The 72,089-nt window shown below is 42.0% G+C and overlaps 1 protein-coding gene and 4 pseudogenes across 1 annotated transcript; 2 read left to right on the forward strand and 3 right to left on the reverse strand.

Moving 5' to 3' along the window:
• Positions 1-8,339: 8,339 nt before the first annotated feature.
• Positions 8,340-9,272, reverse strand: LOC115641164 (annotated as a pseudogene).
• A 23,619-nt stretch (positions 9,273-32,891) lies between these two features.
• LOC115641165 (olfactory receptor 6F1-like) lies at positions 32,892-33,848 on the reverse strand. The gene has a single exon (XM_030544248.1). The coding sequence runs from the start codon at positions 33,846-33,848 to the stop codon at positions 32,892-32,894; it is 957 nt and encodes a 318-aa protein (XP_030400108.1).
• Positions 33,849-46,702: 12,854 nt separating this feature from the next.
• LOC115641167 lies at positions 46,703-47,632 on the reverse strand (annotated as a pseudogene).
• A 619-nt stretch (positions 47,633-48,251) lies between these two features.
• LOC115641168 lies at positions 48,252-57,497 on the forward strand (annotated as a pseudogene).
• Positions 57,498-65,016: 7,519 nt separating this feature from the next.
• On the forward strand, positions 65,017-65,937 carry LOC115641169 (annotated as a pseudogene).
• Positions 65,938-72,089: the final 6,152 nt, after the last annotated feature.

Below are 72,089 nucleotides of genomic sequence, written 5' to 3' on the forward strand. Positions count from 1 at the left end.
AATAGCATAGTTATTAGCCATTGTTCACACCAAGGCAAATTAAACAGCAGCAGGTGGCTTTTGGAGGTGACAAGCTGTTACCTTCTCAGTATTGACAATGTCCTGGAGAGAAGTTACATAGAAAATGTGACTCAATTGGCCCAAAATCTTTCACTAACATTTGGGGCTTTGCCAGATGCTTTGTGTAAGAAGAAGAGGTTGATGCTGTAAGCTGTAATTTATTACTATTACATAGCTAATGTCGGGAAACAGAAAAGGCATTGTCATTTCCTCACCACATCACCATCACAGGAACTAAGGGAGAATTTACACTACTTCATAATTTATGGCACAAACTGATGTCTTGTGAGGGGGTGAAAATTGTTTTTTTCCTACAGGGCATTGAAATGTTGCATATACCAGGATATATTGTTAGATTTAATGGAAATAAATCTAACAGAAGGTCGGTGCCTAAGAACTCTAGACCGCATTGAAAAATCTCTGTCCAAGATTTTACTTGTTTGATTTTGATTCCTAAGACATAGAATGATTCTGGTCATTGCCAGAAATGAAATACAGCATTTAAGCATCATTGTTAAGCTCTGTGATGTCACTAAAGGGATATAATGGTGGATAAAAGAAATAGTCTGATCCGTTATATCAGTACTCGGCTACCAGAGATATGGGCTGTTCCAGTAGTGGTTGCTCTGATCATGGCAGAGGCTGGTCGACATGGAAACAAATGTTCTGTTCTCAAACTGAGACTTCTGGCACTTTGCTCTGAACTCTACATTTAGGTTTAAAATTTCAGCGTGTAATCTGGACAGGAAGGGGAGTCTCCGAATAGTTATGGATGTTGTCAGATGCTACCGGTGTGGTGCTCTGCTCTCTTCAATGTTGGTATCACTCAGCTGTGTGCGTATGTTCCCTCTGTGTGCTCTCCCAGCTCTGCGCAGATAGCCGACACAGCAGACCCGAAGAGAAGACCACAGAGTCTAGTAAGGTACGAAGGCACGTCGGCCAGGTTTATTGCCCTATTGTGCACAATGGTAGTTCCCTGTAGATTTCTTAGTCTATTTCAGGGCATACTACGAAAAAGTGTCTCCTGGCAATGGACTCAGCTCAGTCAGCGGCAGGACATTCCACTGTCCCCTCGGATGCACAAAGACACCACCCCAGGGATACATTCTTATACACAGGTACAAACAAGTTACACATCACTTCAGACGTATTGAGGTGTAACCCCTCTACGTAGCAAGGTACAACCCCTCTACGTAGTCAGGTGCTGCCTCTCACCTTGTACGTGTTTGTTGGAAGAAAACAACTCTATCCATCATATTACCCTTTTGGCTCTGTTATTGGGATAGGTCAACCTGTTCCTTGTTATCTGTGTGAAATGTGCAAGTATGTGGATGTTCTGATATTTAGTGTTTGGTACATTTTAGGTTACGTATCTTCTTGCAGCAACAGCCCTTTCCTTGCCAGCTTCTGTGAGCAGGGCCTGCCTCTGGCTCACAGCTTAACTTTGCTTTATGTTAGCAAAGTCTTGACCAATACCTTAGTTCAAGCCTTAGGCCTCAAACCAGGCCTCTGATACCAAGGTTTATATCTCAGGGCCTCCTCTTACTACAATGGAAGTAACTGAAGCTTTACTAAAATGAAACTTGACTAACTTTTACGTCTATGTACTTCCAATTCAATTGTGCAGGGTGTTTTATTCTTCCTGGACTCAAACCATGGCAGACAGAGACTGGGGAAACCAAACGGCCATCACAGAATTCATCATTCTGGGATTCGGGGATCTCCCTGACCTGCAAATTCTTCTCTTCCTGATGTTCCAAGTGATCTACATGGCAACCGTGGCTGGGAACACCCTCATTGTGGTGCTCATTGTGACTGGCCAGCACCTTCACACCCCCATGAACTTCTTCCTGGGCAACTTGTCCTGCTTAGAGACCTGCTACACCTCAACCATCCTGCCCTAGTTTGCTGGCAAGTCTCCTGACTGGGGACAAAACCATCTCAGTCAGTGACTGCATCACACAACTGCATTTCTTTGATTCTCTGGCATGTACAGAATGCTATCTCCTAGCAGCGATGTCTTATGATCGGTATTTAGCAATATTGCCCCTCCACTTGCTCCGGCCCAGGGCCCCAGGTGACCCTAAGTCATCTCTGAAAGCAATGATTCAGCGTTTACAGCTTCATAGAGTTTAAGTCCAGAATGGACCATTAGATAATCCACTTTGACCTCCTGTATATTGTAGCCCACTAATCTTCACCCACATACCCCTGCATTGAGTCAAATGACTTAGTTAAACTCAGTATTTCAGTCTTTGGGAGACTAAACCATTGTGTGCCACAGGCAGAGAAAAGGAGTGACCAAGGTGCCACCAATACCCCAGGTCTCTGCAATAGTAGAGAATTGCCACGCTGCAGAGGAAGGTGAAAAAGACCCAACATCCCTGCCAGTCCTACCTGGGAGAAAATTCCTTCCCAATCCCAAATCCAGCGAACAGTTAGACCCTGAGCATATGAGCAAACACACATGAGAACATAAGAACGGCTATACTGGGGCAGACCAATAGTCCATCTAGCGCAGTGTTCTGTCTTACAGCAGTGGCCAATGCTAGATGCATCAGAGGGAATTAACACAACAGGGCATTTTCAAGTGATCTACCCCCTGTCATCCGATCCCAGCTACTGACAGTTGGAGGTTTATGGAGACCCAGAGCATGGGGTCACTTCCCTGACCATCATGGCTATACCCATTGATGGACTTATCCTCCAAGAACTTATCTAGTTCTTTTTTTTAATTCATTTGTATTTTTGGCCTTCACAACATCCCCTGGCAATGAGTTCCACATGTTGACTGTGTGTTGTGTGAAGAAGTACTTCGTTTTGCTTGTTTTAAATCTGCAGTATATTAATTAATTGGGTGACCCCTGGTTTTTGTGTTATGTGCAGGGGTAAATAATACTTCCCTATTCAGTTTCTCCATACCAGCAATAATTTTATAGACATCTCTTACATCATATTCCCCTTTAATCGCCTCTTTTCTAAGCTGAACAGTCCCAGTCTTTTTAATTCCTCCTCGTATGGAAGCTGTTCCATACCCCTAATCATTTCTGTTGCTCTTCTTTGTACCTTTTCCAATTCTAATATATCTTTTTTGAGGGGGGTGAACAGAATTGCACACAGCATTGGAGGTGTGGGCATACCATGGATTCATACAGTGACATTCTGGAATTTGCTGTTTTTTTATCTCTCTCTTTCAAAACAGTTCCTAAAATTCAGCTAGCTGTTTTGACTGCCGCTGCACATTGACCCAGTAGACTGAAAGCCCTGGGAGCCCTGTCTCTAACCAGGGCTCAGCTCCTGGCTCTGCAGCAGGGAGCCTGGGAGCCCTGAGAGCCCTGGCTCGAGGCAGGGGTGTCAGGGCTTCCAAGCTCCCTACCTTGAAGCTGGGAGCCTGGGATTCCTGGGATGAGCTCCCAGAGCCCGTGGCTCTAGGGCAATTTCAGCTTGTGGTCTGCAGCTGGGATTCTGGGACCTGGTGTGTCAGATACTTCAGACCTCACCACTGATGAATGGGGCAGAGGGAAGGATCAGCATTGACAACATTGACTGAGAAAGGATGTAGTGCAGCATCCATGTCATCAGGCAGCTCAGCACCTAAGTCCAGGCTGCAGGGACGCCCCTATCTCTGTTGGAGATCCACAGCTGCGAGCCCCTCTCCTGGAGTTAGCTGGCTTGGGCACCTTAAGCCATTTCCTGCCAGAAAGAATCAGGCCAGGGGAAGCTTCCCTTTTTGCCTACAGTCAGTGGTTAGGGAACTCCCTGGGATGTGGGAAACCCTTAGCTGGGGAGATTAACCATGGGACAAGGGACTACTCTGACTAGGGTGACCAGATGTCCCAATTTGATAGGGACAGTCCCAATTTGGGGTCTTTTTCTTATATAGGTTCCTATTACCCACACCCTTGGTCCCGATTTTTCACACTTGCTGACTGGCCATCCTAACTCTGACACACTGGTCTCTGAAGCTGGGCTGTGTGCAGCAGACTTTGCATTTCACTTCCAGGAAGAAGAAGATGTGACCACGTCCATTTTCTGGGGGCTTCCAGGACTCACCCCCTGGATCCCTGCCCAACTCAGACCCAGGCTTCCCTACCTGTGTCTTTCTGCAGTGTTGGCAAACTAAAGGAAGAGAAAAGACGAAGAAGCAGCAAGGCCGAGTCAGCTGATTTCAGTGGTTGGAGGCAGGATCCCTAGGTGCTAACCCCAGGCATGCGGAGAAGACACACATTTTCCCTACATACTGAGCGAGGGCACCCTTCGTTTTCTGTAGATCTCCCCTGTGCATGTGGCCTGTACTCCACATTCACGATCTCTGGTGTATCTACCATACAGCAAGCATCAGTCCCACAGCTGCTTCACTCATACGTGTGCAACATAACAAAGGGCGAAAGGCAGGGAACGGACGTGTCTGAGGAGACAGGGGCTTAAACCTGATCCTGGCTTGGACCATGCTCTGGAGACTCTTAGTTCTTCTATCTCACTCGTGCTCTGTCCAGGAGTAGCTATGGGGCTGAAGCCTCCTGTTACTATAGGATCAGGGCTCCTCGCTTTCCCTATGCTGCACATCTCCTCTTGCCTAGTGCTGATCCACGTGACTGCTCACACCCACCCACCACAGGGACTGGAACATCTGCGGCAGATCTGTTGCATCTACTGCACTGTAGCCTGTTCCCTGTGTGGCTCCACTGGCTCTCCTCACTCCCACACAAACAGCCACGCGGCCATTCAGTGGCACAAACATACACTGCCCAGCTGCCTGGCTGGGCAGAGGCAGAGAACCAGGGAGCTCAGCCTCCAGCAGCCCCCCTGGAAGGTTCTTGCTAATTTCACTTTCTGGCTACAGGGTAAACATGAACATCGGCAAGCAACTCCTAGGCAGGCAGGCAGGGAGCTGTCATTGCAGTTTTCCTGATGGAAAATCAATTGTATTTTCCAATTTTGAAATTTTTTGAGGGTATCGGGGACTGGGCCTATAAGGGCTGAGCTTCCAACATGGAGAATTTGGGAAGAAGGGTCACATTGAGAAGCTCTTGTTGTTATGCTCAGACAGCTGGAACTGGACACAGAATGAAGCAGAGCTCTTGCAGGCTCCTTCAGCACAGAGGAACACTTCAATATTCTCATGGAAAATTTTGATTGTGTGAAGGGAATTTTACATTAGAAAATCGTTCCAGTGGAGAATTCCCAACTAGCTGTACCCAGAACTCATGGAGAGCCAGTGGACTCCATTGGGAAGAAGATTGAGGTATAGCTGGGGTATAGCATCTGGGCATACTTGGGCTGAGAGATGAAACATTCCCCTTAGCAGGAATTATCCACATGACAGAAAAGCAGAGATGGGCCCAAACCAAGACTCTAATCCACGCCAGGATCCCAAATTCCTCAACGTTCAAGAAAGGAGCTTTTGGTTCTGTGGTCCGAGCTCTGTGACTGGTCCTTCAGAAGACTTCTCAGTTGAAGATAATTAGTGACAGCTCAGATGAGTGGAAATCATGAAATCAATGGGAGTTAGGCACATCTGAGGACCCCAGTGGGAGCCTAGCTGAATATTTAGGTGTCTAAATACTAAAACTTTAAAAAGTTTTCCACATTTAGCTCCTCATCTCCTCCATTACCCAGTGGAGGTTTATATAGAACATGTCATTGTTCCTCAGGACACTTTTTCAGGCACAATCTCTCCCATTCATGTCCCCGTGTTTAAATTCTGCAGAGTGTGCAAAGGCTGTACCGTCAGCCCATGGATTCAGGTGTCTATAGGAAGTAGAGCATGCAGGCCAAGTGGAGAATTCCCCGGGCACAGCTCCCATTGGGAGCACAGAGCTGTGATTATCCTCAGTGGGCATTGCAGAAAAACACAGAGATTTGGCCAAATTCATCTGGTGAGAGTCCACTGGATTCCAGGGAGTTACACCAGGAATGGATTTGGCTCTGTGGGTAAAATGAGGAAATTGTATGCAGCATATCGTACACTCAGGGCTGGAACAAGACATTTTATAGGCTGCAGACTATACACTGATAACACCGAATGACCTGCTTTTTAGGGCAAAGGGCTTTTTTCCATGCCTCTTCCCCTGCCTGTTCTGTTTTCCTTCTTTGTCATAAAGCCAGATCAGCAGCCCAAGAAGCAGAAAGCTGTAATTGTCAAAGGTTCCTAAAGGAGTCAGGAGTGCACAACTCCCACTGAAACACTGTGGGAAGTGGGTGCCTAAATCCCTTAGGAACCTTTGAAAACCTCAGCCTGAAGTCTATTTTTCAAAAGAACATGTAGAAGCAGAGATTGTGGCTAGATACACTTCTTCCACATCCTGCTCCTTGCCAATGTGCGCCACTTCTGGTCTGCAGGAAACAATTTTGTGAGTAACAGGAGAATCCATTCTCCAGCATGCATGGCTCCTGTCTGATCATCAGCAAGAGAAGAACCCAGTGAGTTTTGTTTTCATAATCTCCAATCTCCTCTGGCTGCATGAATGAGGGAGAAGACTAATGCCTTCCCATGGTTATTCTGACTGAGGGCAGAAAACAGAGCACCAAATCTTCTGGTCAATGTCTCTCTGTGCTGCTGTCACAAGTAAAACTGGTTTAATTTTTTTTTGTCAAATCTGCTTTTCGATGGAAAATTCAGTTTTCAACGACATGGATCTTTTTGCAAAAAAATGTGTATCTCTGGAAAAACAACACCCCAAAGCCCAATATTGTTTGTCTGAAGACTTCCAGGTGAAAAGTGAATCTCTCTACTTGAAAATGCCACTTCAGTGTCCCTTTGGAGCTGTAGTTTGGTTGCCTCGTGGTCACATTCTCCCTTATGGACTGGACTCTCTAGCCAGACTACATCCCCCCATGATGCATTGCAACTGTGAGACTCCCATGATGCACCACAGTGTCTTAGGAAGAAGGAATGCCATGGTGCAGATATTATCCAGTCATGGAACCTGTCCCATAGAGAATGGGAGTTTGAGGCACATGAACTGCAACTCCCATGAGACATGGCAGTGGTATTTCCGAATAGAAATTTACAGTTTCAGATGAAAGTTTGGAGAAAGAGCGTTGTTTGTCATAAAGTAAAAATTTTCTGTGGAAAACAAACACATTTTCTGTGCAGCTCTAGTCAAAAGAGACACATTGCTCAATGGATAGACTGAGGAGATTGGTAGACAAGCACCTACCTCCCCTGTGGGAGGTGAGGAGGAGCTGGAGCTGGAGCTGGAGCTGGGGTGTAAATAAGGTGAGCTGCAGACCTAAGCCAGGTTGTCCTCACTGGCCCCTTTTCCCTCCTCAGACCTTTCTCCTGAGGTGTGGAGAGGTCAGCAGCCCACTCCTTGTAATGTCATAGTGAAAATGTTGTTCGTGTAAAAGCCTGGGGTTTACAGCTCATTGTAAAATGGAACTTCTGTGAGAAATTCTGGTATTTTGAGTTTGTTTTCAACTTAGATGGAGTGAAAATAGACACATTTAAAATTTTGGGAAAATTACTGATTTTTCCTCTCTCTCTCTTTTTTTTTAACCAAAATGAAATGCGTTGATGTTCCAATGAAAATTCTTTCATTTAGAAATGTCAACTGAAAATGAAAAATGTCATTATGAATTAGACCAACTTGTGTTGGTGAAAGAGACAAGCTTTCAAGTGACACAGTTATTCAGATAACTTGGAAACTTGCCTCTTCCACCAGTAGACGTTGATCCAATGAAAGGTATTACCTCACCCACCTTGTCTCTTTCATATCCTGGGACCAAAATGGCTACAAAACAACAATGAAAATAATCATTATGAATTGTCAATTTGACTTAAAATAACATTAAAATGGCATTTTAAGACAAAATGACCATTCAACATTTTTCAATTTTTTAACATTTGGAAATGACATTTTGAAATAAAAAAGTTCATTTTAAGGGGATATTTCAAACTCGAAAATGGAAAAATTGCATTTAGCTCTTCCTGAGATTTTCAAAGGGGCAAAAACATAATAAGAGTCCCACATTTTATTAAAAATTCTTTGTGATTTGAGCACCTAAGAGTAAAATTTTCAGAAGTGCCTGAATCTTGCTTGAAAATGGGACTTTGGCTCCTGAGGAACTTAGATGCTTTAATTTTTTTACCATATTTCTTTCAGATTTTTAAAAATCTCAGTCAAAATCAGAAAATGCAAAATCTCAGGCTCTGATCCTAACATGAACATAGGTGGGTCCTCATACAAAGTCAGTCTGACCCATTACATAAGGTGGAGGATGGGAATGCTTTTATTCCAGGTGGACACTAAGACTTCAGTGTGAGGAGTATATATCTATTGAGAAAAAAATATCCTGCCTATCATATTCCATAGAGATCTTTTTATTTCTCTGTTTCTTAGACTGTAAATGATTGGATTCATTAGTGGTGGCACCACACAATACAACACAGCAGCCATCAGGTCTAGAGATGTTGAAGACATCGACCTGAGCCTAATGTATGTAAATGATACTGTACTGATAAATTAACAAAAAACAACCAAGTGAGGGATGCAGGTGGAGAAGGCTTTGTACCTGCCCTGCTCAGAGGGTATTCTCATCACCGTGGAGAAGATGTGAATGTAGGACACAATTATCAATACAAAGCAGACCACATCTACAAGGGACACAAGGGCAGTCATGACTATTACATTAGCATGTGTATCAGAGCAAGAGATCTTTAGCAACTGTGGGATATCACAGAAAAACTGAGCGATAACATTGGACCTGCAGAAATGTAACCTAAAGGTATTAGTTGTGTGTAATACAGAGCTCATCATGCTGCTGATCCATGAACCAACTGCCAGCTGGGCACATGCGCCTCTGTTCATAGTCACCTTGTAATGTAGAGGGTGGCAGATTGCAATGTAGCGATCATACGCCATCATTGTGAGAAAGGCCAGTTCTGCTGCTGTAAAAGTTGCAACCAGAAAGACTTGGGTGACACATCCAGAGAAAGAAATGAGTCTGTTGTTGGTTAGGGAGTCAGTCATGGACTTGAGGACCATGACTGAGATGTAGCAGAGGTCTAGGAAGGATAAGTTGACCAGGAAAAAGTACATTGGGGTGTGAAGGTGCTGATTGAGAGCTATGACGATGATGATGAGAAGATTCCTCACCAGGGCTGCCAGGTAAATCACTAGAAACACCTAGAAGTGTAAAATCTGCTCTTCTCGCATGTCAGAGAATCCCAGGAGAAGGAACTCAGTCACGATGGTTTGGTCGGACATTTCTTCTGTAGACGTACACTGCAGAAGGAAGGCCAATGGGCAATGGTTATAGAAGGAGAAACAGAAGATAGATGGAGACTGGTTTTATTTATTCCTCTGCAGGACACATGTGGCAGCTCAGGAAATTAACAAGATCCTTCCCTTTCTTCACCATCACCATGTAATTACAATGTTTACAATGCGGGTTCATGGGGCTCTACTTTTTTGACAGCTTATTCAACAGATCTATTGCTTTTGTTTGTTTTAAGCCCCTTCTGGTTATTTTACTGACTAAGAAGCTGGGAGTGGATAACAGGGGATGGATCATCTGATGATGCCTGTTCTGTTCATTCCCTTTGAAGCACCTGGCATGGGCCACAGTCGGAAGACAGGAGACTGAGCTAGATGGACCATTGGTCTGACCTAGTGTGGCCAGTCTTATGTTCTTAAGGCCTTGACTCATAAAGGGTGTTAGACCCCTAAATGCCATTTTAGTCAGTTCAGTCCAGTATTTGTGCCCTACTGGAAATCAAAAAAACCCCCACTCAGCTTCTCCCTTACCCCGTAGATGGCTACAATCCTTCGGGGTCAGGGGCCAGATTGTTAAATATATTTTGGCACTGAGTGGGATTTTCAAAAGTCTCTAGGTGTGTAAAATTCATTAGTTTCAGTGGGTGTTAGGCTACCAGGTGCATTTTAAAATCCCATTGGTCACCTAAATACTTTTAAACAGCTGGGCCTAGGTGCCTAACTTTCCACTGGTAAAGTCCTCTGAGCATCTAAATACCTGCTGGTGAGCAGGCTGAGGAGTTGCCTCAGTCTTGGCATTCAGACTTGGCATTCAGACTTGGCATTCAGACTTGGCATTTACATCTCAGACCCAGTAGGACCTCAAACTAGGTGTTTCTCTGCCTATCTCACCTGCAGGGCCCAATCCAGCAGGTGCTGTCAGGGCATGCCTGTACCCACCCAGCACAAAGGTAGACAGGGTTCCCTGCATGGTGTTTAGCCCAGTGGTTAAAGCTCTCACTCAGGATGTAGGAAACCTGCATTCGATACTTCCTTCTCCACACTATAGAAAAGGAAGTTGAGTCTCTGATTGATGGGAGAGGGCCCTTGCCACTAGGCTATGGGGTATTCCAGGAGGGGTGTTCTGCTGAATCTGATCCATGATGTATTAAAAGTGAATTGGGCCAGATACTCAGAGAGCAAGAATAATGCTATAGGCTGGTGGTTATGGCTCTCACCATTTCCAAGCTGGGCTAGCTCTGGTGAATTTAAACAAATGTGAGATATGATAAGATCTGGATCACTTGGTAAAGTGGGTGCAAGCAATCAATATGTGCTTTAATATGGTTAAATGTAAACAAACACATCTAGGAATAAAGAGCATAGGCCACGCTTATAGGATGGGAAAATTTGTTCTAGGAAGCAGGGACTAAAAAAATTTCAGAGTTGTGATGAATAAATCAGTTGAACATGAGCTCCCAGTGTGATGCTCTTGCCAAGAGAGCTAATGTGATCCTGGGATAAATAAATAGGGGAAACTTGAGTAAGAGCAGAGAGGTTATTTTATCTGTGTATTTGAACATAAGAACATAAGAATGGCCGTACTGTTTCAGAGCAATGGTCCATCTAGCTCAGTATCCTGTCATCCGACAGTGGCCAGTGCCAGATGCTTCAGAGGGAATGAACAGAACAGGGCAGAGTCAGAGGCTTAGGGACACCCAGAGTATAGGGTTGAATCATGACCATGTTCACTAATAGCCATTGGTGAATCTATCCTCCCTGAATGTATAGTTAGTTTTTTTTTTAATTTAATTATACTTCTGGCCTTCACAACATCCCCAGCAACAAGTTCCATAAGGTGTGTTTTGTGTGAAAAAGTAGTACTTTTTATTTTAAACCAGCTGCAGGTTAATTTCATTGGGTGATCCCTGGTTCTTGTGTTCTCTGAAGGGGCACATAATATTTCCCTATTCACTTCTCCACACCATTCATGATCTTATAGACCTCTATCAAACCCCTCCCCTATTCATCTCTTTTCAAAGCTCAACAGGTCTAGTCTTTTGAATCTCTCCTCATATGGAAACTGTTCCACAAGCCTAATAATTTTTGTTGCCCTTCTCCGTAGTTTTACTCATTATATATATCTTTTCTGAGATAGAGTGAGCAGAACTGTACACTGTACTCAAGGTGTGGGTGGATCATGGATTTATATAATGGCATTAAGATATTTTCTATTTTATTATCTATCCCTTTCCTAATGGTTCCTAACATTCTGTTAGTGTTTGTGTCTGCTGCTGCACATTGAGCAGATGTTTTCAGAGAACTATCCACAATGACTTTAAGATTATTATTTTTTAATGGTAACAGCTTATTTAGACCCCATCATTTTTCATGAATAGCTGGAATTATGTTTTCCAGTGTGCATTACTTTGCATTTCTTAACATTGAATTTAATCTGCCATTTTCTTGCCAAAGTCATAGAATCATAGGTTTGGAGGGGACCTTGAGAGGTCATCCAGTCCCATCCCCTGAACTCATGTATTATCTAGACTATCCTTGACAGGTGTTTGTCTAACCTGCTCTTTAAAAATCTCCAGTGATGGAGATTTCACAACCTTCCTACACAATTTATTCCAGTGCTTAACTACTCTGACAATTAGGAAATTTTTCCTAATGTCTAACCTATCTAACCTAAACCACTTTTACTGCAATTTAAGCCCATTGCTTCTTGTCCTATCCTGAGAGGTTAAGAACAACAATTTTAATCAGCACAGCATAGCTTGTGATCCACTATGACCTGCAGATCTCTTTCTGCAGTACTCCTTCCTAGGCAGTCTTTTCCCATTTTATATGTGTGTAACTGATTGTTCCTTCCCTAGAGGAATACTTTGCATTTGTCCTTATTGAATTTCATCCTATTTACTTCAGACCATTTTTCCAGTTTGTCCAGATCATTTTAAATTATAATCCTATCCTCCAAAGCACTTGCAACCCCTCCCAGCATGGTATCTTCTGCAAACTTTATGTGTCCTCTCTATGCCATTATCTAAATCATTGATAAAGATATTGAACAGATCCAGACCCAGAACTGATTCCTGTGGGACCCTACCTAATATCCCCTTCCAGCATGACTGTGAACCACTGATAATTACTTTCTGGGAATTCTTTTCCAACAGGTTTTGCACCTATCTATGTTGAATTTCCATAGTTTATTCATAAGACGATCATGTGAGACAGTATCAAAAGCCTTATTAAAGTCAAGATATACCACATCTACCTCTTCCGTCCTATCCACAAAGCTTGTTACCCTGTCCAAGAAAGTTACCAGGTTGGTTCAACACTATTTTTTTCTTGACAAATTCATGCTGACTGATACTTATTACTTTATTATCTTCCAGATGTTTACAAATTGATTGCTTAATTATTTGCTTCATTATCTTTCTAGATACTGAAGTTGAGCTGACTGGTCACCAAATTTTGTGAGTTCCCTTTGTAACTCTTCACAATCTGCTTTGGATTTAACAATCTTGAGTAATTTTGTATCATCTGCAAACTTTGCCACATAACTGCTTATCCCTTTTTCTGGATCATTTATGAATAAGTTGAACAGCACTGGTCCCAGTACAAATTGTTGGGGGACCCCTCTATCGACCTCACTCTACTGTGAAAAGTGATCTTTTATTCCTACCTTTTATTTCCTATATTTTAACCAGTTACTGCTCCATGAGAGGACCCTCTTTCTTATACCATCTCTGCCTACGTTGCTCAATTGCCTTTGGTGAGGGATCTTGTCAAAGGCTTTCTGAAAGTCCAAGTACGCTATATTGAGTGGATCACCTTGTCCACATATTTGCTGATACACTCAAAGAATTATAATAGATTGATCAGACATGATTGCCCTTTACAAAAGCTACGTTGACTCTTCCCCAGTGCAACGTGTTCATCGATGTGTCTGAAAATTCTGTACTTTACTACAATTTCAACCAAATTGTCTGGTACTGAAGTAAGGCTCACTGGTCTTTAATTGCCAGGATCACCTCTGGAGCCTTTTTTTTTTTAAATGGCATTACATTAACCATTCTCCGGTTATCTGGTACAGAGGCTGATTTATGCAATAGGATATATACCAAAGTTAGTAGTTCTGCAGTTTCATATTTGTGTTCCTTTAGAACTCTTGAGTGAATCTTGGCACTGGTGTGACTAGTGCTAGAATATTGTGTCAGGTTTTGGTGCCACAATTGAAGAAGGATGTTGATAAATTGAAGAAGTTTCAGGGAAGATCCACAAGAATGATTAGAGGATTAGAAAATATGCCTTACAGAGATAGATTCAAAGAGCTCAATCTATTTATCTTAACAAAGAGAAGCTTAAGGGTTGACTTGATTACAGTCTCCAAGTATCTACATGGGGAAAAATATTTAATAATGGGCTCTGCAATCTAGCAGAGAAAGGTATAATACAATTCAATGGCTGGAAGCAGAAGACAGAAAAATTCAGTCTGGAAATAAGCTGTAAATTTTTAAGAGTGAAAGTAATTAACTATTGGAACAATTTACCAAGGATCGTGGTGGATTCTTCATCACTGACAATTTTTAAATCAAGATAGGATGTTTTTAAAAGATCTGCTCTAGGAATTATTTTAGGGAAGTTCTATGGCCTGTGTTATACAAGTGGTCACACTAGATAATCACAATGTTCTCTTTTGGCCTTGGAATCTATGACACTGTGAATATTTTTCAGAGTTGTAGCCGTGTTAGTCTGCATCAGCAAAAAAAACCAAAAAACCAAAAACCGAGCAGTACTTGCGGCACCTTAGAGAGTAGGGGCATTGGGGACAAGAGCTGAGGACACATTGTTTTAAGTCAGCCATAAAAATGTTGGCATACTGTGGTGCCATGCGGGTACATTTTTATGGCTGATTTAGAACAACGCTTCCTCAGCTCTTGTCCCCTAAAGCCCCTACTCTACTTGCAATACATTGATGACATCTTCATCAGCTGGACCCATGGAAAAGAAGCCCTTGAGACTGATTTAATTCACAGTAAAATCTGACATTTCCATTAACATTTAAATGGTTAAATTCAACTCCTTAAAAAGCTCAAGGATTTAATGACAGCAGTCAACTTACTGTGCTGAGAAGTGTGGCTGTCACCCAGTTGATGTTGTGTTTGCTTTCCAACTTCAGAATACTGCTGGTCACAAAAGGAATTATCACTGAAGCTTCTGTCTAATCTATCTGTCACCAGCTAATGCCTCAGTCACTGTAGTTTCTGGATGTCAAATGCTCAGCTACTGAAGAGCCCTTTCATTGTTCTCACTGAGACTGAGTATCAATAAATGCAGACCTCTTGCTCGCTGCCTATGAGCTGCGTGGCTGACTCTGGGTGTCTCTGGCAGCAAAGGGTTGGTGCTGTGGGCAGAAGATTTATCCATGTCTGATCTCTATGGACAGTTGGCGAGTCACTCCCTGGAGCTCTGTTCAGGCTCAGAAGTGGAGGCTCAAAGGCAAAAGTTAACCTCTCTGGGAGATTCTGCTGTTTCATGAAACTCAAGCGAGACAAAGACTGAGAGGCAGGGGATCTTCATGGGCTGAGCTAATGGCTGGAAGCCAGGATCACCATATGCAGAGGATCTGTGTGTTTCCTAGACACTGAAAGGGTCTCTATATCGATTACATTGTGCTATGTCTGTGTGTTCATTGCGAGTCCAATAATCTGTCAGTTCCTGGCTTCCCTGGTTATCACCATGCTGATGTGAGATGCTTAGTTCTGTGCTTCTGTCCCAGGCCTCACCCCTGCTGCTAGAATGGAGATGCTTGGGGAGCCATGAAGCCGCCTGTTATTAAAGCAGGATCAAAATCCTCAGCACTTCCCACCCTGCTCAGCTCTGTTTAACTTGTGCTGAACCGTGCAACAGTCTGCATCTATCCTGTACAGTGTAGAGCCCTCTCTGAACCAAAGTCACCTGCCTGCTCCAGATAAGGGGGTGATGTTAGCCTTGAATACATGTAATAGACAAACTCAGTTTAGTGACTTGCAGGTTTGCATGGTAGAGGGACAATGAGAATAGAGGTCTCTACTGAAATTGTTACCAAACGGTTGAAACTTTATTAAATCTTTAGACTTGGAATTTTTAAAGCTGCCTCGGAGAGTTCAGCACCCAAATCCTATTGATTGTAATAGGAACTGAGCATCCAAATCCCTCCAGCAGTTCTGAAGTTCTCAACAATAATTTCTAAAATGATGGCTCTTGGTCTAAAGCATCCAGCGGTCCCACCGTGTAGTGTAAGGCGTTGGTTCTGAATAAAGCTGGCCAAAATTTTGCAGACAAAACTTCCCTTTTCCAAAAAATGCATGTTGAGGTTGTTAAAAAACATTCCTAATTTGTGTCAAATTCGCTGAATTGTTTAAGCTGGCAAAAAATGCCATTTTCTGAACAAAACATTGTGATTTGTTTATTTGAAATAAATTTTGGTTTTGAAATTTGTTTAGATTTTATTTTCTTTGTTAAATTGCATTTTGGGTGAAGCAAAACCTTCTTTTTGACCTAAGACTTAAAAAAAAAATCCTTCAGTGCAGCCACCAAACTGAGATGTTTCTTATTCGCACTGCTGTAAGTATGACCTATAAAGCCAACATGGCTTGAGCCTGGCCTACCTGATTGACTGCCTCTTACCTATGCCTTACTGACACACAGATGTGGTCAGCCTGGGCTCCCAAGATGCATCCACCTCTTTATAAAGAAAAGGGGTGTCAAACTCAGGTATAGCCACACAGCTCCTTCTCCGCATTCATATCAATCAGATGTATTATTTAGAGTTGGAGAGAAGATCCTTCCCTTCTCAGAAACTATCTCCACCCTCTCCTGAGTATCCTTATTTGATGGCCACCATCTTGGTTGACATACTAAGGACTGAAACAGGAAACCTCCAGATGTAAACACATGAGCTGCTCCAGCTTAAGTTAAAGGGACATCACCCTTTAGTACTCCTTGTACCAGGTTCACATCCTCCTGGAGCACAGAGGGGGAAGCTCTACACACACTGGCAAGTGGATTTCACTTGCAATGAAGATTTTATCTGTCTATGGCTCCTTTCAGTCATTGCAGCTGTGAGAACTGTGGAGCCACAGAATTGTCAATGGGGAAGAGCTTAGAAATTGGGCTTCTTTTGCATGGGGACAAGTTATGGACCTAGAACCCAGAACTCCATTATCCCTCTCTTGAACTGTGAGGAAGATGAGACTTTGAGCCACAATTGAATCTTGACTCCAACATCCCAGTGTGGGCCCCACTCCTATGAGCCCCATGATGTAGACCCACATGGGGCCTAGCTCAATAACCTCACTGTGTCAGGCCCTACTGGCTGCCTTGTTCTGTTCTGTGGTTCCACAGCTATTAGAGCCTGAGGACCAAGGTCATAAATGGTTCCCTGGGGTAAAGGGTAGGGAGGATATTTTTCAGGAAAAAAAAACCCTTGTGCTCCACTATGAGTGTTGTGGGTTAGACCTTTCTTATTATTAACCCCTAGCTACCTGGGACAAAGACATTTGTGGGGGGAAGAGCAAACACAGGTGGTTGCATCAATTAAAAGTTCCAGTTCCCTGACAGGTCATATTCTGCTAACCCAAGCTACACAGTCTAATGAAATGTCTGGCTCATCTCAACCCTGTTTGAAAGATTAAAAAAAAACAAACATGTCAATTGCTGAATCCTGCTTCAAGTGCTTTGCAACAGAAGCGCGGATTCTTATAATCAGGTTCCTAGCAGAAAACAATTAGTCAGGTATGCCTCTGGGCTTAAGATCTTCCAGAGAAATATGTAAATCAGCCAGCAGGTCTGTTGTACACACATACAAAGATATTTTTTGACTGAAAATAGAAATCCCAGATATCAATTTATTGTTTTTGTTTTCAATAAAAAAGTTTGGTTTTCAGCAGTTTTTATCCAAAAATATTTGGTTTTCTGATGAATATTTTTGGCTTTTGCTTCTCCAAAACTGGAAAAAAAAGGGAATAAAAAGTTTAATTGTTTTTAGTTTCTAGACAAAAAGTTGAAGTTTTCCACAGAAAATCCCCCATATTCCTGCTGTCATGAATGTTAGGGTGTGTGTGTGTGTGTAATAGTTAATAATTGCTATTCCAAAATGTGATTTATGTGTTAAGTTTGTTCCAGACAGTTCCAGCATCCTCACCACAGGCTACAGAGAGTCACAAAAGCAGTGATTACAAGGCATTAAAGATGAAAGGGTCCAAGGAGCCACACAATGGGACATTCAAGCTGGGGGGCATACATGGCCTGGTCAAATGCACTGGCCAACTGGGAAAAAATATACTGAGACAGAAGGAAGATTTCACAGGGCCGATGCAACAACTAGGCGAACTAGGGCTTCCGTCTAGGGAGCCTAGTGGTTGGGGGTTCCTAAAAGCTCACTCAGGCGAGGCAGTGGAGTGGAGGTGAGCTGGGGGGGGCACGGGGAGGGCCACCCACAGTAACGGGGTGGGGTGGCACACAGGGGAACCACTCCACGCCCCAGATCACCTCCACTCTGCCTCTTCTGCTGAGCACACCGCCCCCGCTCTAAGTCTCCTCCAATCGGCGCAGCAAGCTGGGGAGGGGAGGAGAAATAGAGCGGTGCCGGTGTTCTCAGAGGAGGAGGCAGAGAGGAGGTGAGCCGGGGCAGGCTCCCCAGGTGGGGTTAGCTGCCATGGCGGGTGGTGTTAACCGTGGGGGGGGGGACTCCACTGGTGTAAAATAAGGTTGCTCCATTGAAGATAACAGACCAGATTGCCATCTGGTTTAAATTGAGGTAGTTCCAGTGGAGTCAGTGGGCCACAATCTGCTCTGGTGTAAATTGATGTAGCTCCACTGGATAAGTGGGGCAGACTCAGGTGCTGGGAATCAGCCGTAGCTCAACTAGAGTCAATGGCCCAGAACCCCAGCTGCGGGAAATGGGTGTAGCCCCATTGAAAGTAACAGAGCTACATCAGCTTACTAGAACTGAGAATCTTCCCCTGTTGCTGCTCCTTTTGTAGCTATTGTTTTCTGCAGCAACCTAGAGGTCTTTATATAATACCGCTGCCCCTTTGCAGCCCCAGAAGTTCTGCTGACTTCTTTCCCCTTTGTAAAAGGTAGCTGCTTCTTTCTCACTGCATATCAATCATCCAGTACAATATACATGCTAAGTTCTCCTCAGTGACTCAATTCAGCCATGCAGTTGCATTTAGATAGTATAAATGCTCTGTTCTCCTTCCTTCCCAGCTTGAGGCAGCAAGGTTTAGTGGATCAGGCACTGGAGATGTAGATTTGTGACCTCACTCTGCCATGTATCTACTGTGTGGCCCAGGGAAATTACCTCACTTCTCTGTGCCTCGGTTTCTCTTCCCACTTTTTGTTTCCTTTCTGTCTTTAGACTGTAATGCCATTGAGTCAGGATCATCTCATCCTGTGTGTGCAAGCCCTGGCGAGTACAATAAGGCTGTGATCTTGAATAGGGCATGAAATCACAGCCGTGATATACATAAATACTACTATTAATTGTCCCTTCAGGCCCTCTGGAACTTTTCATCAGGCCCCTGCCCCGGGGACTCACCCGGCCATTCCTGCCCTTCACCGTGAGCCAGTTGCACAAATTGCAGCCAGCTTATTTCCAGACCATGCCAAGGAAATGTCTGTACACGCTTATGCTTCACATCCTCCACGTCCTCACCCTCATGTCCTGCCCTGTCACGAAGTGGCAGGACTTCCTGCTACCTCTGAAGGGTGAGGAACTCTAGTGGACCAGCCTGTACTCCACTCTGGTCCTGAAACCCACTGGGGATATCTGTTGGTGGCTCCCTCATGGAGCCCTGAACACAGGCGTGTTCTTGGCACAGTACACCCGCATCCCGGACACCTGCCCCTTTTGTGGCATGAAGGAGACCCTGATGCACCTGTATCTGGAGTATGCCAGGTTGAAGCCCCTATTCTGGCTCCTCCAGAACCTCCTGCTGAGGTTCTGGCTGCATTTCTCCCCACACTTGTTTATATTTGCACACACTATCCATGGCCCCACTAAGTCATGAGACCTCCTTGTCAATTTCATCTTGGCCATAGCCAAAGTATCCATCTACAACACCAGGAGGAAGATGCTGGACGAGGGGGTGCTCTGTGATTGTGGGGCGTATTTCCGCTTCCATTCATCTGGTCTCATGCATCTGGGCAGAGTTCCTCTGGGCAGCATCCGCTGGCTCCCTTGACACCTTTGAGGAGCAGTGGGTTTGTGACCTGCTGCTCACAAACCAGGAAGAATTAGTAGAGGAAGCAAAAAAGTGGATGGGAAACTGAGAGGCAGTGACCATGAGATAATTGAGTTCAGGATCCTGACTCAAAGAAGAAAGGAGAGCAGCAGAATACGGACCCTGAACTTCAGAAAAGCAGACTTTGACTCCCTCAGGGAACCGATGGGCAGGGTCCCCTGAGAGAATAACATGAGGAGGAAAGGAGTCCAGGAGAGCTGACTGTATTTTAAAGAATCCTTACTTAGGTGGCAGGAAAAAAACATCCTGATGTGTAGAAAGAATACTAAATATGGCATGCGCCCAGCATGGCTTAACAGTGAAATCCTTGCTGCTGTTAAACACAAAAAAGAAGCTTACAAGAAGTGGAAGATTGGACAAATGACCAGAAAAGAGTATAAAAATATTGTTCAGGCATGCAGGAGTGAAATCAGGAAGGCCAAATCATAACTGGAGCTGCAACTAGCAAGGGCTGTTAAGAGTAACAAGAAGGTTTCTTCAGGTATGTTAGAAACAAGAAGGTGGTCAAGGAAAGTGTGGGCCCCTTACTGAATGAGGGAGTGTCATAAACAGATAGCTAAGGTTTAATGTTCTTTTACCTGGAAAGGAGTAACCTGAAACACCTGACCAGAGGACCAATCAGGAAACAAGACTTTTTCAAATCTGGGTGGAGGGAAGTTTGTGTCTGAGTTCTTTGTCTTGAATCTGTCTCTCTCTTGGCTATGAGAGGATTTCTGTCTCTTGCTTTCTAATCTTCTGTTTCCAAGTTGTAAGTACAAATATAATAAGGCAGTAAGGTTTATATGGTTTTCTTTTATATTTACATGTGTGTAGTTGCTGGAATGTTTTGAATTGTATTCTTTTTAAATAAGGCTGTTTATTCATATTTCTTTTAAGCAATTGACCCTGTATTTGTCACCTTAATACAGAGAGACCATTTTTATGTACTTTTTCTTTCTTTTTATATAAAGCTTTCTTTTTAAGACCTGTTGGAGTTTTTCTTTAGTGGGGAACTCCAGGGAATTGAGTCTGTACTCACCAGGGAATTGGTGGGAGGAAGAAGTCAGGGGGAAATCTGTGTGTGTTAGATTTACTAGCCTGACTTTGCATACCCTCTGGGTGAAGAGGGAAGTACTTCTGTTTCCAGGACTGGAAATAGAGAGGGTGGAATCCCTCTGTTTAGATTCACGGAGCTTGCTTCTGTGTATCTCTCCAGGAACCCAGGGAGGGAACACCTGGAAGGGAGAAGGGAAGGGAAATGGGTTTATTCCCTTTTGTTGTGAGACTCAAGGAATTTGTGTCTTGGGGTCCCCAGGGAAGGTTTTTGGGGGGACCAGAGTGCCCCAAAACACTCTAATTTTTGGGTGGTGGCAGCTTTACCAGGTCCAAGCTGGTAACTAAGCTTGGAGGTTTTCATGCTAACCCCCATATTTTGGACGCTAAGGTCCAAATCTGGGAATACATTATGACAGGGAGGCAACCTAGTGACAGAGGATGCGGAAAAAGCTAATGTACTCAATGATTTTTTTGCTTCTGTCTTCACGAACAAGGTCAGCTCCCATACTGCACTGGGTAACACAGCATGGGAAGCAGGTCACCAGCCCTCTGTGGAGAAAGAAGTGGTTCAGGATTATTTAGAAAAGCTCGATGAGCACAAGTCCATGGGGCTGGATGCGCTGCATCCTAGGATGCTAAAGGATTTGGCGGATGTGATTGCAGAGCCATTGACCATTATCTTTCAAAACTCATGACGATTGGCGGGGGTTCCGGATGACTGGAAAAAGGCTAATGTAGTGCCAATCTTTAAAAAAGAGAAGAAGGAGGATTCTGGAAATGACAGGCCAGTCAGCCTGGCCTCAGTCCCTAAAAAAATCATTGAGCAGGTCCTCAAGGAATCAATTCTGAAGCACTTAGAGGAGAAGAAAGTGATCAAGAACAGTCAGCATGGATTCACCAATGGCAAGTCATGCCTGACTAACCTAATTGCCTTCTATGATGAGATAACTGACTCTGTGGATCAGGGGAAAGCAGTGGACATGTTATTCCTTGACTTTAGCAAAGCTTTTGGTACGGTCTCCCACAGTATTCTTGCCAGCAAGTTAAAGAAGTACGGGCTGGATGAATGGACTATAAGGTGAATAGAAAGCTGGCTAGATCGTCGGGCTCAACAGGTAGTGATCAATGGCTCCATGTCTAGTTGGCAGCCAGTAACAAGGAGAGTGCCCCAAGAGTTGGTGCTGGGGCCAGTTTTGTTCTATCATTAGAGGCTAAGGTGAACAAGTTTTCTCCCTCCTCCTGATGACACCCCTTTAGATACCATCATGTCCCCCTCTCAGTCTTCTCTTTTCCAAACTAAACAAACCCAATTCTTTCAGCCTTCCTTCATAGTTCATGTTCTCAGACCTTTAATCATTCTTGTTTCTCTTCTCTGGACCCTCTCCAATTTCTCCACATCTTTCTTGAAATACGATGCACAGAACTGGACACAATACTCCAGTTGAGGCCTAACCAGCGCAGAGTAGAACGGAAGGATGACTTCCCATGTTACATTCAAAGGAGTTCACCTACAGGGCACAAAATCCCCTCCAGGATGAGAAGAAGTTTGGCCTAATGCAGTTAGGGCCAAATTTGCAAAGGTATTTAGGCACCTAAACATGCAGTTAGGTGCCTGGTGGGATTTTCGAACCTGACTAAGCAAGTTAGGTGACTAACTCTTGTTGACATCTATTGGAGGTAGGCAGCTAACCAGCTTAGGTGCTTTTGAAATTTCCAGTGGGAGTTAGGCACTTAAATACATTTAAAAATCTGGCCCTAGATGCCTATGTCTTTGGTGTCTTTAGGCACTTAAATAGCTTTGGAAAACTACCCCTTAGGTGCCTGGGCAACATTTTCAAAAGTGTCCACCCCCCAGATTTGTAAAGGTATTTAGACATGTGGAGGAATTTTTAAAAGCACCTTGGTGCCTAACATCTATTGAAATAAATGAGTTTTAGGAGACTAGATGTTTTTCAAAATCCCATGAGGTGCCTAAATATCTTTAAAACTTTTGCCTTGGGCACCTAAATAGATTAAAAAATCTGACCCTAAGTGATTTAAGAGTCCCACCAACTTTCAGTAGGACCTAGGCTCCTACATCACTAACACACTTTTGAAACTTTTCACCCTAAATCCCATGGAATTCACTTAGGCCCTTACTCTAGTGACATCCTTCTATGATGGGCAGATAACTGTAAAAAGCAAATGCAGCCCTAAGGAACAACTCCTTGTGTCCCCCCATTTTGGTGTCAGGTGCAAAATTCTAAATGAAAGGGTCATAGATTTTACATACGCACAAATCGATCTGAAAGCACTTTTCAAAGCAGGTTAATATTATAACTTTTTGAGCCTGTTTTCCATAGTCTTGTCTGTCAAATTTATCTTTTCTTCTGTAATACACACAAAAATATCTCTATTTGTCTCAGCAGATTGTGGTAGTGAGGCTGAGCATTGATGTGCTTTGCTGTTCTCTCTGTGTCTTTTTCTGTTGAGTAAATGGAGAATTTGTGATTGTGTGTGTGTTTAGTTTTGTGATTGTTATGGGTTTAATTTTAGGATTTCTTTTGTTTTAGCAGGCTTTTGTCTGCCTTCTGGGCCAGCCCAGGGGGCCAGAGACCTCAGTTTGTTGTGGGTTCTGAAGGTTTACCGGGGTCATGGGTTGCAGATTTTGACTCCAGAATCTGTCTCTGTGGAGCTGTATTTTCTAGCTATGAGGAAGGTGGCCATGTTTAAAAATATGTGGTAGGCCTCCCTTGTTGCCACACTTAGCCTTGTTGAGCAGGTGGCTGTGAAGGGGATTGTTGTGTGGTGTGTTTCAGTCCCTGTAGTGCCCCTCTCAACACCTGCTGTTAAAGTCACAATTTCTAATGTCCCTCCTTTATTAGGAAATGAGCAGCTGGCCAGAGAACTGCTGAGTAAGATCACTGCCCTATTAGGAGACTTCGTTTGGACTGAAAAGCCCCAGAGGTTCAGCATGTCTTGTCTTTTTATGGGCAGGTTTATATGATATTAAACAATGCTTCAAAGTGTCAAAAGTTTCCCTCAGCTATAGGATTGTGGAGTATGACTACACTGTGTTTGTTGCCACTAAGGACATGGCCTGTTGTGGTTGTGGGAGTATGACACATGTGATTAATTGGAAAATGTAGGTGAAAGGAACAAGAAAATGCAGGTGGCCCCTGGGAATGGTGACCTTTTAAAAGATGTTCACTTTCAGGACTCTTTCAATTATTTTGGGGGAGACTGGGATGCCTCAAAGGATGTTTTCCCCTCCCTAAAGCAGTCATGGGAGGTGTGTAAAATTAATATTAAATATTTTTATCAGCAATACATGCAGCAGACAACCCTGGTCCTTCGTGGGAGTATGAAGGAGTTAGAGTTGGGGATTGTGGAACTTGAAAAAGTCTTCCATGGCAGTAATGATCCTGGTTGCATGACAGACTGAACAATAAAAAAACTGCTCTTGCAAGATCTGTTGGGTAGCAACGTTCAAGGTGGACTGGTCAGAGCCCAGTTTCAGGGCCTTTCTCAAATGGATGTGCCTACTCAGCTTTTCTCTGACTTGGAAAAGAAACATGCCAACCAGAAAATAAGTGGCCATTTCAAAACATTTTCAGGCCAAGTGCTTTCAGCTCTTGTGGGGAGTAGGAACTTTGCTGTGAATTTTTTTCTCAGACCTGTATGCTGCAGAGCCTGTGTCTCCATCTGAGTGTTGGTGGCTCCTTGAAGGTCTTCCTAGGATCTCAATGTTGTATGTAGACAGACTTGAACAGGACCTGACACTCTCAGAATTGACTTGTGGCCTTAATGGTATTGATGGTTTGCCTGTTGAGTTTTATAAGGCCTTTTGGACCCATCTTGGGCCTAACTTGCTCCAGGTTTTTCAGGAGCACATCGGAGAGGAGATACTGCCTCTCAGTTGTTGTCAAGCGGTTCCTACCCTGTTGCCTAAGAAGGGGGGCCTTGGGGAGGTGAAGAATTGGAGATCTATTTCCCTGCTTTGCTTTGACGATAAACTTTTTCAAAGGACTTAGCATATAGATTGAAAACTGTGATTTGTTTGGTAGTTCACCCTGATCAGACATATTGCATCCCCAACAGGTCCATTTTTGATTACTTTGTTCACTTGCGGGATGTAATTTCAACCTCAAAAATGTTTGATTTGCACATTGGGTTGATTGCCCTTTGATTTTGTAGATTATGGATATGTGTTTTGTACCCTTTATACTTTTGGTTTTGGGCCCAGGTTTGTCTCCTGCTTTCAGTTACTCTATATTGAGAGATATAGTCTACTTAAGATGAATGGTGTTTTGAGCATCCCCTTTCCAGCCTGCAGGGGAATCATAGAGGGTGCAACCTATCTGGGTTATTGCATGACCTTTTTATCAAGCTTCTATTATGTATGTTGCAAAACCACCTTTCTTGCCCTTTGTCATAAGTTTCACCCCCATTCTGGACTTTAGAGTATAGATGTGGGCACCTGCATGAGAAGCCCTAAGCTTAATTACCAGCTCAGATCTGATTTTGCTGTCACCACTCCCAAGGACTAACTCCCTTCCCTGGGTAATCTTGAGAGACTTCTTCACCAATTTCCTGGTGAACACTGATCCAAACCCCTTGGATCTTAAAACAAGGAAGAATTACTCATTCCCCCTTCCTTTTTTCCCCCCACCAATCCCTGGTGAGTCCAGATCCAATCCCCTTGGATCTAAAAAACAGAGAAAAAATCAATCAGGTTCTTTAAAAGAAGGCTTTTAATTAAAGAAAAGAAAGGTAAAAGAAAAAAACCTCTGGGAGACAGCATCAGAGCTGGCTTTAGCCAGTGTGGGGCCCGATTTGTGGGGCATGTACACTCCCGGTGGCACTTCGGATTTCCGCTCCAGCGGTGGTAGTGCGGCCGCGGGGTTGCGAGGCTCCAGCCCTGGGAAAGGGGCAGCTGCACTTACCACTCTCGGGCAGGGGGACCGAGTCCGCAGATTTGTGGGGCTCTGGCCGAAAGAGCGGGGATGCGGGGTTGTGGGGCTCCGGCCAGAAGAGCGGGGCTGTCATAAACAGATAGTTAAGAGTTAATGTCTCTTTTACCTGTAAAGGGTTAACAATCAGAGACCTGCAACACCTGACCAGAGGACCAATCAGGAAACAAGATACTTTCAAATCTCGGTGGAGGGAAGCCTTTGTTTGTGTTTTTGGGTTTTGTTTTGTTCTCTCTGGGCTCTGAGAGTGACCACACGTACCTACAGGCTCTCTAATCTTCTATTCCAATGTTGTAAGTATAAAGGTAGAAAGGCGGTATAGTATTTTTATTTGTTTTCCTTTATGTGCAAATGTGTATTTGGCTGGAAGTATTTTAAATTGTATTTCTATTGGAGGAGGCTATTTCTCCAATTTCTTAAGCTGACAGACCCTGTAACTTTTTACCATCTAAATTGCAGAGACAGACCTTTTACTTTTTTCTTTCTTTTTATTAAAAGTTTTGCTTTTAAGACCTGTCTGATTTTTTCCCCTTGTTGAGGCTCAAGGGAATTGAGTCTGTACTTAACAGGAAGGAGAAGGGAGGGGAAGGGTGGAATCCCTTTGTTTTAGATTCACGGAGCGTGAATCTGTCTCTCTCTCCAGGAGACTTAATTTCTCTGTGTTGTGATTCAAGGGGTTTGGATCACAGTAAAATCCACGGTAACCCAGGGAGGGGAAGGCTGACAAAGGCAACGGTGAGGAAAGGGTTTTACTTTCCTTGTGTTAAGATCCAGGGGGTCTGGGTCTTGGGGGTCCCCAGGGAAGGTTTTGGGGGGACCAGAGTGTATCAGGTACTCGAATTCCTGATTGGTGGCAGCTTATCAGATCTAAGCAGGTAATTAAGCTTAGGGGAATTCATGCTAGTACCCATATTTTGGACGCTAAGGTTCAGAACTGGGAAAGATACTATGACAGGGGCCGCGGGACTTGCCACGTTCTGCTGGGGGAGCATGACCGCGGGGCTCTGTCTGGGAGAGAGGGGCTGTGGGGATGCGACGCTTTGGTCGGGGTAGCAGGGTTGCAGGGACGCGGGGCTCTGGCCATGGTAGCAGGGCCATGGGACTTGCCGCGGTCAGTCAGGGGAGCGGGACCGCGGGGTTGAGGGCTCTGCCCTGGATGGTGGGGTCGCAGAGCTCTGGCTGGGAGAGTGGGGCTGCGGGGTTGCGGGGTTGCGGGGCTCCAGCCGGGAGATTGGGGTTGCGGGTTTGTGGAGCTCCAGCTGCGGTAACGGGACTACGGGTATGCGGGGCTCCAGCCGGGGGAGTGGGGCTGCTGGGTAGCGGGACTCCAGCCGGGGTATCAGGGCCTTGAGGCTCCAGCCAGGAGAGCGGGACCTCGGGGAGGCGGGGCTCTGGCCGGGAGAGCGGGAGTGCAGGGATGTGGGGCTCTGGCCCCAGTAGCAGGGCCACGGGACTTGCTGCGGTGGGCCGGGGGAACTGGACTGCGGGGTTACGGGGCTCTGGCTGGGATGGCGGGGTTGCGGGGCTCCAGCCGGGAGAGCAGGGCTGCGGGCTCCAGCTGGGATAACAGGACCGTGGGGATGCAGGGCTCCGGCCGGGAGAGCGGGGCTGTGGGGGTGCGGGGCTCCGGCTGGGGTAAAGGGGCCTTGGGGCTCCGGCAGGGAGAGTGAGACAGAAGGGTTGCAGGGTTGCGGCCGGGAGCGCAGGCTGCGGGGATGAGGAGCTCCAGCTCGGGGAGCGGGGCTGCAGGACTAGATTTGTGGAACCTCCATGTTGTGGCATAAGTGTATTGTTTTGGATCCCCCTCCACTCCTTTTAGAAAAAGTTCACAAGGTTCTTTTGGATTTTTCTGGGATGGCCATCGCTGGCTGAGGCAGAGCATTTTGTATCTGCCGATGTGGAAAGGGGTCAAGGTCTCATTGATCTTTTGAGCAGAATCTCTACTTTTTGGATACAGTTGCTGCAGAAGCTGTTGCTTGGGAATGAGTCTGTTTCTTGGAAGCAACTGGCCTTTGCTTTTCTTTGGCAGGTGGGGAGTTTGACTTTTGATCAGGAACTTTTTTGGTCGATCCTGGTTGCCTCTGCTTTGAGGTGTTAAACTTTTCTAATCAAGGCCTTTTTAGTGCTTGGAGATTTTTTAAGTTGAGGCTTCTGGATAGGCTGGGGTTCCCAGGACTGCTTGCTGAACCACTTGCTTAAAACCTTCTTGCGAGGATTCTTAGTCTTGTTTCTAGGAGTCTTGTCTATTCCTTTACTGCAACAGATATAACAAAACTGGTTCATTTAACTGATTTTAATAATTTTGCATGCGTCTCAGCAGATGTCTTGGCTGTCAAACTTGGTTTTCATTTGGTTCACTGAATTTCTTGGTTTTTATCACTGGTGGAATCCGTCCTTCCTAGGGCAATATTGTCAGTCTGGACACTTGCCTCCTTGATTATACTAATTCCTGATTATGCTAATGTTTCTATTTTCTTTCCTGTTGCTTCCGTTGTGGATGAGGATGTTGTGAAGCCTGGCAGTTTGCTTGCCTTCAATGGATCTTCTGAACTTACTGCTAATACCTTGGGCTATAAGCCATTGTATATGTTTGCAGTAAAGATTCATCATTTTTGAATGCTTGTTGATTATCTCAACACAGTATGGGAGACAGGAGCAGCGCCAAGGTTTTTGGCGCCCTAGGTGGGGGTCCTTCCGCGCTCAGGGTTGTTGGCAGCAATTCCGTGGCGGGGGGAGGGTCTTTCCGCGCTCCCGGTCTTCAGGGCACTTCAGCAGAGGGTCCCGGAGCAAGTGGAGGACCCGCTGCAGAACTGCCGCTGAAGACCCGGAGCTCGGAAGGACCCCCCCGCTGCCGAATTGCCGCCAAAGGCGGCAAATGCCACCCCTCCAAATCCTGGCACCCTAGGCAACTTCCTAGGTCACCTAAATGGAAGCGCTGGCCCTGATGGGAGACAGCTTCTGGTGGTGGACTCCATTCATCCAGCCTGGTGAGCTGTATACAAGCGTCCAATTGCAGAAAGGAAGGATGATCTCCAATGGAAAATTCTTCATGGGGCTATTGCCATGAAAATGTTTATACATCATTTGACTCTGCAGGTGTCCATGTCAGGTCCGACATGAAAGAGACATATTTTTTTCATGTTTCAGGTGACAAACATTATTTGTTTTACTTTGGAGTATTTTTAAGTTATTATCCCTTGATTTTTCTCCTACTGTATTTATTTTACTGTTAAGTATAGATTCACAGAGAGATCTGTTGTATGCCTGGAAAACTTTATTTTGGGTCAAGAAAAGATGTCCATTTAATTTATTGGTACTGGGGTCGCAAAGGTATTATTATTATTATTATTTTAGATGTTTAGGGGTTTCATGTCTTCATTTGGAGTTTAGATATTGTACTCTTATAAGCAATTTGAAACAATTTATGCAGCACTGGGCTATTATATATGAACTGTTGGGGTGGCCAACTGCTGTGGAATTTATATATTTTTTCTTTCTGTGTTTCTGTTCTGATATTTATTAAAAGTATTTTAAAAGCCAAAATTATCTCTCACTCTCTCTGATCAAAAAACGTATTTGATTGGATATTGAAAAAAAATGGTACATGAAAACTTTCAGATACAATTTCCATGTATACATTTGTCCGAAATACACCATTGATATAGATCTATATTTATTCTTTTTAGACATATATGTCTGAAAGATAAATATCTATGTAAGGTGGTTTCATAGGTCACTGTGCCCCTAAGGGCAGCTAATCATCAAGAGGAGCCCTTACCTGATGTCCCTCTGATTTGGCCACAGTGGGTTTCAATGGCCCGGGTTCTTAGCCCCTAATGGGTGGTTATAGTATTCAGGAACCCTACCTTACCTCCCTATGTGGTTTTGACTATCCCCATCCTGGAGTTTATCCTTATGACTGGCCTGATATCTCAAAGATATACTCTGCCACCTCCGTAACTTATAAACCACCAACCAAGGTACACTTTATTTCTATGGGGAAAGAGAGAGGAAGCATAGAATGGGAAGGAGAAGATTGATGTGATGGGGTACATCAGTAACACTATACAACCTGCAAGTAACACTACCCTCAGGGCGGATTTTTCTGGATTCATGCGTCTGAGTTACTCAACACTAGTTGGCTCCATTATGTAAAGGAACCCACGTACTTTCATGAGCCATTGTAGGCCTGAAAATGCTTGAGTGTAGTGAGGTGATGAGTCAGCCTTCCATCCCCAAGGGTTCACCTATTCACAAGGCTTAATACCTTCCTCCCTTGTACTGGAGAGGGGAGCACAGTCCTGTCTTCCCCATCTATCATCTACTCATCAACAAGCTTTTTCATCAGACCCCTTAAGCCAGCTTACATAAGTAACGTAATATATTATAAATATATGTTTTATATATATTCATATATATGGCAATATTGTCTGAAAAATTTCATATACATCTCTACATCCCAATATAATGTGACCTGATATAACACGAATTCGAATATAGCACCATAAAGCAGTGCTCTGGGGGGGCAGTGCTGCACACTCCAGTGGATCAAAGCAAGTTTGATATAACGCGGTTTCACCTATAATGCGGTAAGATTTTTTGGCTCCTGAGGACAGTGTACAGTGTTATATCGGGGTAGAGGTGTACTGAATATTTTTTCAATATCCGTGCTGAGATACCTTTGATCGCTTCTTCAAACAATACATTAAAAATGCATGATTTCTTGTCATGAAAAATGTTGACAATGTTGACAATTTCAACTAAAAAAGGCCAAATATTTTCCAAGGAAGTATTCTTTCTTGGAAAAATGCCAGGCAGATCTAAGTGAATAAAAGCAACGGCCAGAATCTCCCACCATTCAAGGTGTGACCAGGTCATGACCAGCATGGGCTGTATTTTTGATACTTGCAATATTACATTGTGCATACCTACACCTTTCTGGAAACCCTTTCCAGGGCATCTGAGGAAGTGGGTATTCACCCACGAAAGCTCATGCTCCAAAACGTCTGTTAGTCTATAAGGTGCCACAGGATTCTTTGCTGCTGGAAACCCTTATGTCATAAATATAAAGGGAAGGATAACAGCCCTCCTGTGTACAATACTATAAAATCCCTTCTGGCCAGAGACACCAAAATCCTTTTACTTGTAAAGGGTTAAGAAGCTCAGGTAACTTGGCTGACACCTGACCCAAAGGACCAATAAGGGGACAAAATACTTTCAAATCTTGGTGGGGAGGAAGGCTTTTGTTTGTGTGCTCTTTGTTTTGAGAGTTGTTCGCTCTTGGGACTAAGAGGGACCAGACATCAATCCAGGCTCTCCAAATCTTTCTGGACAAGTCTCTCATATTTCAAACTTGTAAGTAACAGCCAGACAAGGCATGTTAGGTTTATCTTTGTTTTCTCAACTTATAAATGTTCCTTTTGCTAAAAGGTTTACCTCTGTTTGCTGTAACTTTGAGCCTAAGGCTAGAGGGGGTTCCTCTGGGCTCTATGAATCTGATTACCCTGTAAAGTTATTTTCCATCCTGATTTTACAGAGATGATTTTTACCTTTCTTTCTTTAATTAAAAGCCTTCTTTTTAAGAACCTGATTGATTTTTCCTTGATTTAAGATCCAAGGGGATTGGATCTGGACTCACTAGGAATTGGTGGGGAGGGGGGAAGAAGCGGGAATGGTTAATTTCTCTTTGTTTTAAGATCCAAGGGTTTGGTTCAGTGTTCACCAGGAACTTGGTGGCGAAGTCTCTCAAGGCTACCCAGGGAAGGGTTATAGTACTTGGGAGGGAGGGAGATATTCTGGTGGGGGAGGTAGACAGAGTTTCCCAAATGACTCACAAATAATTTGGGTGATGGCAGCCAAACCAGATCTAAGCTGGTAGTTAAGCTTAGAGGTTCTCATGTAGGTCCCCACATCTGCACCCTAGAGTTCAGAGTGAGGAAGGAACCTTGACATGGTAGCAGAGCGGTGGGATTATTTTAAACCAAAAGCCAGTAAGATTTTTTCCCCTCCTTTTTAGCTGTTTAGGAAGCAGAGCTGAAGGCAGAGGTGTTAAGTTTTTTTAACGAGGGTCTTTGTTAAGAGAAGGTTTCAAGCTGTGAGGAAGCAGCTAGCAAAAGGAATTTACAAGCTGAATTTTTTTGTTTGTTTGTTTGTTTGTTTTTTCTTTCTATCTCTTAGGTATAGTTAGCTTAGAAAGTCTCTGTTCACTAAGTAGCCCTGAGCTGAGTGCATCCTAGTTTCAGTGAACTGCAAAGGGGGTGTGACCCAGCACAAGAAAGCAGGAAAATGACTATCAGTGAAGCAGCAACTAAACTAGGGGTGTATTTTTGATACTTGCAATATTGCATTGTGCATAGTTACAACTTTATGGAAACCCTTAGAAAGAAAGATGGAAGAAAAAGTATGTGGAAATCACCCCAAGAGGAAAGAGCTGGGCCATGTTTCGTACCTGGTTGTCCCATAGCATAATTCCAGTGTCTCAGCTAGGGACAAGTTTGATAAATTTTTTGTACTCCTTTTTTCCATTCTTCTCACATACATCTGGGACAATATCTGATCAAATCAAATCTCAGCCCCCCATTCCTATTTGGCAATCCAGAATACGAATTTTAGGGTTCCAGTTGTCCATAGATGATGTTCCAATTCACCATAATTACCTTTTCAACAGTAATACAATCATCTGCACCAGTCTCTTTCCCAATGGTTTTGAAGCTCCATGCAGTTAGCTCTTGTTGCAAAAAGCCACTAAGATGCTACTGTCTGTTCCTTTCTGGTTTACGTGTTTCACCCCAAACGCATTGCTAACTATTACAAGATACATATTGCTGCATTTTAAAACCTTAGGTCAAGCTAGTATGATTCATAACCTTCAGTCAAGCACTCATAACACTCACGCTATCTTATGCAACTCCAGCTTCTGCTAGGCCTCACTCTAATCCCTTAACAATTAATGATTAAAACCCAGAGACAGCCAACTTTTAATACGTATATTTTATATTAAATATTTGTATTTCCTGTGCTTCATATTACAGCTCCAGAACTTCCATTATTATTTCTATAAGCAGGCTTAACAGCTAGATTACATTTTACCCAAACTATAAACTCTCCAAGATCAGATCAGTGGACAACAGTCAATAACTTGATCTCATCCAAGAAAAAAGTAACAGTTTATTACTGCAAATGAGGAAAGCCAAAAAGCAAAGACATGATCGCCTGCACAAAGAAAGTAGATTAGGATTTAAAGTAGGATTTACGTGTCTGACTCCCATTTTAAGAAAAACCCTTTTTCCTAATTTTTTACTATATTCATGATCTTCAGGAATGTTTTGGTCCTTTTGACTAAATTTCTACTAAATCCAGTTTGAACGCCTATTGAACACCTTTGCCAAGACTTCCTTCACCTTTTTATTTCTTAAAGTGTAAATGAAAGGGTTTAATATCGGAGTTACAACTGTGCTAAAGATGTTGATTGTTTTATTCAAATCCAATGAGTTCTGTGCAGAAGGCTTGACATACAGAAAAGTGATGGAGCCATACCAGATAGTCACAACAGAGAGATGGGCAGAGCAAGTGGAAAAGGCCCTTTGCCGGCCTTGGGCTGATGGGATTCTCAAGATGGTGGAGATGATGTAAAAGTAGGAGACCAGTGTTATTGCACATGAAACCACGACAACAATGATTGAGATAATGAATGTTGTCAGTTCAATGAGGCTTGTGTCAGTGCAGGAAAGCGCTACCCAGGAATCTATGTCACAAACAAAATGATTGATGATGTTAGGGCCACAGAAAGACAATCTGGCTATTAGAGATGCCAGCACAGAGATAGCCAGGAAACCACACAGCCAAGAGATAAGGGCCAGCCAAATAGTGATGGTGCTGTTCATGAGGGAGCTGTAGCACAATGGGTGGCATATGGCCAAATAGCGGTCATAGGCCATGACAGCCAGGAGGAAACATTCTGTAGAACCCATGGAGAGGAAAAAAAAGAATTGCAGGAGGCAGACAGTGAAAGAGATAGTTTGGCTTGTCCCTAGCATGACACCAATAGCCTTGGGGACACATGCTGTGGTGAACCAGATCTCCAGGAAGGAGAGATTGCAAAGGAAGAAGTACATGGGGGTGTGGAACTGCGGGTTGATCCACACTAAAGCTATAATGGACACATTCCCTAGGATTGTTAGCATGTACATCACAGAAAACAGCACAACAAGGGACATCTGGAAATACCGAGTGCCAGGAAAGCTCAGTAAGATGAACTCTTGCACACTAGTTTGGTTTTCTGTTTCTCTACTGGTCATGAGGTCCATCTGCCAAGAAATAAGAGAACATTGGAGGCAAGCAGTTAAAGTGCTGAACTCAGTTATATACTACACAAACTTGAATGTTCAAGTGCTGGACTGTAACACCTTACCCTGTTGTAATGTCTGTCAACGGCCTTGTCTAGATGGAGTGTCAGTGTGTGGCAAGCCGGCGTGTGAATCTACAGTGCACTGTGTGTCAGTGTGGGCACTGTTACCACTCACTAAAAAGTTCCCATCAAACTACTCCTGTTTTAAATTACAGTAAATCAAAGCACACTAAGCGATTGTTAGTGGGAAGCAGCAAGATTCACACGGAAACTTAAAGCATGTCTACACTGCACACTTCTTTTGACAGGGTGTACGGCAAAAAGTGTATATACAGCTGGCCCCCCCTAGCATGGGTAATAATACCTGTGTAGGTGGTGAGACAGTGCTTTGGCAATTAGAGTAAACACATGACACTTCTTTTGCAGGCATATAGATACATACACATCTCACCCCTCTAGCATGGGTATAAATAGCTGTGTATATGGTGAGGCACTGCTTAGGCAAGTAGAGGAAAAACATGCCTGAACCCCGTGGACATGTACAGAAGTAGGTACCTTACACTGCTCTCTACTCCCCAAAGCTGTGTCTCCCCCATCCACAGTGCCATCTTTAGCAGCGTGGTGTCTCACTGCCTTCCCACTGCTGGAGCCTTTCCCTGGCACAGTGAAGTACTCTGAAATCTCCCTCCTGACAAAGTCTTTCACTCCCACGTGTAGCTACACACAGCAGTGTGGACCCAGCTTCCTCTTCACTGTGGTGCTTAGCTACATCACTCCTATATGCTGCTGAAAGTGTCGTGCAATGTAGACGTAGCCCTGGTGCGTGCTGTAGACTGACAGGCCAACTTACTGCGCACTAACAACAAACCCAAATACTCATATGAACCTTACGGCAAAATGACACAAGTTTGTTACAACACTAGTGTCATGGTATAATCCCCACTCTGAACCTTAGCGTCCAAAAGATGGGGTACCAGCATGAATTCCTCTAAGCTCAATTACCAGCTTACTACTTGTAGCGCTGCCACCAACCAGGAATTCCAGTACCTGGTACACTCTGGTCCCCCCAAAACCTGGCCCGGGGACCCCCAAGACCCAGACCCTCTGGATCTTAACACAAGGAAAGTAAACCTTTTCCCTCACCGTTGCCTCTCCCAGGCTTCCCCTCCATGGGTTACCCTGGAAGATCACTGTGATTCAAACTCCTTGAATCTTTAAACAGAGAGGAAAATTCACCTTCCTCCCTCCTTCTTTCTCCCCGTCCCAGATTCTCCCTGAGAGAGAAAGTAATCCTAACACAGAGAGAAAATTAACCTTTCTCTCCCCCTTCCCTCCTTTCTCCCCACCAATTCCCTGGTGGATCCACACCCAGTCCCCTGGGGTCTCACCAGAATGAAAAAACAATCAGGTTCTTAAACAAGAAAAGCTTTTAATTAAAGAAAGAAAAAAAAGTAAAAATTATCTTTGTAAATTTAAGATGGAATATGTTACAGGGTCCTTCAGTTATAGACACTGGGAATACCCTCCCAGCCTAAGTATACAAGTACAAAGTAAAATCCTTTCAGCAAAATACAAATTTGAACTCCTTCCAGCCAAATACACTTTTGCAAATAAAGAAAACAAACATAAGCCTAATTCGTCTTATCACCTAGTACTTACTATTTTGAATCTATAAGAATCTGTATCAGAGAGATTGGAGAGAAACCTGGTTGCACGTCTGGTCGCTCTCAGAACACAGAGAGAACAACAACCAAAACTAACAGCACACGCAAAAACTTCCCTCCCTGAAGATTTGAAAGTATCCTGTCCCCTGATTGATCCTCTGGTCAGGTGAGAGCCAGGCTCACTGAACTTGTTAACCCTTTACAGGCAAAAGAGATATGAAGTACTTCTGTTCTATTAACTCTTACTTATCTGTTTATGAAAAGTAGTATAATTGTTAACCTTCCAACAATGTTCAGGTGATTGCTAAATATGGTGAGAAGTATAAACATTCCTGTAAGGCTTATTTTTTAAGGCTGTTGACACATTTATCATTCACGTAACTTGCTTAAAAATTCCACTAGGTGCCAATCCACCTAGCACTTAGGTGCTATTGAAAATCTTACAATTTTTCTTTTTCAGATATTAGCTGTCATTCTCCCCAGCTTCCTGAATCTCTCCTCTATTTATATTTCAGTAACTCTTAGAGACCTCAGCTGAGATCAGGGGGCCATCAGAGTACTGTAGAAACACAGAGTAAAAGAAAGACCTTTCCCTAATGAGATTACATTTTAAATAGACAAAGGGTGGATGGAGAAACAGATGCACACAGACATCAAGTAATTCACCCAAAGCCACACACAACAAGTTGAAGGTAGAGATGGGAAAACAATCCACATGTCCTGACTCCCAGTTCACAGCCCTATGCACTAGATCATACTCTCAGTGAAAGCAATTGGATGATCAGTTATTTCTGGATGCCAAGTAGATTTGGCTGAAAATTTCCCATCAAAACTTGTTTTCAACAGAAAATATTGGCTTTTAAGCTAAACAAAAATTTTCATGGAAATTATGTCCCTTCCAACCCCCCAAATTGTTTAATTTTCACCAGTTTTCAAGCAATGATTTCCTGTTTTTTGCTGCTTATCACATATGAGATATGGAGGACACTGAATGAGATGATGAATGTTGTCAGCTTGACAAGTCTTGTGTCAGTGCAGGAGAGTGTTATCCAGGACTCGATGTCAATAAAGAAGGAAATGATAACATTAGGGCCACAGAAGGACCACCCGGATATTAGAAATGCTAGCACAGAGATAGACAGGAATCCATCAGCCAAGAGCCGAGGGTAAGTTAAGCAGAGAAGGTGCTGTTCATGAGACAGCTGTAGCACAATGTATAGCATATGGCCAAATAGCAATCATATGCCATGACAGCCAGGATGGGAAATTCTGTAGAGCCCAGAGAGAATACAAAATATAGCTGCAGGATGCAGGTGGTGAAAGAGATGGTTTGGCTTCTCCCAAACATTACACCAAGGGCTTTGGGGACACAGACCATCAATTACCATATCTCCATGAAGGAGAGATTGCAGAGGAAGAAGTACATAAGGGTATGGAGCAATGGAAGTGTCTACATTATGGCCATGACAGACACAGTCCCTACAAATTATTAGAAAGGACATAACTGAAAACACCACTACAATGAAAATCCAAAAAATATCAAGTGCCAAAAAAGCCCAGAAATATGAACTCCTGCATGCTGGTTTGGTTTTCTTTTTCTGCCCTAGCCATGAGGTTCATTTGTCAAGACATGAGGGATCAATCATAAGGCATTTAAACATGTTGAATACTCTTTTTGATGTGCAAATATGCAGCACCTAATATCCTACCCTTTGAGAATACCAATAAACTATCTTCAGATCCACAGCCCCGAACCTCTGCCCACATCTCCTAAAACACTTTGAAGATATTTTTCTGAGCTGTGGGATTGTGGGATTTGACACTGCACCTGGCAGACCTGGCTCTTGCTTGAACTCGCTTCACTGGTGAAGGGACAAGATTCCAGGCTGAAGTTTGAAGGGATTTTGGCACTTTAGGGCTCTTTTTAAAACCCCAGCTGTAATACTTAGAACCCAGGTTAAAGATAAGAAAGGTGAAGGGAAGCTGGTGCTACTCAACACTGCGCTGTCCTTGTGCAACTTGCAGAGAGAAGAGCTCCACTCCTCATTCCTCTAAAACCCATGAGCAGCCAGTGGGGTGGCTGACCCAAAGGCATCTTTCTGCTGCTGCCGGTCTAGCCCATCAACCACACTTCACCCACCCGTGAGAATGCTTCAGAATTTGGCTCACCTTGAAAATAAGCTTGCTTGCTGCTCAGAGAAAAAGCCTGGGACTTTTAACAATGCCTAAGTGACCTAGAGGGACAAGTCCCACTGAAAGTCAACAGGTCTTCTCTTCCTAAGCCACATTTGAAAAATACCATTTTGTTTAAACTGAAATCTTTCACAGAAATATATCAGTTTCATCAAAAATTTAATCTGGATGCATTGTTAGGTCCAGGATGGAATTTCTGAACAATATGAGAACAAACAGAAAAGGCCAACTTTATAATCTAGTAGTACAGGCATTTACCTAGACTATACAAGGCCCAGGTCTGAGACCCTCCTCTGAATCAACCTCAGCTGGGATGTCCATATGAATCTCCCATGACCCAGGTGACTGCCCGAACCACCTGGCTGTTGTGTGGTAGGTTTCTTAATCTTCTCTTTTTAATGCCATCAATTTTGAAACGTCTCATGTTCTCTCCATATCAGACAAAAACAAAATTTGAAACCTTCAGATTTTTTTTTTGCAAAATGAAATTCTTTCCTTTCCAAGAGAGTTCTAAATAGGCCCTTTAGAAAAGCCCACCCCAGATTCTCAGGAACACGGAACTGACTTTGGAAATTAAAAATTATGTTGATTATTTATTGTATGTTTTCAGGTAGAACCTTAAGGTCCCAGCTAGGGATGGGGCCACATTGTGCTGGGAGCTGCACAGACATAGCTTAGAAGACCGTCCCTACTCAAAAAGCTTACAGTCTAAAAGACAAGCCAGACAAACAGGTGGAGACAAACAACAGAGAAACAGCTTCCCAGAAATAACAGTAGAATTGCTTCCCAGTTTCCCTTTCATAGAACAACACTCCTCTTCCACCCATCTCCCCTGGGCTCAGCTTTCAAGTCAAACCCTCACAGCCTGGGTTAGACCAGAACAATAGCCTAACTAGTTCGGAATCATGCTCCAAACAAGACCCAATGTCAAATGCTTAAGAAACAACTGATAACCCACTCTACTACTCTAGGTACTTCTGCTGCATTGTATGGAGGACATTGCTCCCTGAACTGAGGGAGACATCAGTTTATAGAAAAAAGAATGACTGATAGTTATTGTAGCCTGATATTTTCAAATGCGTTAGAGGGAGTCAGTGCAATAGAAGCTGGGTGACTAACTCCCTTATGCTTCTTTGAAAATCCCAGCTGTAATGCCTACGCTCTCTATTGTAATTTGAACTTATTCATGTGCAGATAACAATACTTAACACTTGTACAGCTCTTTACATGTGCATAGCAATGTGCAAAGAATGACTTTTAATCCACACAACGAGACTACAGACTAGAGGCCTGACTTAAGACACTTTGGAGTGAATGGTTGACAAGGTCAGTGTAATTGTTCACATTTTACAGATGGGGAACCTAAAGCAGGGATGTGAAGCAGTCTGTTCAAATCACAGAGACAGCTGAAGATAGACCACAAGAACTGATATTAACACTTCTCTGCAATGTGCAGTGTTCAGAAATAGATCTAGCTAGCTAGCTAGCTAGCTAGCTATCTCCTTCTTTTCTTATTTGCCACTGTTAAGTTACTATACCAGAAAATTCCACAGGTTAATGTATTAGAGCTGCTTGAAAGTTTTCCACCAACACATTTTATCAGTGGAAACTGTCTTTATGAAGAAACGGAGATTGTTGCAAAATAAATAAGGAAAAGAAAGAAGAATGAAGATAACTTGGGGATTTTCATGAAAACAATAACAACAAGAAGTTGTTTCTGGTGCAAAAAGGACAACATATTTTGGTTTAAACCTGAACACTTTTGGCAAACTGAAAACTCATTTGTTTGTTGTTTTTTGACCACAACCCCCCCAAAAAATTAGAAGAAAAATTGGACAAAAATGAAAATATTTTTCATTTTTGTCAAAAATTTGGATGTAAAACAATAATTTCCCAAATGGCTCTATGTTTTACAATTTACAAAAAAAAATTCCTTTTGTTCATTCTGACTTTATACTAAATTAAAAAAGAGACCATAAGAACATAAGAACAGCCGTACCGGATCAGACCAAAGGTCCATCTAGCCCAGTATCTGTCTACCAACAGCGGCCAATGCCAGGTGCCCCAGAGGTAGTGAAGCTAACAGGCAATGATCAAGTGATCTCTCTCCTGCCATCCATCTCCATCCTCTGATGAATAAGAGGAATAAGATATACTCATTCTTTCAGTACAGGTGTGTTGACTCCTCAATGAAGCAAACTTTTTGAACAGCAATTTTCAGGTAGCTCACATTACAAAGAAAGGCAAACTTATTTCTCAGAACAGTTACTTTAAACTGTAAGTCCAGGATAGGCTTTAGCTGTCTGGTGGATCTAACTTACCATGTCTTCTGATAGAGCTTGTCAATACAAACTCCTTTCATTCACAATCTTTTTCTCATTGGATGATACACAGTAGCACAGGTGCTGAAAAATAGTGATTCATAAAATGGTATATATTCCTTTTCCTGCAACTAAACATATAGCAAATACAGGAATATTTCACACGAGGTTCACATTTACATCACAGTCATTTTACACCACTGTAGCCATGTAAAGGGGACTTACAATGTGTGTAATAAGTATAATTCACTCCAACGTTAGCCCCCATTCTATTGCCAGAGTGGTGTGAAGTGTTGTTAGCATAAATGAGAATCTACCTCTTCAAAACTAAAAGACTCAGGCAAATTTTGTAGATTTTGACATTGATAGGAATCTGTTTCCATCATCATCCAACTAGCTTTACCCCTACCTACCTTGTAAATGAACTGCTGCTGAAATTGGCTGCATGAGGGGGTTTGTTTTGTACTCCACCCTCACCTCCCCATCACTCCTGGGATATTAGATCTCAACAGAATTTCACAGACTTCCCTATGTTATGTATCAGACTCTGTTAAATCAGGCTGGTCTCCTGGTGAAAGTGTGGTACTGGCAGCCTGGAGACCAACATTCTAGCCCTGCATTTGCCAAACTGTTGCTACACAGCAGGAGCTTTGGTGTCTTAGTTAAACCCCCACCCAGCCTCATTTCCCAAGCTTTAAAATAATGGCAAATGCCAAAACTGGACCCCTTCGACTTGCTGAACACAAACAGACAAAAAGCTGGACAGAGGAAGCTCCAACAGTGAATTTTATTGGTTCTACAAAACTAAGGAAATATGCTTCATATACTTGACACCTTCTTCTGGCACCTAATCAATTCCTCCTTTACATGTCTAAAGATCTAGAGAATTCCTGTAAGAAAGGGGAGTAAGCTGCAGCTAAGGGAGGAATCGTGCCTTGGAGCGGTGTCTCTGAAACAGACAGTAAAATGTTCAAGAGTTTCCAAATGTGTTAGTCTCGAAGGTGCCATAAGTACTCCTCGTTCTTTCTCCTTATAGTTAGAAAGTTCTTCCTATTATCTAACCTCAAGCTCCCTTGCTGCAGCTTAAACCTATTGCTTCTTCTCCTATCTTCAGTGGACATAGAGAACAGTTGATCATAGTCATCTTTCAGTTCCCCCCTTGATCTTCCTTTCTCAAGAGTAAACATGCCCAGTGTTTTTAACCTTTCTTCACAGGTCCGGTTTTCTTAACCTTTCATCATTTTTGTGTTGCTCTCCTCTCCTCACTCTCCAATTTTTCCACATCTTTCCTAAAGTGCGGCACCCAGAAGTGGAAATAGTAATCCATCTGAGGCCTCATCAACGCTGAGCAGAGGAGGACAATTATCTCCCATGTCTTACATACAACATTCCTGTCAATACACATCAGAATGTTGTGCGCCTGTTTTACAGCTGCATCACATTGTTGGCTCATATTCAGTGTGTGGTCCCCTATAATCCCCAGATTCTTTTCAACAGTACTAACACCTAGCCAGTTAGTCCCCACTTTGTAGCTGAACTTTTGTTTTTTCCTTCCTAAGTGACGTACTTTACACTTATCTTTACTGAATTTCATCTTGTTCTTTTCAGACTAATTTTCCAATTTGTCGAGGTCCTTTTGAATTCTAATCATGTCCTCTCAAGTGCTTGCAACCTTTACCAGCTTGCTGTCATCTGCAAAATTTGTAAGCATACTCTCCGCTTCATTATCCAAATTATTAATGAAAATACTGAATAATAGCAGACCCAAGACTGACCTCTGTGGGACCCCACTAGATACTCCCTTCAAATTTGACAACAAACCATTGATAACTGCTCTTCGAGTACGTTCTTTCAACCAGTTGTTCACCTACCTTATAGTAATTTCCTCTAGACCACATTTCTTAGTTTGTTTATAAGAATGTCATGGAGACTGTGTTAAAAGCCTTACTAAAATTAAGGTATATCCCATCTACTGCTTTCTCCCATACACCAGGTCCAGAATCCTATCAAAAAAATTAAAAGTTTTATTTTTAATTCAATGAACCCCTGCCTTTTACTGGCTAGGTGAGCACAGTGCAGCATTTCTCAAATCTCATCTACCCAGCAACAAGCTTGCCTCTCTTTTTCATCAGATCTCTTAAGCAGGGTTACATATATAATATAATATGTTATAAACATATATGTTAGACATACACACACATATATCAATAGTGTGTGAAAAAAATCATGTATTTTTTTCAATATCCATTCTGAGATGTTTTGATCACTTTTTTAATCAATTAAAATATATATAGAAAAAATGTATAATTTCTAGTGATGAAAAATTTTGACAGTGTTGACAATTTCCACTAAAAAGGGCCAAGTATTTTCAATGGAATTACTCTTTCTTGGAAAAATGCCAGGAAAAACTAAATAAATAAAAGCAGTGGCCAGAATCTCTTGCCATTCAAGGTGTGAACTGCTCATGACCAGAGTGGGGTGTGTATTGGTGGATTTAAGACATTGGTTTAACTCCTCAATCTTGGGCCCCCTATTTGGGGGGCTGGACCCAAATGTAAAGTAAAGCCACCTAAATCCTTCTTTCATGTGTGTCAGATGCCAATGGCTTTCATGGGCTATTCCAAAAGCTGGGAATTGGCCAGACATATGGATATCTTTGCCATGTTCTTTTTCCTGAGCAGCAAGAAATGTGTTGGATAGGAGTCATGACAGCTGTCCCACACAAGTGGATCAGAAGGAATATTCCAGGGGACAGATCTGCTGTTTTAGGGGTGTTGATCACTTTCTCTGGGCCAGGTCTTGGGCTGGTATAAATATGATCTATTGCGAGGCTGTAGACGTGGGAATCAAGTGGCATTTTGCAGGCTCATTGCACAGGTGTGAATTTTTCTCTCTGGTATTAAATTGCCATTTAACATGTACCCCTGGAGTGAAATCCAGGTCCTATTCAAGCCATTGGGAATGAAATTCTGGTACTATTCAAGCTAGTGGGAGTCTTGCTATTGACAACAGTGTGGTCTGGTTCACCCCTGGAGTCTTAAAATTCCACATCCATGAATCCACCTTTTGGAGAGACCTCACAAGTAACTCAAATAGTTTCATCCTGAAGGAGAGGAAATCCTATGTCTATTTGTGGCTGGGAATTTGAAAATCAGTGGTGTTAAGCACATAGGTGCTTTTGAAAATTTCACTAGATGCCTAAATACCATAACAATCTGGTCCCTTATTAGTAGCTACATAGAGAAGTACATCACATAATGGAACAGGCCACCCAGATACCCAGAAAGAATGTGCTTCAATACAGAAATAACATTCCCTCTTGACTGCAAGCCCCTAGTTGTTACCTTCAATCCCACACTGGAACCCATATGGGATATCATCAAACATCTACAACCCATACTCAATGGGGACCCCATCCTGAAATAAATCTTTCCTGAACTCCCTCTCCTGGCCTTCAGATAGCTCCCTGTCCTCTCCTAACTCATCATCAGAAGCAAGCTGCTCACAAACCAAGAAACACCAACTCAACTAGACCCTGCAAGAAAAACAGATGCAAACCTGCAGACATATTTCTACTGCTACAACGATAACACCTCCCACAACACACTTGTCAAGATCCGTGGATCCTACATATGTCTATCACAATGTGTTATGTACTTCATCCAGTGCACTAAATGCCCCAATAGCAACTATGTGGGTAAAACCAGACAATCACTACACTCATAAATAAACTCATGCAGGAAAATGATAAAAGACAAAAACACCATATCACCTGAGGGTGAACACTTTACACAAAGTGACCACTCTATATCTGGTCTATCAGTCCTCATCCTCAAAGGAAACCTGCACAACACTTTCAAAAGATGACCCTGGAAGCCTGAATTCATAATTTTGCTAGACACTAAAAATGATGATTTTAATAAAGACACTAGATTTATAGCTTATTACAACAATCTGAAACCCACTAATCTCTCCTTGTGTCCTTTCATCGGGTGACCCCTGGTTTTTGTATTGTGGGAAAGGGTAACTAACACTTTTCAATTCACTTCTTCCACATCATTCTTGATTTATAAATCTCTATTATATCCCTCTTAATCATGCTTAAGTACTCCACTTAGGAAGTAACAATCAGTTGCACACATACAAAATGGGAAATGACTGCCTAGGAAAGAATACTGCAGAAAGAGATCTGGGGATCACAGCGGATCACAAGCTAAATATAAAACAACAGTGTAACATTGTTATAAAAAATGCAAAGATCATTCTGGGATGTATTAACAGGAGTGTTGTAAGCAAAACACAAGAAGTAATTATTCCACTGATACGGCCTCAACGGGAGTATTGTGTTCAGTTCTCGGTGCCACATTTCAGGAAAGAGGTGGACAAATTGGAGAAAGTTCAGAAAAGAGCAACTAAAATGATTAAAGATCTAGAAAACATGACCTATGAGGGAAGATTGAAAAAAATGGGTCTGTTTAGTCTGGAGAAGAGAAGGCTGAGAGGGGACATGATAACAGGTTTCAAGTACATAAAAGGTTGTTACAAGGAAGAGGGAGAAAAAAAATTACTTTTAACCTCTGAGGGTAGAAAAGTGGTGTGGGGTACGGCAGGGGGCTCAGGGCAGGGGTTGGGTGTAGGAGAGGTGCGGGTTGCAGCAGGGGGCTCAGGGCAGGGAGTTGGGGTGCAGGGTGCAGGAGGGGTTTGGGCTCCGGCCCAGTGCCGCTTACCTGGAGTGGTGTTAGGGTTGCAGCAGTGCACACCGAGGCCAGGCCAGGTTGCCTGCCTGCCTGTACTGGCCCTGGCCTGGCGGTGCTTTGGCCACTGGGGAAAGGGGGCTCCACATGCTGCTCTTCCTATGTGTGCCTCCCCCAAAGCTCCGATTGGCCACGGTTCCCCATTCCCGGCCAATAGGAGCTTCGGGGCAGATACCCACGGGCAAGAGCAGCACACGGAGCCCTCTGCCCTCCCTCCCCTAGGGGCCGCAGGGATGTGATACTGGTCACTTCCTGGAGCAGCTCAGGGCCTGCGGCGCCACAGGGGTGGCAATCCCGCTGGCCATATCTAAAGCCCTGAGGGGCTGGATCCGGCCCACGAGCTGCAGTTTGCCCACCTCTGGTCTAGATAATACTTAGTCCTGCCTTGAATGCAGGGGGTTGGACTAGATGACCTCTCAAGATCCCTTCCAGTTCTATGATTCTGTTAGCCTTTTAGACCTCTGTTGTGTATTGAGATGAAGTTTTCAGAGAACTAGCCACAATGATTCCAAGATCTCTTTCTAGAGTGGTAATAGATAATTTAGAACCCACCGTTGCCATTTTATATATATAGTTTGGATTATTTCTTCCAATGCACATTGCTCTCACTTATCAATGTTGAATTTCATCTGCCATTTTGTTGCCCAATCACCCAGTTTTCTGCAGTCAGCTTTAGACTTAATTATCTTGAATAATTTTGTATCATCTGCAAACTTTGCCACTTCACTGTTCATTTCCTTTCTCAGATCATCAATGAATATGTTGAACAGCACAGGTCCCAGTACAGATGTTTGGGAGACCCCACTCTTTACCTCTTTCCATTTTTAAAACTGACCATTTATTCTTACCCTTTGTTTCCTATTTTTTAACCAGTTACTGATCCATGAGAGGACTTTCCCTGTTATCCCCTGAATAATTTCCTTCAGAGCCTTTGGGGAGGGACCATGTCAAATGCTTTCTGAAAATCCTAGTACACTATATAGACTTCATCACCCTTATCCATATGTTTGTTCATCCCTTCAAAGAATTCTAATAGATCGGTGAGGCATGACTTCCTTCACTGGCCCATAATTCCCACGATCGCCTCTGAGGTCCTTTTTAAAAATTAGAGTTACATTTGTTACCATCCAGTCATCTGGCACAGAGGCTGATTTAAGTGATAGGTTACATATTACTGTCTGTAGTCCTGCAATTTCATATTTGAGTTCCTTCAGAACTCTTGAGTGAATATCATCTGGTCCTGATAATTTATTACTGTTTAATTTATCAAATTGTTCTAAAATCTCTTGTATGGATACATCAGTAAGGGACAGTAATTCAGTAAGGTCTCACAAGGATATTGCAGGAAATTGCCATGTCTGTCATAGTTCGTTCCATGGCATCACACATGTCCTCCCTACTGGAAAATATATCATAAATGTAAGTAGGGGAGATAAAGTGTGAAAGTGGGAATTTCAAAGGAGCACAAGGAAACGAGTCACCTAACTTGTGCTGAAATTCAGTGGGATCTGGGCAATTAATTTCCACACATTCCTTTGAAAATTTCAGCTTGAATCCACATCTGACATTCAATGGGAGCTTGTTACTCAACTCCCTTAGGCCTAGGCCCCGGTGTAATTATCAATGGGTGCATCCATACAGATCCTGGCAAATGCCACACAAATTTAGCAGCTTGGATTTCCAGCATATCAGATTTGTATTTCTCCCACTTGAGTTCATCTGTAAGTCAACATCAGGTTGTTACAGTCAATAAGAAAACCTGTAAAATAAAGAAATGTTCACATGCACTAAGAATGACCTTCAGGAAATTTTAATTTTGGTCCCTTTGACTACATTTCTACTAAATGCAGACCATTTGAAAACCACTTTACATCCCACTGACTACCTTTCCAAGGCTCGCTTCACCTCTTTGTTTCTTAGAGTGTAAATGAAAGGGTTTAATAGAGGAGTTACAATAGTGTTAAAGACGTTCACTATTTTGTTTAAATCCAATGAGTTCTGTGCAGAAGGCTTGACATACAGAAAAATGGTGGAGCCGTACCAGATAATTACGACAGTGAGATGGGCAGAGCAAGTGGAAAAGGCCATTTGGCGGCCTTGGGCTGATGGGATTCTATAGATGGTGGAGATGATGTAAATGTACGAGATTAGAGTTATTGCACATGAGCCCAGAAGGACATTAATAGAGATGATAAAAGTTGCCAGCTCAACGAGTCTCATGTCAGTGCAGGAAAGTGCTATCCAGGAATCTATGTCACAGAAGAAGTGATTGATAATGTTAGGGCCACAGAAAGACAACCTGGATATTAGAGATGCCAACACAGAGATAACCAGGAACCCACACAGCCAAGAGATGAGGGCCAGCTGAGCAGAGAAGGTGCTGTTCATGAGGGAGCTGTAACGCAGTGGATGACATATGGCCAAATAGCGGTCATATGCCATGACAGCCAGTATGAGACATTCTGTAGAGCCCAGTGAGAATACGAAATACAGCTGCAGGATGCAGCCGGTGAAGGAAATCGTTTGGCTTTTTCCGAACATGACACCAAGGGCTTTGGGGGCGCAGGCCGTGGTTTACCAGATCTCCAGGAAGGAGAGATTGCAGAGAAAGAAGTACATGGGGGTGTGGAGGCACGGGTGGGTCCACACTAAGGCTATAACAGACATATTCCCTACAATTGTAAGGAAATACATAATTGAAAATACCATTGCAAGGGAAATCCGAAAATACGAAGTGCCGGGAAAGCCCAGGAGTATGAATTTCTGCACACTGGTTTGGTTTGCTATTTCTGTTTCAGCCACGAGGTCCATCTGTCAAAACATGAGGGATTATAAAGGCATTTAAACATGTTGAACACACCTTTGGATATGCAAATGTGAAGTGAAAACTTAGCCTATCAGGGCTCCTATAAAACATCTGCAGATCCACAACCCTGAAACTCTGCCCACATTTCCTAAAACACTTTCAAGATACCTATCTGGGCTCTGGGATTGTGGGATTTGACACTGCATCTGGTAAACCTGGCTCTTGCTTGAACTTGCTTCACTGGTGATATACAAGGAACAGGATTCCAGGCTGAAATTCTACGGATTTGGGCACCTTAGGGCTCCCTCTAAAACCCCAGCTATAATACCAAGAACTCTGATTAAAGATAAGATAAGAGAAGGGAATCAGGTACTACTCAACACCATTCTGTCAATAGGACTTCTTTTCCTAAGCCACTTATACTCCCTGATCTTCAATGGGAGCTGTGCTACTTTGGCCGAGAGCTGGTAAAAATACAATACAATAGAATACAACACAATACAATAAATAATTAGACAAAACTTTTTTTATGTTGAAAAATACCATTTTGTTGGAACAGAAATATTTCATGGAAACATATCAGTTTCAACAAAAGTGCCATCTGGGTATGTTCTTAGGTCCAGGATGGAATTACTGATCAAAGTGAGAACTAATATTAAAGCCTGGTAGCAACTTCACTTGCCAAGATTTGAGTTCCACTTCTGAATCAATCAGACTTGGGACTTGAACACAATTCTTCCATGACCTGGGTAACTGCTCTAACCACCTGCCTGTAGTGGGCTGATCTTTTATGCATCTTTTTTCCTACTACCAATTTTTTTGAAAAGTCTTGTGTTCTTTCCATATCAGAACAAAACAACGCTTGAAATCTAGAGTTGGGTTTTTTTTTCAAAAAATGAAAATCCAATTTCCAGCCGGTCCTACTTAGACCCTTTAGAAAATCCCACCCCAAATTCTCAGGAACAAGGGACTGACATCAGAAATTAGAAATGATGTTTATCACTTATTGTGTGTCTTCTGATAGAATCTTAAGTTCTCATCTATGGATGGGACTTCATTGTGTTGCACAAGGCACAAACATAGCACAAGCAGCAAAGAGTCCTGTGGCACCTTATAGACTAACAGATCTTTTACAGATCCAGACTAACACGGCTACCCTTCTGATACTAAACATAGCACAGAATCCGTCCCTAGTCCAAAAATCTTACACTCTAAAAGACAAGCCAGGCAAGCAGGGTGAGACAAACAACAAAAACACCTGTTTCTCAGAAACACAGTAAAATTGTTTCCCAATTTCCCTTTCATATAGCAACTGCCCTTGTTCACCCACCTCCCCTCGGGTCAGTTTCCAGCCAAACACTTGGAGCCTGGGCTAGACCAGAACAATAGTCTAAGTAGTTAGAAATGACATTCTAAACATTGTCGGTTACCAAATTCTTAAAAAATAACTTTTAATGCACTTGACAATTCAATGAACTTCTGCCACTGTGTACAAAGGGCATTGCTCCCTGAACAGAGATAGACATCAGATTATAGAAGAAAGAATAAATGATTGAAAGTTATTGTAGCCTGGTATTTTCAAATGAGTCACAGCAATAAAAGCTGCGCAACTAACTAGCTTATGCTTCTTTGAAAACCCCAGCTGTAATACCTATCCTCTCCATTTGAATTTATTTTTGCACAGATAACAATATTTAGCACTTGTATAGCTCTTTACATCTTGAAAGCAATGTGAAAAAGTGGCTATTCATTCACACAACATGCCTAGATGCTAATGGCCTGATTTAAGGCACTTTGAGGTAAATGTTTGACTAGATCAGTATGATTGTGGCCATTTTAAGATGGGGAAACTAAAGCAGGGATATGAAGTGATATGTTCAAATCACAAAGACAGCTGAGGAGAGAACACAAGAGATGAGATTCCCACTTCTCTGCACTGATTGGAAATGGGCTGGCATCTATCAATCTTTCTATGTATCTATACATATATTTTCTTCTTTTCCTGTTTGGCTCAGTAAAGTTACTATACCAGTACATTCCACAGGTTAATGTATTGGAAATTTTCCATTATTACATTTTTTTCAAGAGGTACTATCTTTCTGATGAAACAAAGATTTTTGCAAATCAATCAATCAATAAAATAAGTTTGGGACTTTCATCAGTTCAATAACAAGAAGAAGTTATTTCCGGTGACTAAAGAACAAAATGTTTTGACTGAAAACTTCTGGCTTATGAAAGGGTTTTTTCTTTGTTTTGTTTTGTTTTTTTTTACAAAATCATGAAAAAGAAAATTTTTTGTTTTTTTGTTATAAATTTTGATGCAAAGAGCAACTTTCCCAACTGATTCTATTAGTTATACAATTTACAAATAATAGCATTTCCTTTTGTTCATGCTAGATTTCATATTAGAAAAAAAGTGATAAGATAGACTCATTCCTTGAGCACAGGTGTGTTGATTCTTCAGTGAGGCAAATTTTCTGAACAGTAATTTTCAGGTAGCTCACATTACCAGGAAAGGCAAAGCTATTTCTCAATACAGCTACTTTAAACTTTAATTCCAGGATATGCTGGATCTGGCTAATGGATCAAACTTACCATGTCTTCTGATAGAGCTTGTCAATACAAACTCCCTTCATTCACAATGTTTTTTCTCTCTGGATGACACACAATAGCCTTGGCTGCTGAAAAATAACATGGTTTATCTTGCTTTCTCCCCACTTACATATATAACAAATATAGGAATATTTCACACCTGGTTCACATTTACATTTAGGTCATATTACACTGAGTAACAATATAAAGGGACCTTAAAATGTACGTAATAAGTATAATTCACTCCCATTTTAAACCCCCATTCTACTGCCAGAGTGGTGTGAAGTGTTAGTATAAATAAGAATGTGCCTCTTCAAAACCAAAAGTCTTGGGCAAATTTTAGAGATTTTGATGTTGATAGGAAACTCCTTCCACCATTATCCAACTGGCTTTACCCCTACCTATCTTGTTAATGAACTGCAGCTCAAATTGGCTGCATGAGGAGATTACTTTTGTACTCCATCCCCATCTTCCCAGCACCCTGAGGATATTCAGTGTCAACAGAATTTCACAGATTTCCTTAGAATGTGTAACAGACTCTGCTGAGTCAGATTGGTCTCCTAGTGAAAGCACAGTACTGACAGCCTGAAGTCCAGCATTCTAGTCCTGTCTTCGCCAAATGCTTGCTACACAGCTTTGGTGTGTTACTTAAGTGTCCTCTCAACCTCATTTTCCCAAGCGACAATATTATGACAATAGCCATTTACTTCCTGTCTGACTTTCAGTGGACATGAAGAACAATTGATCACTGTCCTTTTTATAACAGTGCTTAGTATAGTTGAAGACTGTTATCAGATCCCCACTCTGTCTTCTTTTCTCAAGACTAAACATGACCACTTTTTTTACTCTTTCCTCACAGATCAGGTTTTCTAAACCTTTCATCATTTTTGTTGCTCTTCTCTGGACTCTCTCCAAATTGTCCACATCTTTCCTAAAGAGCGGTGCCCAGAACTGACACAGTACCGCAGTTGAGGCCTCACCAGTGCTGAGTAGAGTGGGACAATTACCTCCTGGGTATTACATATGATGCGCCTATTCTATACCTCAAATGTTATTAGTGTATTTTGCTACTGCATCAAATTGTTGTCTCCTATTCAATATGAGATCTGTTATAACTCCCAGATTATTTTGAGCAGTACTACCACCTAGCGAGTTATTCACCATTTTCTAGTTGAACATTTGATTCTTCCTTCCTAACTGAAGTACCTTGAACTTGTTTTTATTAAATTTCATCTTGTTGATTTCAGACCAATTCTCCAACTTGTCAAGGTTGTTTTGAATTCTGATGCTGTCCTCCAAAGGACTTCCAACCACACTCAGCTTCGTGTCATCTGCAAATTTTATCAGCATACTCTCCACTCCATTATCCAAATTATTAATGGAATAATTGGCTAGTACTGGACCCAGGAATGACCCCTGTGGGACCCCACTGGATACGCCCTCCCAGTCTGACAGCAAAACATTGATATCTACTCTCTGAGTATGATCTATCAACCCATGGTGAACTCACCTTATAATAATTTCCTCTAGACCACATTTCTTAGTTTGCTTATATGAATGTCATGGAGACTGTGTCAAAAGCCTTACTAAAATGAAGATATTTCCTATCTACTTCTTCCTCCCACCCACCAGCTCAGGAACCCTGTGAAAGAAATGAAAAGTTTATTTTTTGAAATTTTGACTTAAATTGACATTCAAATGATTAATATTGATGTAATTTTCAGTCAAAATGTCACTTTTTCATTTTGAATTAACATTTTGAAATGAAATGTTTGATTTTGAAACATTGGAACTGGAACTGATTGAAAATTTCCTAACAGAACAGTTCCATGGGAATGTGTTGATTCCATTAAAACTTTTAAAGGAAGCCAGGTAGGCAGGCAGTCTGTCTTCTCTATTATTTCTACATGAAATTTCAGAATTTTGATCTGGAAGAAGTTCTGAAATGTTTTATTTATTTATTTTTCATGATTCAGGGTGGTAATAATAAAAAGATGAAACTTTGGAAATTACTATGAAATGGGTATTCCGGGTTCTGACCAAAACTGTTTTGGATCAAAATGGATGTTTTGCCTTTTCTGAGTTTAATTTTTTTGGAATGTTACATTCCACAAAAAAATCTTCACATCTTAAATTTTCATCCAGATTTGAAATAAAAACCTTTATCTATCAGAAATGTAACCATTAGATCAAGTTCATATGATAAAAACCACTTTCTGCGAAAATGTATTGATCACTATAATTAAACTTCTCCCTTGTAATTTCTTTTTGTTGAAAAACAACTATTTTCAAAAATGAAAAATTTTGTAAAGAACTGTTGACTTAGTGATTTTTTTAAATGAAATTTTTTATTTCATTTTTTGTCAAAGTTTAAATGGAAAACTTTATAAAAAATATTATTGAATTAGATGTCTAAAGATAGGCAGATAAGCACCTAGTGGGAATTTCAGAAGAGCCTACGCAGATCAAGCACATAACTCCAATTGAATTCAATGGGATTTATGTGCCTAGGCCTTTGAAAATCCCACTATACACCTAATAATCTTTGAAAATCTGGTTCTAAGACACTTTGGTGCTTTTGAAAAATTTACCTCTAGTCTACACAAAAAGTTGTACTGATGTAATGAAAGGTGTGATTTTATACCAATTTAGTTAAAACCATGCAACTTTGTGTGTGGACATTATTATATTGGTTTAAACCTCACTTATATCAATTTTCAGGTGCAAACAGAACTGATATAACCAGTTTTGAACATAAGAGCCCACAAAGTCACCAAAGTTGCAGTGGACCACATAAACCTATTTAAGTTAAGATTCTGTGTCTTCTCCTTGTAGACAAGTCCTAGGGCCAGATTTTTTGAAGTATTAAGCACACAGTGGAATTTTCAAACCTTCTAGTTGCCATGAGTGCAGGGGACTGGACTAGATGACCTCTCAAGGTTCCATCCAGTCCTACTATTCTATGAGTCCTACTATTCCGTGAGTCAATAGATAGATAGATTAGATTAGATTAGATTAGATTAGATTAGATTAATTTAAATTGGAGTTGGGCACCTAACTCCCTTAGTCTCCATGGAAAATCCCAACCTAAATCTCTGTAAGGGGAAGGATGATCCGGTGCATAATTTTAGCAATTATTTTACCCTTTACCTAAATATTATTCAGTCCTTAGCCCAGCAAATTCCCATTGTATTTACCAGGATAATGCCTGATACTGCTCAGTAATTTTCACACCCATGTGGATGACAAACACTCTGACCAGGTCAGGATTTCATGAGCACAATGACAACCCGGTGGAACTGGATAGCTAAGCACTGGGGCTGAGATTGTCAAAGGTAAAAGGTACTAAAGAGGCAAACAGGTGCCTAGCAGGGTTTCCAAAAGCACCTTGGTGTCTAACTTCCATTGAAGTCTCTAGAATTCAAACTATAGTATATTAAAGAACACTAGGGAGCCTTAGGGTAAAATTTTCTAAAGTACCTAGGTGACTTAGGAGCTTCTGTCTCATTGGCTCTTTAGTCAATTAACTGAACTTGAAAATTTAACTGTAAATCCTATTTTAAAAAGTGATTTAGGGTTGGATTAGTCAAGGTATTTAGGCACCTGCTGGCATTTTCAGAACACCTAGGTACCTAAAACATTGGTTTATATTGAAAAGGGAGAAAATATAATTGTTGATTGCCTATGTTGATTAGACTTTGATAAAAAAAATGTAAGGCTGGGATTTTCAAAGGTGTCTGAGGGAGTTAGGCACCCAAGTCCATTACATTTCATAACTCCCTTAGGATCCTTTTTCAAATTCAAATCCAAATAGAGGAGGGGACCAAATTTGACTTATAAATTAACCTGATATTGTAACTTTAATGAAAAATCAGAATACCAAAAACAAGCAATCAAACAAAATTCTGAACGTTCACTGTAAAAGTCATTGATAGATATCGGGTTAGGGACAACTTTTTCAAAAGTGGCTTCTAATTCTGGATGTCCCAAATTTGAGACTTCAGGATTAATCCATCTGTGAAAGAAACTTTTGGCCAGCACTGGAACCTGAATTTTTTTTTCTGAAGTTGTTTTAGAAACTCAGCATATCATAGTTTTGCAGTATTTGTGGGGTTTATGGACTGTTTAGCACAGATGGCTAGGAGTGAGGATACCTGGATTCTGTGCCTAGCTCTTTTAGGGGCACATAAAATAGCTGTTACATCAGTACTCTTAGGTTCTATTTCCACTCCTTGAGTGGTGTTTGGATGGTGGTTGGAGCAGAGTGAGGGCTGAGAAACAGGGCTCCTGGGTTCTAGTCACAGTTCTGACTGAGAAGTAATATTCCACTGACTAAATGGGAAGAAGAACTGCAGACTCCTGGCACAGCTTGTTAAAAATGTTTGAAAATCACAGTTTAGATTAAATTCCCCATCAGAATTTAAAATTCTGATAAAAAAGGGATACATTTTTGTGATTTTTTAAAGGAAAATTGCTTCCTGTTTTTTGGTTCTCTCTAGCCCTAAGCTTTGACCTAATTGGCTCATTGCATGATCTTGCACACCTCAGTCTCAATTTGTCAAAGGAGGTTGAAACTGACTCATTATTTTCAACCACCAAAAATGAATGCTGGTTTATATATGTAAATTGTTATTTATGCTAAAAAATTAGGCAACTCTGCTTTGAACTGCAATGCTGTATAACATCCCCGCTCCAACTTGGGACTTCAGCAGGCTTAGAATCTGAGACTTTCTGCACAAAAAGAATTAAATATCCTATTGACTTACTTCTGCTCCCACTAGCTCAATGACAAAAAATATATATTAACTTCCTTGGGAGCAGAATTAGGCCTATACTGAGAAAAACTCACCCTATTTAACAGGGATTTTCAAAAGAGACTACAGGTTTTTGTTCACTTCTTACTGACTCTCAGAGACTGCTGAATGCCGAACACCCACAGGTCCCATTTGAAAATGATTTTGCTCCTGAATCTTGAATAATTTACAGGAAAAATATTGCTTTTACTGTTGAAATTTTTCGAGGTTTTGTCAAAAATACAAGCCCCTCCCACACACCCCCAAAACAACTTTTTCTTTGAAAATTTTCAATTTAAAACAACAAAAATATAAATTAAAATAAAATAAATCTTGGGCTTTGGATGTTGACCATGGGAAAAAATATGCTTCATTGACAAAAACTAAAAATTGTGTTTTTCAAGGAACACCTGAAAATGGAATTTCTATCATGAAAGTTTCTTTTTTGTCAAAAAGACACTTTCCACTGAAAAAAAGTTTCCACAGGAAAATTTATGATAAGCTTAAAATTCACCCTGTGAGCAGGAAGGCTCCCGAAATGTAATAGCAATATCATATTTTCAGCCTTAAACCATTATTTCTTGCCTCTTTTAATTATCTGCTTTTTCTGTGCCTCAAAATCATCTGCATCCCATAAAGCCATGGTTGTGTTTAATCATTTTAATTTCATGTCTTCATTTGTTTTGGCGGGGAAAACAGCTGACCGCACTAGAAAAAGGTAATCACACCATTGTGAAGGAAATTATTCTCCTGGGATTCTCTGGGACCCAATATTTGCAGATCTTGCTCTTCATGGTCTTCCTTGTCATATACATCTTGAAGGTCACAGGAAATGTGTCGATCATAGTCCTAGTGGCAACCAGCCGCCACCTCTGCATCCCAATGTACTTCTTCCTCTGCAATCTCTCCTTCCTAGAGGTATGGTACACCACAGCTTGCATCCCAAAGACACTTGCCAACCTTGTGTCCCAAAGCAAATCCATCTTCATCAGCAGGTGTGTCCTACAGATGTATTTTGTTTTCTCCCTAGGATGCACAGAGTATTTTCTCTTGGCTGTCATGGCCTATGACAGTTTTTTGTTTATATGCTATCCATTGTACCATAGCTCCATCATGAACAGCACCTTGACTGCTCAGCTGGCTGTTGGCTCTTGGCTGAGTGGTTTCCAACTATTTCTGTCCCAGCATTTCTGATCACCAGGTTGTCCTTCTGTGGCCCTAATGTCATCAATGACTTTTTTTGTGACATAGCACCGTGGATAGTTCTTTCCTGCACAGATACCTACCTTGTTGATCTGGTGGCCTTTATCATCTTATTCATCGTCATCCTGGGCTCCTGTGTCATGACCCTGGTATCCTACATTTACATCTGTAGTAAGATGAGGCCCTGAAACATAAACCCTTATCAGAGGCCCAGTATGAGGCTTTAGGCCTGAACTAAAGTAATGGTCAAGTCTTTGCTAATATAAAGCAAAGTTAAGCTGTAAGCCAGAGGCAGGCCCTGCTCACAGAAGCTGTCAAGAAAAGGGCTGATACTGCAAAAAGAGACATACCCAAAAGGTACTGGACACCAGATATCAGAACTTTAGCATACTTGTACACTTCACACAGATAACAAGGAACAGGTTGACCCATCCCAATGACTGTGCCAAAAGGGTAATATGATGGATAGAGTTGTTTTGTTCAAACCAACATGTACAAGGTGAGAGGCGGCACCTTACTACGTAGAGGGGTTGTACCTTGCTAGGTAGAGGGGTTGCACCTCAATACGTCAGAAGTGATGTGTAACTTGTTTGTACCTGTGTATAAGAATGCATCCCTTGGGCAGTGTCTTTGTCAAGCCTAGGGGGCAGTGGAAAGTCCCGCCACTGACTGAGCTGAGTCTATTGTCAGGGAGCACATACGTACTGGCTAACAGCACCTTAGCAGCACCTTGGACTTTGTTTGCCCAGGAGCTGGAGACTGTGTTTCTTTTTGACAATAAACCTGGCCGACATGCCTTTGTATCTTTACAAGAGTCTGGGGGTTCTCTCGGGATCTGCTGTGTCAGCTATCTGCGCAGAGCGGGGGCAGCACACAGAGGGAACACACGCACACAGCCGAGTGATACCAACATTGAACAGAGCAGAGCACCACACCAGTAGCGTCTGACAACAACATCATCTCCACTATACTGAGAATACCATCAGATAAAGGATGGAGAAGGGCCTTTTCAACTTGCTCTTCCCATCTCATGGTCGTGATTATCTGGTATGGTTCGACCATTTTCCTACATGTCAGCCCTTCCATGAAGAAGTCATTGGAATTGACCAAAACAGTCACCGTCTTGAATACTATTGTCACACCCCTGTTGAACCCTTTCATATACACACTGAGGAACCCAGAGGTAAAAGAAGCCCTGAGACTTGTATTCAGGGAAGTGATGTTTTTCAAAATGTCCTGGAGGCCATTGACTGTCACAGAATATGTGGTGAAAGAAAAATAAGTCTGAAAATGGAAGATATACCAAAGTTTATAGTGCACTGGAAAAAAATCCCACAATCTCTTAGGGCCAGAATTCTAGAGATAATTAGATGCCTAGCCCCAGTAGAAATTAATGTAAGGTAGGTGACTAAATACCTTTAACAATCTGGCCCTTAGTGTCTCACATCCTTGAACATTTACAACCAAATTGTTAAACATATTTAGGTGCCTAATTGGATTTTCTATGAGTTTTAAAGGCCTAGATGGTTTAAAAAAAAAACAAAACCCTAAGCACCTAAATACCTTTCAAAATCCAGCCCTTATGTTACTTTGTATTTAATTTACAATGAAGCAAATTGCACGTGTGCCAATTATTTATTTATATTAAAGCATGGCCTATGTAGATGATATAGATATAGATTATACTGATAAGCTTGACAGAGAATATCAATGTTTATTTTTAAGCATTTAAAATATTGTCTATATTTTCACACTTGCAGAAAATTACTGTGGCATGTCAGACAACAAGGTGGGTCAGAGAATAATTACTTAATGACAACTGATTTTTTGAAAAGTTAGAATTTTATAAGGATTAAAACTCAAATTGTCAAAGTCACAAGTCAAAATATATACAGTATATTCCTAAATCAAACTCCAAGAAATTCTGAAGCAGCATTTTTCTTACTTTGCTTATCTGTACATTTCTATTTTTATTGATAAAACCATTTTGGGGGGGTGGACAGGTCAGCTGACTGTATGGTGAAAATGGCATTTACTGACGTTTACTGATAAAAATGTAATCCTTCCAAACCTAGGTATAGATAAAGATAAACCCACAGGAACTTCAAATCAAGACCCCAGTGGATTTTAAAGGGGATTCAGAAATAAAGTTCCAGGTCTAGTTCCAGAAACCCAGATGGGTATTTTTGTAGGCTCTTTCTTTCTTTCTTTCTTTCTTTCTTTCTTTCTTTCTTTCTTTCTTTCTTTCTTTCTTTCTTTCTTTCTGGCATTGCAAAATTTTGTAAATATTGATTTCACAAGGACTCAGCCAGTTTAGACTGAAGATACATGAGGATAGCTTGCAAAATTTTGATGATGTCAAAACTAAATCCAGAATCTTAGTCTTGATTCACCTTTAAAATCAGATGCAAGTCATAATGTAATACCTTGGCTCAATGCACAAGATGGTACTTCCCCTAGTGGTTACTACAATAGTCTTCTACTTTGTTGCAGCCTGAGAAGTTATTTTTTTGGCTCCATTGCTAAAGGCCTGCTTCTTCTCTGTTGAAAGTTCCAAAATCATGGAAATCCCCAATTTACGATCGACCTAGATCTAATCAGGATTTGAATTCACATGTTTTGTGCTCTATCCACTTTTGCTGAGAGTTCCTCATTGTCTTGTATTATCACCTCCTTCTATGGTGACATTTATCTAGTGGTGCTTGTGGAAGTGGCTGACAGAAAATAAGACACCTAACTTCTTTCCAAAACTTGAGGTTTGAGAAATTTCACAGAACATCTCCTTTAAGTTTCTAAATGCCTTTGCGCTTTCTGAGTTCATTCATTGTGAATACAAATATCAAAAAGAGAAGGCCTACAGGTGTCCTCATGCTACCTTCAACCTGACTGGGGCCATATTGCACTGGGATTCTCAAAAGAAACAAAATATTGGAAGACTACAGAGGTTGGGAGAAATTTTTTGGGGAAAAAATCATTATTACTAAGTCCAAGCATTGACAAATCATGAATCAGGGCCTCTAAAATCATGAGATTGGCTTTAAATAATAAATGTGGGGTTCTTTTCAATTGCTGTCAGGTTTTTGAGTCTGTAGGGTACATTTACTTCATGTTTTTGTCGTTCTCTGTAACTATGAGTGTGTCCTGGGGGCAAAAGGACTGGACTACAACAAGAAGACCTCAGTTCTATTCCTGGTTCTTCTATTGGCTTGGTGGGTGACTTTGGGCAAGTAATGGCATCTCTTTGTGCCTCAGTTTCCCCAGCTATAAAATTGGGATAATGATACTCACATCCTTTATATAGTATTTTGTGATCTAGGGATGAAAAGAACTACCTAAGAAAGAGGGATTATGATTATTTAAAAGAAAATATGAAAGCTGAAATGTTGATTCAAGCAGTTGAGACCTTAAGCAATATAACAAATATTGTGAGACAGACAGTAAAAGTCATAAGATCCTAGCCCCATTGAAATCAACTTCAGAACTCAATTTCTCAGGGGCCAGGAGTTCACCCAGTGTTGTCCAGAATTTTATCTTAACCCAACATTCAAACCTTTTGAGGCTTGTCTGCTGTATAGGGCCAGACCTTCAACTGCCAATTTATAGTAGATTAGCATTCGGGCTACAAGATGTACTTAAAACATATGGATATGTTATGTACAATTAATATCGCTTCATTAAATAACATGGAACTGGATAAGATTTTGTGCAATCTGATTTACCTAACATTCACATAAAGATCATTGTAAGTGGTCACTCACTGATTCACGTAATCAGTGTCCATGTTTCCATTGAATCTTGAGCCCATTGGGTTTTGTGAGTGTAAATTCTAAAGTTGCCATGCATTCACAGATATTAGAATAGTGAAGTGACTCCGAAATGTGCTGCTTTTGTGGATATGTATCACTTTGTCTGGGCCTAGTGCAGGCTGTTTTCAAAATGTTAAAGGTTATGAAAGTGATATGTACAAGGAAGATTGTGTCCAGAAATCGTTCTCAACCAATTCAGTTTATTCTGTGAATTCTACTTCTGTGAGACCCTATGCACTTTATCAGTCTGGATTTATTTATTGTTGGAATACCTAGATAGCACAATACATTAGATTAGAAAGATAGAAGTGTATGGTGACACAGAGAGAGATAATTTTTGTTAGCTGTGATCTCCATACAATTGATACACCTTCATTTTCCCTGATACTAGAATAAAATTTTACTGGTAGCTTTGGTAGCTGGTAGCTTGGCAAATATGGATGTTTTCATTGGAATTTCTAGATTGTGCTTCACTGGACCATTGGAGCACCTGAAACAATTCAGGATATATCATTTGATAGTTCACAAGGATAAAAGAATCATTCAAGCTACTGATTTCACAAGGTACTAAACTCAATGTACAGTGAAAGCAAGACATAGAAACACAACAATTAATATTGATGAGGGTCCTGATCACCTCATAGGATATGATTTTTATTGTGGCTTTTTGTCTAATGTGCAGTATAAATCCCATGTTCATGGTTTGAGGATCTGATTGTTTAAATTAAAGACTTATCCTTCCTATGGAGTGATTATCAAGTTGGGATACAAGCTTAGGTACTGATGTTACATAGGGACATTGGACCATATTCACATCTGGCGTAACCCCCTTGACTTCGGAGAATTTGCCCTAGTGTCTCCCAGGAACAGAGCGGGTGTACAAAAATCTACTTCAACGTCAGCCCTATATAAATACAAACCAGGGATATACATTAAACTTTAAAGTAAGAGTACTGCAGTTACAGTGTAGTTACAGTGCAATGGCCCTGTAATGACAGTGTGCTTGTGTTTTTTCAATATCTGTGAGTACCACTGAACCATACAATCAGGAAGTTTGCTGCATAACTGAGAGCAATCGCAGATGCTGGGATTTTCAGGGCAGCCTGCAGGAGTTTGGCATCCAGATTCCATTAACACTTTTAGCCAGCATCAATACAGTTTGGTTAAGACACTTGAGCTGGATCCTCAACTGGTGTAAATCCAATGGAGCTACGCCAGCTGAAACCAGCTGAAGAGATGCCCTTGAAAATACCATGAAGAACAGCCAAATGCATTCATAATTAAGTCTGTTATACAGTTGTCCTTTAGTGTATATGATTTTCTGGAAAATACATATTGAAAACATAAGCATGTGGTAATTACAATGTAACTAAACTGTTATTACAGTACCCTTATTATAAAGCATAATTGGACATGAACATTATTTACTGCTGAACACATTTTTTTTTCATTTGACACTTTGTCTGATCTTATAAAAGTGACCTAGAAGATTTGGAACCCAAAAGACCAGATTTTTAAAGGCATTTGGGTGCCTAGTGGGATTTTCAAAAGCATCTGGTTGCCTATACCCAAGAGTGTTAGGTGAGTAGATGGTTTTGAAAATCCCTCTAGGAACCTAAATACCTTTAAAAATCTGGCCCAAACTCTCTTACATAGCTTTAAATATCTCATATTTGTACTTCTTGGAACATTGTTTCTTAATTTCCCTTGTTATTCTTCCAAGTCTATTTTGATTCTTCTTTTCTACTTCTGTATATTTGTATATGGCCCATTCTTACTCTTAAATGGTTAAATAAATTTTATATTTTTGTTTGTTTTCCCCTTGTGTTGCGGAGAGTGCATTATTTAAAAGTACTCTAGTAACACACTGCACAAAATGATGGAATAAAGCCTAAGGGATCAACCTTTATAACATGTTTTCTATGTTATCAGTGAGACCCAGGAAAGTAACTATTTGGGGTTAACAACTGGTGAATCTGTCTATGTACAATTTATGAATTCTTGTTGATCCTGTGAAATTGCTGTATCATTGAATGCATCAGTGTATGTGGAGTTAGCAATCTACTGTCAGGGTTGTGTCACGTATTTCCCAGAACAGGAAAAATGGAAGGTCATATATTTTAATAGCTCCCATTCATGTGGAAACATCTCAGGAAAATGAAACACAGAGAAACTGGTCTGACCAAGATTATTTGCAAGGATGAGGTTCATTGGAGCAGGAACTGAACCCGGAACTCCCAGGTAAGTATGCAAATCACTAGGCTATAGAGTCATTCTTACTCTCTCTGACCCACTGAATATTTAAATATTTTATAAAAAGTAGAACAGCTGCAACAGGAAAGAGACCCATCCCCAAAGGCCCTAAATCCCAGTGGTTAGGGCACTCTTGTGGGAGTGGGGTTCATGTTCTTGCTCTGGACAAGTGGAGTAGGGATTTAAACTATGGTCTTCCATATGCATATGAGTGCTGTAACCACTGAACTATTAAATATTGGAGGGCAGCATGCTACCGCCTCCTACCTGGTGTAAGCACCTGTCTCCACTAGGGGCTTCCCAGCTGAGAATATCAAGCAGAGATAGGTGCCTCCCTCTGCTGTCTCCACTAGGGACTTCCCAGCTGAGAATATCAAGCAGAGATAGGTGCCTCTCTCTGACCTGGATTTAGGCACCTAATCCCCTTTGAAGGGCAGAATCTAGGCTGCACTCCTTTCCTTGTCATTGTCTTTCGGTTAGCTAAGGTAGCTTTTCATGTCACATTCTAGCTTCTCTGAATCCCATTCTTAGGTGCCTAACTCTCCCCATACATTATATATGGTTACCCTGGGTGCTAATTCCAAAGTGCAGCCTAAACTCTCTTTCTGGATCTAGCCCTGCATTGGTTACACTCAGGTCACATTTTTCAACTTTCTGTTACAACCACAAGAGCTACAACCATCTCCCATCCCCCAGTGAAAGGTGAGGTTTTGATTTAATAACATGAATCCAGAATCTTGGTCCCTAGGCACAATACTGCCTGTGGTTTAGCACATTATCAGGAAGTCTGTACAATTTTGCTGAGATCAAATCTATAGGGGTGGGGCTGGAGAGGAATATAAAATGAGCTTCCTCCTCAAACCTTTTCACTTGCCATAAATTTGTCAGCCAAAGGTAATTCCTGCTGGCAGACGCTGAGCTTCTGAAGGGGATGAGGGTCTAACCAATATAGAAACAGACACAGTTTTCCAGAATCTTTTGGTTGTGAAATGTTCAAATATTCAATTTATGAAACATTTTGTATGTGTGCAACTGATTGTTCCTTCCTAAGTGGAGTATGTTGCATTTGTCTTTACTGAATTTCATTCTATTTAGTTCAGACCATTTTTCCTGTTTGTCCAGATCATTTTGAATTATAATCCTATCCTTCAGGAGTGAGGAATCGTTAAACTGATATGCACAAAATAAGTATATTTCACCGTGCTGGTTTTGTTCTGTTTTGTTTCTTACTTATGCTGTAAACCCTGGCATGAATAGAAGGACATATTGGGCTTGATGCTCCTTCCATACCGGTCTGACAGTGGTGTAAATCCACTCACTGAAGTGAAATAACTTCTGAATTACATCAGGCTAAGTGACAGGAGACATTGCCCGATTGATGCCCACGGAGTTACTCTGGATTTACACTGTGGTGTGTAAGCGAAGAATCTTCTCCATTTTCCTCAGCGGCCACATTCCTCATTTGCACTGGTGTGAGTGAGTGGAGAATGAACCCCATTTACTTCCATAGAATTACTCTTGATTTACACCAAGGTGAGTGAGAAGGGACTAAAATGTCTCTTTAACACGTGACAGTCACTGCAGCAGTAATTCACTGAGGCAAATAAATAAGGTCACACAGATTTATCTTAGGTAAGTGTAGTAACCCTTATCCTGACACAAGCAGCTGCAGAGAATGCTGCCCTGGGGAGAGAGATGGCCAGTGAGAGGGCAGCTCAAACTGGGAAGGGACTCAGAATCCGCCCGAAGGGGCAGATGGAAACAGGCTGTGAGAGGAGAAGAATCTAGATTCTGAGCTGGTGGATGAAGTGGAACTTGGGGTAGGAGGTGAGGTGATAAAATATGAGAACAACGGAAGACTAGAAGTCAGGGACTGGGAAGTGGAAAGGAGGAAAGAAGAAAAATAGGAAAGGTTTCAGGTGAGGAGAATCCAAAAAAAGTAGACCTGAGTATGTGAACTGACTCTATTAGAGAAGGGAAGTAGAGGGAAATAATGGCTACAGATGCACCAGAAAGAGAGCATCAAGGGACAAAAACTGAAAGGAGATATAATTGGTGAAAAAGGGAATTGATCAAAAAGTTGTGTTAGATGAAAACAGATCCTGAAAACAGTAAATCAGAAGCTTGCCCACAAAGACCTAAGGTATATGAATAGAGAGAATGACTGTTTGAACATCTATTGACAGAATACAGTTCAAAGGTGCCTAAAGGACAAGTGTGGGCCCGTTAGGTGAAGAAACCTGCCTCTCCTCACAGTTAGCATAGCCTAGTCTGCTCATCACACAAAGAGGCGGTGATCGGTATTAGGTATCCTGACAGACTGCGATGGTGAACTCAAACCGTCAAGGGTCATCAATATTTAATACAGGGATAGGCAACCTATGGCACAGATGTTGAAGGTGGCAAGCGAGCTGGTTTTCAGTGGCACTTGCATTGCCCAGGTCCTGGTCACCGGTCCGTGGGCCTCTGCATTTCAATTTAATTTTAAATGAAGCTTCTTAAACATTTTAAAAATTTTATTTACATACAACAATTGTTTAGTTATATATTATAGACTTATAGAAAGAGACCTTCTAAAAACGTTAAAATGTATTACTGGCACACGAAACCTTTAATCAGAGTGAATAAATGAAGACTCGGCACACCGCTTCTGAAAGGCTGCAGACCCCGATCTAATATATTTAACTGCCTCTGTAACAATCTCTTGCTTTGTAACAGATGGAATATGTGTCTTGAACACAGATGGCAAACCAAACCAGAGCGCATGAGTTCATCCTCTTGGGCTTCCCTGGGAGTCAATATTTGCAAACCTTCCTCTTTGTGCTGTTTTCCATGATGTACATCCTGACAGTCATGGGAAACATGGCCATCATAATCCTAGTGAGAACATGCTGCCACCTGCAAACTCCCATGTATTTCTTCCTCTGAAATCTCTCTTTCCTGGAGATATGGTACACCACAGCCTGCATTCCCAAGACACTTGCAGTCTTCCTGGGGACAAGCAGAACCATTTCCTTTACTGGCTGCATCACACAGATGTACTTCATTCTATCCTTTGGCTGCACAGAATGTTTTCTCTTATCCGTCATGGCCTATGACCGCTATCTGGCCATTTGCTACCCACTGCACTATAGTTCCATCATGAACAGCACCTTGTCTGCTTGGCTGGCCCTCTGCTGTTGGGTGTGTGGTTTCCTAGCTATTTATGTGCCGGCATATCTCGTAACCAGGTTGTCCTTTTGTGGCCCTAATGTCATCAATCATTTCTATTGTGACCTACATTCTTGGATAGTTCTCTCCTGCACAGACACACATCTCCTTCAGCTGGTGGCTTTCATCACCTCCTTCATTGTCCTCCTGGGCACCTGTATAGTAACTCTGATCTCCTACATTTTAATCATTTTGACAATAGCGAGAATTCCATTAGCACAAGGACGGCAAAAGGCCTTTTCCATTTGCTCTGCTCATCTGGCTGTTGTGATTATTGGGTATGGCTCCACCATTTTCCTGTACGTCAAGCCTTCTGTACAGAACACCCTGGATCTAAACAAAATAGTCAACACTTTAAACACAATTGTAACACCACTGTTAAACCCTTTCATTTACACTCTAAGAAACAAAGAGGTGAAGAAAGCCTTGGAAAAAGCACTCACTGGTATGTAAAGTGTGCAGATGTCTTTGATTTGGTATATAGTAAGATATTAGAGCTGTTAACATTATTTCATTTGCATTGTTTTTTTAAGTAAAAACAATCTTTTCTCAAAACCAGAAACCCTTTTCTTTTTTTTTTTTGTTGAAACTGAATATTTTGAAATTCTGGTATTTTTAATTTTTGTGTTCAGCTTCTTTCTTTCTTTCTTTCTTTCTTTCTTTCTTTCTTTCTTTCTTTCTTTCTTTCTTTCTTTCTTTCTTTCTTTCTTTCTTTCTTTCTTCACTCTGTGACTCCTCAGCTTTTGAAAAAATACATAGTGACACAAAGAAAAAAATAATGAGAAATGAAAATAACCAAATCCCTGTATACCATTCACTGTATTGCATTTAGAAGTGAAAATGGAGCTGGGAGGAAAGGATAAAGAAAAAAGAAGGGAAAAGGGGGGAAATTCCAAAATATCAGGTTTTGGATTTTTCATATTTGTTTAAAAATGTTTTGCAGAAAAAAATACAAAGCAAAGAAAACAAAACAAAAAAACTAAATAAAAATAATCTATTTTTGGAATGAAAAATACTTCGAAATTTTGAATTGTTTCACAAATGGGTTTGTTTTTTTCATTTTTTCAACAAATTCTAAGCAAAAGGTAAAATGTAGTGTTTTAAGGCTTTTGAATATGTCTCCAGCTAAACATAGTCTCATCTACAAGAGCTTATCTAAAGACAGAATTCCCATCCAACGGGAAATTCCAATATTTTGAAATTTGATTTTGTTTTTGTGAGATGAAATCTTCTGAAATACTTAATTCTGATCTTGTTGAAATGTTTTATTTTGACTTTATCACTTCAACTTTTATAATATAATGTAATATTAAAACATGTCTATAATATATTAATTATTATATTATGTTATATTATTGACACAAAACATTTAGATAATTTCCTATATACTTTTTTGATGATATCAATACATTTCTGCAAAATGTTGCAATTTCATTGAATCAGCATTATAAAAGGAAAAAAAAAGTCCAACCAGTAGCTGTATTATTTACTCCAAATGGCTGGCTATTTACACAGAACAGAGCTTAGGTGGAAAACTCCTGTATTTTTATTACTGAAGTTTCCAAGTTCCTGTGTATGAACTCCATTTAAAGCCAATTTTTAAAAGTATTTAGGCAGCTAAAGATATAGCTAAGAACCAAGGGCTAGATTCACAAAGAGTGTTAGGTGCCAGACTGTCACTTCAGGCACCGAAGTCCCAGAATCAGACCCCACTGGGATTTACAGAACCAGCACTCAGCTGCTGCCAAACCCTTTTAGGTGCTTAAACTCACTCAGAACCTAAGTTTGTGCAGTAGAAGTTCCTTAGGCAACTATGTTTTTGCCACTGAGGACATGTCCTGTTGTCTCATTCTCTGCGCCTGGATACCTCAGCCCCAGAGCAACATGTAAATGAGGAGAAGATTGGCATTCCTTCACTTAACTTAAATGCAGAGTCTGATTTGGTAGGTGTGCTCAGAGCATACCTAATGCCACACAAAACAGGAGGAAGAAGCCCTCCCTTTAGAGTACTTGGCTGGTATGTGGAAGACCTCTGGTTTAAATCTCCCCTTTGCCTAATGAGAAAAAGGGATTTGAACAGAAGTCTCCTACCTCTCTAGTGAATGCTTTAAGCACTGGGCTAAGGGATAATCTGATGCAGGAGTCCTTTAGTCTCTCTTGGTGCAGTTGTTCCACTTTGGATGAATAAAGTGTCAATGGGCCAGAGGGCATGTGTACACATGAGAATGTCTATAGGCTGGTGGTTGGTAGATGCTCCTAGTATGTGGGAGACCCAGGATCCAGTCCCCCATTCTAATGACACCTTAATTATTTATCCAAAATGGAACAGCTTCATCAGGATAGAATACAGGAGAGCTACATCAGACTACCCTATCAACCACTGTTTAGAGCACTCTCCTGAGTGTTTGGAGACCCATGTTTAAATCCCATCTCCTTGTCTAGTAGAGGAGGGACACGACCTAGTAGCTTCCCACATCACAGATGAGTACCTTAACCACTGGGCTAAGGGAGGGGGCTTAAAACACTCCCTCATCCTTGGTATCTGTGATGCTTCCCAGGATTGTGAAGCATCTCTCTACCACCTGTCCTTAGAATGAGGAAGCCTTGTCTGTGTCTGTTGGGGGTCAGCTCCCCAGTCCCACCAGCCGTGGGCAATACAAGTAGTACCCTCTCTGTCTATACAGGCTCCGCGGTCCCTCGGCAGGTTAGTAATTGGCACTATCCAAAACCTGAGCCCTCAGAATATCTCCTTAGAGCGTCCAACCCCTGATCCACTGGAGACTCAATGAATTCACAGATCTCCTGCTCCCAAAGAAGCAGGACACCCTAGCTTACCAATTTCCCCTCAGATCACTGCTCCGCTCAACACACAGTAATTAGCGATTTTATAATGAAAACATGTGCAAGTTCATTTAACACAGAGGAGAGATTCAAGTCCTAGTAAGTGGATATATTGAAAACAAATGGTTACATGTAAAATAAACGTATAGTACACATTCTAGCACCTAGACTTACTTAATTAGTTACTGTCATATCTTATAGTATTGCTCACCTGCGTTTCTCAGCCAGGTAGGCTGCAATGCCTTTTTCATTAGACAAGCCACTCAGCTTGTCTCCTCAATGAATGATACTGGTTTTACCTCAGTACTCCCAGTTATGCCTCTCAAATCCATTGTCTTTACTTGTAAGCAGGACATCCCCTTCGCTGGATTTGGTTCTTTCCTGCAGCCCTTCTCTTATATGAATTCACAACTTCTGCATTATCATTAGGCTCAGTAAAGCAAATGGACTTACATTATGAGACACACAATACACAATGACCAGTCAGAGAGAGAAGCGTTTACTACCCCCACCAGAACAGAACCTGTTTATTGCCTTCTATTGACCTGTCTTAATGTACATACCTTAAGTGCATAGTTTTCAGTATAGATACACAACTCCTTAAATATCATCTGTGCATACACTTTGCAATTATGATGACCAGTAAGGTATTAGCTCTTGGTAGAGACCTTATATGCCACCCTTTGGTGAACTGTTACATAGAAACCTGACCCAGGGGATCCCTGTAAACACCTTTTGCCCTCTGCCACTTGGCACCAATGGATCTCTGGTTCACAGCACCTCCTATTGGCTAGTTTAGCCTAGCATTCTGGCTTTTGTGGATCCCATTCTTGGCTGTCTCCCTCTCCCCTTGCATTGTATAGGGATCCTGGGGGCCTGACTCAGACTGTGTGAATCCCAATGATATTCTAGGTGCCTGAATATGAGGTTTTGTGACACTGAGTACTGCAACATCTAAGTCCCTCTGTAGTTGTGTAAGAAATTGGATTGTGGCAACAGAGACCAAAGATCAACCTTCCTCTTTCAAGATGGAGGTCAGCAATGTAGGTAGACCAGGGAATGTAGATTGCTACAAATAGCAAACTCTGGGTATTGTGTTCTACTGTGTTTGAATATCAGAGAGTGTAATTGTTAGATACAAGCTCTCTGTGACTTAATAAGAACAACAACACAGCCCTTAGAGCTAAGATCAAGGGTATGTGTAGGATAAGATTTAGAATTAGGGTTAACATTAGAGTGATGTTTCAGGGTTCGGTTTGAAATTGAGTGTTGGGTTTCAGAGGTTCATGTTAAGAGTAGGTGCGGATTATCAAAGGAGACAAAGGGTTGCTAGGCATCCAGTCCTTAATTAATTTTAAAAGGATTCAAGCACCTATTTCCATTCTAAAACCCCCAGTCTAAGTTGTTAATTAGCTCAGTTTGGGCTAAGGGCTACATATTTCATATTTAAGGTATTTACATCACCACCATTACCATAGTACAGGGATCAGCAACTTTTGGCGTGCAGCCTGTCAGTGAAATCTGCTGACAGGCCATAACGGCTTGTTTTTCTGCAGCATCCCCAGGTTCGGCTGATTGCAGCTCCCACTGGTGGCGGATCACCATTCCGGGCCAATGGGGGCTGAGGGATGTGCTGGCTGTCCCCTCATTGGCAGCTTCAGCAGAAAGAGCAAGGTCTGGAGGGGCCTTGGAGACTGACCTCCCACCAACCCCATTACAATGAGTCCCTCCAGGCCAGAGGTCCATGGGTGTGGGGCTGTGAGTGGAGGGGGAAGCTCTCTCTGCCCCAGCTCTGGGCTCCCACAGAGGACTTAGGGCCAGGGGGGCAGATCCAGCACCATCCAGCAGGACATTAAAAGCAGGTTCTGCAGAGACTCCAGAGGAAACACGGTGAGTGGAAAAACTCACCCTCCCTTCCTCACATCGGACTGAGCTTCCTCATTTCTTTCTCGTTGCCTTCTTCCTACTGAGAGGCAGGTGCGATGGTCAACTGATGGGTTCTCTCCCACATCCCACCACTACCCCCTGGATGGAGATTGTAGGGTGAATACCCGGATGGGAATGGGGTATCTTGGAGTTGAAACATTTGCAAGAGTCCCCCCTTTTTGCACCATGAAGGGGCAGGAAGGAGCAAGGGGCAGTTTTGAGACACACACACCCTAGCCCCAGTTCAATGGGGGGACATGGCAGGATGTGTGGAGTGAAGAGTTTGCAGACAGTCCCTGGCTCCCAGCGGGTGGGGCGAACTGCGCAGCCGGTGCCTGGATTCTAGCAGCTGGGGATGAGGAGTTGGCACACGCTCCCTAGGTGGGGGATGAGGCATTTGCAGACGCTCCCTGGGGAGGGGGCGGGGCTCGCACGGACACTTTCCCTTCCAGCCTGTCCCAGCTTCGCTGCTCAGAGGCCGAGAGAGAAGGTACCGGGGGTGCAGATCGGGCCCCCCGAGCCCCTCCCCGGGGGTGCCTGGCCCTACAGCCCCACCCCGTGTCCAGGGCCCCCCACCCCCTGGTCTGGGCTCATCCCCCTGTCATAACCTTAGTCCCAGATTTGGACCTTAGCGTCCAAAATATGGGGGTTAGCATGAAAACCTCCAAGCTTAGTTACCAGCTTGGACCTGGTACTTGCTGCCACCACCCAAAAAATTAGAGTGTTTTGGGGCACTCTGGTCCCTCTGAAAAAACCTTCCCTGGGGACCCCAAGACCCAAATCCCTTGAGTCTCACAACAAAGGGAAATAATCCTTTTTCCCTTCCCCCCTCCAGGTGCTCCTGGAGAGATACACAGACACAAGCTCTGTGAATCCAAACAGAGGGACTTGCCCTCTCCGTTTCCAATCCTGGAACAAAAGCACTTTCCTCTTCACCCAGAGGAAATGCAAAATCAGGCTAGCCAATACAACCCACACACAGCTCTACCCCCTGATTTCTTCCTCCCACCAATTCCCTGGTGAGTACAGACTTAATTTCCCTGAAGTAAAGAAAACTCCAACAGGTCTTAAAAGAAAGCTTTATATAAAAAAGAAAGAAAAATACATACAAATGTTCTCTCTGTATAAGATGATACAACACAGGGCTAATTGCTTAAAAGAATATTGAATAAACAGCCTTATTCAAAAAGAATACAAATCAAAGCACTCCAGCACTTATATTCATGCAAATACCAAAGAAAAGAAACCATATAACTTACTATCTGATCTCTTTGTCCTTACACTTAGAAACAGAAGATTAGAAAATAGAACTACTTCTCCAAAGCTCAGAGGAAGCAGGCAGACAGACAAAAGACTCAGACACACAATTCCCTCCACCCAAAGTTGAAAAAGTCCGGTTTCCTGATTGGTTCTCTGGTCAGGTGTTTCAGGTGAAAGAGACATTAACCCTTAGCTATCTGTTTATGACACGCCCCCCAAATTGCAGACAGTGGGGAAGCTCACTGGCGGCAATTTCCTTCTAGAACTTGAAAATAACCAGGGTAATACAACACATGCACCTTTACATATACCACTAAGTATATAACTAACAGACTTTTACATTTTAAGAACACTTTTTAACTACTGGATTCTGGGAAACTCTCACGGGAGAGTGCATCAGCAACTTTGTTAGAAGCTCCTGTGATGTGTTGAATTTCAAAATCAAAATCTTGGAGAGCTAAACTCCAACGAAGAAGTTTCTTGTTGTTCCCCTTGGCAGTATGAAGCCACTTTAGTGCAGCATGGTCAGTTTGTAGTTGGAACCGCCGTCCCCAAACATATGGGCGTAGCTTTTCCAG

The sequence above is a fragment of the Gopherus evgoodei genome, unplaced genomic scaffold (assembly GCF_007399415.2).
Source record: "Gopherus evgoodei ecotype Sinaloan lineage unplaced genomic scaffold, rGopEvg1_v1.p scaffold_33_arrow_ctg1, whole genome shotgun sequence".
NCBI classification, from domain to species: Eukaryota; Metazoa; Chordata; order Testudines; family Testudinidae; genus Gopherus; species Gopherus evgoodei.

Coding starts and splice junctions, on each gene's coding strand:
- LOC115641165 (XM_030544248.1), bottom strand. CDS start 33,848: ATGGACCTCATGACCAGTAGAGAAACAGAAAACCAAACTAGTGTGCAA.